General features: G+C 27.7%; 3 protein-coding genes across 3 annotated transcripts in view; 1 reads left to right on the top strand and 2 right to left on the bottom strand.

The window, feature by feature from the left end:
• Window positions 1-992, bottom strand: part of LOC100214946 (REST corepressor 2) — a 33,992-nt gene extending 33,000 nt beyond the window's left edge. Inside the window, exons 1-3 of the mRNA XM_065799724.1 lie at window positions 779-992; window positions 633-689; window positions 410-490 (exon numbers count right to left, since the gene is read on the bottom strand). Coding sequence (XP_065655796.1) covers window positions 410-490; window positions 633-689; window positions 779-848 — 208 coding nt within the window. The 5' untranslated portion in view covers window positions 849-992. The remainder of the gene's footprint in view (window positions 1-409; window positions 491-632; window positions 690-778) is intronic.
• A 14,146-nt stretch (window positions 993-15,138) lies between these two features.
• On the bottom strand, window positions 15,139-48,632 carry LOC100199475 (Golgi reassembly-stacking protein 2). The gene is made up of 10 exons (XM_065799723.1): window positions 48,440-48,632; window positions 36,297-36,377; window positions 18,262-18,358; window positions 17,641-17,688; window positions 17,391-17,449; window positions 17,179-17,265; window positions 17,017-17,106; window positions 16,899-16,939; window positions 15,907-16,024; window positions 15,139-15,702 (listed from the first exon to the last, which is right to left on the bottom strand). Exons 1-10 carry the CDS (start codon window positions 48,500-48,502, stop codon window positions 15,193-15,195), a joined length of 1,194 nt encoding a protein of 397 aa, XP_065655795.1. The 5' UTR covers window positions 48,503-48,632; the 3' UTR covers window positions 15,139-15,192.
• Window positions 48,633-48,770: 138 nt separating this feature from the next.
• LOC100213722 (large ribosomal subunit protein uL5) lies at window positions 48,771-52,083 on the top strand. Its single transcript, XM_065799722.1, has 4 exons — window positions 48,771-48,895; window positions 49,669-49,831; window positions 51,566-51,915; window positions 52,024-52,083. Exons 1-4 carry the CDS (start codon window positions 48,890-48,892, stop codon window positions 52,042-52,044), a joined length of 540 nt encoding a protein of 179 aa, XP_065655794.1. The 5' UTR covers window positions 48,771-48,889; the 3' UTR covers window positions 52,045-52,083.
• The last annotated feature ends 20,006 nt before the right edge of the window (window positions 52,084-72,089 follow it).

The following is a 72,089-nucleotide window of genomic DNA, read 5'->3' as shown; positions in this document are numbered from 1 at the left end:
AAAAAAGATAAAAATTGCTTATCTAACTTTAAATATAATAAATTTAAATACATCAAATATCAAAGTTTAATAACAACATTAATTTTCAAATAATATGTAAATATTAAAATATTATATAATAAATATTATATATTAGATATTATTCAAAAATAAAAGCTGAAATCAATTTTAGAGTTTAGTATCGATATTTGAAATATTAATACTAAATTTTAAAATTGTTGATAAAAATGATAGTTGATTTTGAATATTGAAAAATAATAAAAATATATAAACAAATATAAACAAAAAGAAACAGAAAACAAAATATTATAGGACAAAAAATTGACTTTATAATGGCTGTTTTAATTTCAATCTAATACAATTTTTTTTAAATATGCGTAATAAAATATCTATTGCAAAAAATACATACATTTGTTATCATTTATTTTGTCATAAGGAGACCAAACCAACAGTGGCTCCAAATAAGTATTTTCATCATCAACAACTTTATCTATAGTAAATTATTATATAATATAAAATGAAGTAAATATATAACATAATGTAATAAATTGTGTTTTCTGTTTTTAAATATACTCTATTTAAAATTTTTTTAATTAGTTCGATATACTGAATGATATACCAACTATATTTACCTAGATATAATTCTGGTATTTCAGCTTGATAACGTGAGCCAACTCGCATTCCTTTTTCTTCGAAAATAAATTTAAAAAATTATTACATAAATTTAAAATTTATATTGTTTTATGTATAGATAAATTTATCTGAAATGTAAGCAAACCATTCTTTGTCCCTTCCTTGGTAATCTTATCTGACTTTTTTTCTTCGTCAATTTCAGAAGATCTTACCATTTTCACGGTGAATTTGATTATTATTAAGACGAAGACATATATTTACGCAAAATATCTACGCAAAAAAAAAAAAAAACGGTTTTGTACTTATAATTTATTAAACTTAATATTTATAATATCAAGTTAAGACGTTAATTTCTGTTTGAAGAGATTTAATGTAATCGTATAGCTTAGGTGTTTCAAAATACTTCTATTTTGATGACCAATATTCAACCGATTGCTCATTATTTTGATAATTTTATCAAAATTTCTAGACAAAGACTTTTTAGTTACAAATAAACAATCGGTAGATGTACTATGGGGGCCAGACTTCAGTGGGGGTTTGAATTCACCTAGACCCCCCAAAAAGCACCCCTTTTGACGACCCCTTTAGGTCTCCCTTAAGTAGTGAAAAAAACTTTTTTATACCAGTAATTGAAAACCACCCACGGAAAACTTTTTATACCTACAGAAAAATTTTGGCAACCCTACATGCCTTTATTGTCATGTACTATCAAGCGGCCATTCCATGGAGGAATGGTTATTGATAGGTCAGTCAAAGAAAATTTAATTTGAGGAAAAAATATATATGATATAGTAAAATAATTTTTTAATGTGAAAGACGTTGTTGACCATCTATGTCAACTAAAAATACTGATACAGCTCGAATAGGAAATAATGATACTTTTTGGGAGAGCGTTACATATACAAACCCTAAATATATTTCTGGAAACCTTATTTCAATATACGATGAGTCGAATTAAGAAAAACGATTTAGAAAAAACGAGACCAATGATTCAAATTCGTAAAAATGATCATGATAAAACGATCAACTATTATGCAGCTATCTCTCTTTTGAATGATGCCTTTATCAGTGAGACCAATCAACGTTTTATGTGTGGCGAGAAGTGCCTAGAAAGGATAGGAAAAAAAAACATGTAAAATATATTGCTTACCCTAAGAAAGCGGGTGATGTACTTATTACCTTTCAGATCGCAGAGAGCATGAAGAAATTTTTTCGATTAGAAACTTATTACAACCTTTTAATATAAGGAGTAATAATCGTTTCCAATCCAAAAACTTTTAGCATGGTTAAAGAAAATACGAGTCAGAGCGTATCTAACGCAATAACAAAGGTTATACTAAACTTAGACACAACAAAGTTTTATTATAAAAAAGTTTACACTGTTCGAGGTATAAACCTGCAAAAGTTAATGGGGAGAAAATTTCAAATTGAAACACTTTTATAGAGAGTAGGGTGTAAGATTGATACAATTGTAAATTTCGAATCATGCACTATAATGAAAAATAATATATGATTCTTGTAATAAAAGAAAAAACATACATATGATGAAAAAACATACATATGATGAAAAAACATACATATGATGAAAAAACATACATATGATGAAAAAACATACATATGATATACTACCTAGCATAAGCTTATTAATAAAATGGATCTTATACTAAGAAAAACTAAAAAAAAAAGAGTTAATAGAAATTACAAAAGACAAAACAGCTTTTGATTGTTATCTTAAAACTATGAATAGTGGTAATCGATATCATCTTAAAATTGTTGGTGATACCGTTGCCTTCGATTATGTTGCACGCAACTCTCTTTGAAGAGTAAAAAAAAAGCTTTATACTAATAGTTTGCTTGAACCAATAAACTTAAAGATAGCGGAAGATATAAAAGAAAAAATACAAACTGATATCAACAAAGTAAAACCTGAAGAGATCCATTTGATTAAAAACGATAATATGTAAACTACTTGAACATTATCATGATAATCCTTTTCCCAACATTTTGTACTAATAAAATTTATAATTTTTTTTATTTTTTAACTATTTCGTCATTTTCATAATAAGCTATTTACAAAATATTTTGAGTTAAGATATAACCAGAGCAGGCAGAAGACAAAAATTATATCATCTAGCCCTGTTGTATCGTTTACACTATCATAACTCTATCGTAAAATTTCACAATATCAGTAAAATAATATAAATACTTTTAAATAAACATTTTACATTTTTTTACACATAAAAAAAATATTTTTACACACATAAAAATGTATATATCAAAAAAGGAAATAAATACAAATTTAAATAAATAAGCAAAAAAAAATATGTTCTGCTTTTTTAGCAAACGAAAGAAAAGTTAAGAATTAAAAAAAAAAAGTTATTAAAAATAAAATAGAATTTGAGATATGTCACAATCAAGTAACTGTTTTTTAAAATAATTTTGAAAGTTTGGAGTGAAACTATAGTTTTACTTTCAATTGGAAGGAATGAGTTCCACAAATGTGGCCCTCGGTATGTTATTGAGAAATTAGATTGTTTTAATAAGGTTTTTGGTACCTAATAGTTATGCAATGGATGCTTTGTTTGATTTTTATGATTTATAATAACAAAAAGGTCGTCAAAAATATTTGGCAGCATACGATATTTTAATCTAAACATTAATAAAAGAATACTGTAAATATTTAATTGGTAGACATTAAGCACTCCAACCTTTCTAAGCAGTGGATTAGCGCTGGTGTATTTATTAGCATTTAATATAAGGCGGCTTGCTTGTTTTTGTTTATTTAAGATATGCGTTAATTTTGATGGATAAGTGCTGGCCCACGCAATATTACAATAACTGATATAACTATGAATAAATGAAAAGTAGATAAGTTTTTATCCAACATATGTCTTGTCTTGTACATAATTCCAATACTCTTTGAAATTTTATTTTCTATTAAACTAATGTGGCCTTTTAAACTTATTTATTTGTCAAGTAAAACGCCTAAGAATTTAATGCAGAATTTAAGTTGTAAGCTAGTTTTTTCTATTGAAATATTTGGGAGTTTAAGGGGCAAAGTTTCAGATTTGTAGGATTTAGAAAAAAATATATTTGCTTTTAGTTTTGTTAATAGAAAGTTTGTTAGCTTTCAACCATTCATTGAGGTTGTCAAGCTCACGATTTGTAGTGATAAAGACGATTCGTAGTGTTTAAGTGGGTATAAAAAACCTGAGTGCCGTTAGCAAAAAGATTGAAGTTTAATACACTAGAAGATAAGTAAATATCGTTTATATAGATAATAAATAATAAAGGCCATAGAATAGATCTCTGTGGAACACCGCAAGAAATGTTTTCTAGTTTGGTACAGGTTTTGTCATAAGATACACATTGCTTGTGATTATTAAGATAATCACAAACAAACCGCTTTTGTAAATAATTTTTTAAGTTTGTAAATAAGGATTTTATGGTCCACATTATCGAAGGCCTTTGAGAGGTCAATAAAGATTTTGAGAGGTCAATAATATCAGAAGATATTATAAATATTGCAAAAAGTCAAAAAATTAAAAAAGCTTTAACGGTTTATAATAAATTAATACAAAAAAACAACTTATATATCAAACCGAAATACTGACTTCAAATACATGAAAAAAAAATTTTTTGTCTTAATTTTTATAACGAATGGAAAAAACTTGCAATTAGAATAGAATAAAGAATAGCGTTAGAGAATAAACCATAAAAAAAAAAATACGCCATGGACCCTTTGAAAGCGCAAGCTCTTGCAGATCTTGAAGATGTACGTAGTGTGAAAAATTATTTCAATGCAAAAATACCTTTCAGCTGTTAAAAGGCTGAGTAAACAAAAAGAGCGCATTAAATCTATTCCAAAGCAATGGTCTTCACTGAGACTAGGCCTATTCTACCTCCTAGACCTATTCCACTTCTAAGACTCCTGAAATCAAAAAACCCCAAAACCGAGACAACTTTCGAACAAAGTGGTTTGGGTCTTTATAGAGAGAGCAATAGGTCTTAGAGATGATGAGGATGAAGAAGATTTACCAAACTTTGAGATAAACAAATTAATCAACTTATCAAATATAAAGCCGAACTACCACTAGGTTGCAGGCTTAAGTTTGATGCATCAGTATTTATAAATGAAATGTTACCAAAGACTAATGAAGTAATAGAAAGTATTATTAAAAAACACAAACAGAATGTATCATTACCCAGCTAGCACACTTACGTTGGGGCAACGTATGTAAATACATCGCGAACGTCAGCTATTTTCTCCGATGCAAATACAACGTCGATCCAATTTTTAGTTTTATCGTATTTAAATTAATGAAAACTATGATTAAAAATAGTTTGTAAAATTACATTGATCCAACTATTGAAGTAGTATATATGAAAGTGCAACGCTATTGAAATTTATAAAAGCTACGAGTGAAATCTTTTGTTCATAATACAATAGAAAGTTGTAAGTAATTCGACTTTTGTCGGATGACTTTTACGTAATCGTAAACATGAAACTCCCTAATACAACCTAAAAGTTTTCAATACAACCGTCAGGTCGTCGCAAAATGTTGCATAGTATATATATATATATATATATATATATATATATATATATATATATATATATATATATATATATATATATATATATATATATATATATATATATATATATATATATATATATATATAAATATATATATATATATATATATATATATATATATATATATATATATATATATATATATATATATATATATGTATATATGTATATGCATACATATTATATAATATTACTTTATGCCTGATCTTAACTTCGCCGCATTATTCACGTAAAGTACAAGCCCAGGAAAAAAAGTTCTATAGAATTTCTATAAACTTTTGAAACATATGGTCTATAGAAATTCTATGGAGTTCTATAAAACTTCTATAGAATGTCTATTAATTTCTATAGAAATTGCTATAAAACTTTATTTTCTATAAAATAAAAAGTAGAAAAAAAAGTTCTATTAGAATTTCTACAGAAATTAACAGAGATTCTATAGAAATTTTATAGAATTCTGTAGAATTTCTAGACCATATGTTCCAAAAGTTTATAGAAATTCTATAGAACTTTTTTTCCTGGAAAATTCACTTCATTTCCTATCGAAAATTCAAAAATATTGAATTTGTACCAAAAAAGCAAAACCATGCTAATGTTCCACAATTACGTCCGATTGAAAACATTTGGTCTGAATTTAAAAGATTGGTGTATAATCAAAATTGGTAAGCTGAAAATCTAGATAAACTTAAAAAACGGATCGATTTGATCCGATGTACTGTTTTATCTCATTTTTCTTGATTTTCAATCAAGAAAAATGAGACAAAGCGATTACATCGGCTAGCTGCGGACACATTTACAAGAGTGGACACTTGGTTGTTTGTTTTCATGGCATGAGAAGCTATTAAGTATATTTAATTTTTTTTTTTCATCTTTTTTTTTTTATTATATTTTTTAATGTAATAAAATTGATCATTCCATTAAAAAGTTACCAAATTTTTAATTGCACAAAGGAATTTTAGCATAATTAACGTGAATAGAAAGAGAAATATAAGAGTTTTATGAATATTATTAAAAATTTTAAAATAGAAATGATGACTTTCTTCGCAAGATCACATATGACATTTTTAATATAATAAGTTTGTCATACATGACAATAACATTTTATCCTTTTGATGGTCTTTCTTTTACTTCTGAGCAAAGATAAGAAATTGGAGGTTCTAGAACCTTGGGTTCTGAAAAAGGATTTTGGAACCCTTCGTGTAAATCATTGTTTGAAACCCCATTGGGTTCTAAAACATCTTTTAATTGGAGATCCAAATCCTAATAATAACCTGGGTACCAGAACCCCTTTTTCATCTAAAGTGGTTTAAATAAGTAATGCTTATATTAAAGTACCTTACTTTCTTAAAATTTTTCAAGGAACTAAGAAGAATTTAAAACATAGAGAAATAGAAAATGGTTACAAATGACAACACTCAGCTACAAATTAATTTAATGTAATACTTATAAATACGTTTATGACATATAAATAAAAGTTAATAAAAATATAGATTGCATTTATATTTTTGAAATGTTATATTTATTTCTTTTTATGAATTTTTTTTTTTAATCTACCATTTTGAAATGATCCAATACATTAACAAACATTGTAACGGAGAAAAAACAACTCCAAAATATACTTTTTTATTATTAATGTTAGTTCACTGCCCAAAGCCAAGAAGGTCAATACAGTCGAGGAGGCTAATTTAAATGTGGTTTCAACCCTCTTTCAATTCTATAACTCCAAAACACAAACCTTAATAAACAAGGCCGCTGCGCGGAGAAACAAGTTGAGCGCGATACTATCAGGGACAAGGCGAGATCTAAATTCGAAACTTCTTCGAGGTTTGGAACCCCCTTCGGAAACTAATCCCAGAGAAGTTCTGGGTTTGAAATCTTTTTGGGGTTCTCTTTTGGGGTTCTTCATTTTCCTGTGAATAGTTTTTTTAAGCAGACTAGCTGTCTTTTACGTAAATTCTCCATTTCTGTATAAATTAAGACCCTTTAGTTAGGTTCATTAAAATTCTGCTGTATAATGTTTTCTGGGTGTACGCTATTTTTTTCAAAATCTTCTAAATCAGCAAACCAAATAGCGTCTATCTGCAAACAAAATAGCGTCTAGTAAAATACAAGGTTTGCCTAAATCATTAATATAAATTAAAAATAAAAGTTATTCTAAAATTGGCCCTTTGGGGGCCCCGCAGTTTATATTTTTACATTCAGTTTCTCCGCAGCTAAAAGAAATGTATTGTTTACTATCTGACAAATAGGTCTAAAACCATTTAATAATCAAATGTTTAATTCCGTAATTTGTAGTGTTTTGAAGAGGTTATAATGATCAACAGTATCAAATGCTTTGCTAAGATCAATAAATATACCTAAAGTATATTTATTTTCATGGAATGACTAAAAAATATTTTTAACAAGACAAAGAATTTCTTGGAATATTTCTTCTGATCTGTGGAATAATTCTTTTTAAATCAAAATTCTTTATTATAAAAAATATTAATTTCTAGTAAATAGTTAACAATACATAATGTATTTTAATAGTTTTGAAAAGTATGGTAGTATTGAGATGTGTCTTGTAACATCATAAATTGCTAGTCATAATATCTGGAGACGCTTGTAATATCTCCAGATTTTATGACTGGCACCACCCTTGCAAGTTTAAGTTTATCAGGAAAGACTTCTTTTTCCAGAGACATATTAAAGATATGCACGAGCGGAATAAGAAGAATACGAAATTGATTCTATTATTACATTACTGCAAACATCATCAATGTCTAAATTAACACATACATGGCTATGCGACTTTGCAATTAAAGATTCATTAATAGTTTTACTACCATTTATGGTAGTAAAATTATTAATGAATCTTTATTTGCATATAGTGAGTTTTATTGGAAGGCTATTACAATTTGTATTTTGACGTTTTCGCTTCTATTTTTTTTTTTTTTTTTGGTTATTAAGGGGTGCTCCTAGAAGTCCTTACAATCTTTTCACAGAGCACCGTGGAAGAGAGTTTAACAAGGAAATTCTAAACACTTCTCGCTACACCTCCTTTCTTACCGATGTCGCAATAAGCAGGACTCAAACATCAGATCTCTTGGTTATAAGCCAGAACTCGAATTACTGCGCCACATTTTTCACAAATTTCGTTGTTCATAATTAAATTTTTAAACTGTTTAAGAAACGTTTTTATATTGCCGGAATTATTTTATAGATACGACAACAACAGGACTAGACAATAGGACTTCCCAGCCGGCACTCAGAAAAAAGTAACGCTTGGTTTCTGTTGCTTGTTTGAAACCTTCTAAAACAAAAAAAAAGACACGTGGCAAAAAAAGTTTTTGTTCCGTGAAATTAACTATTACTATTTACCAAAACACCAGTTTTTAATGGTTTCACCGTTACGGAAACGTTGTATTTTATTATACTAAATATCCGTAAAGAATGTGAAATAATTGCACGCGACATTTAAATTTGATTTTAAAACATCAAAAAACACGTGTCAAATAAACTCGAGTAAAACTGCCCTGGAAATAAAGGTGTTTTTGGTTTACGCCTGGATCGTGACAAACGCGTGTCAATACTGGTTTTAATTCCGAACTCTACTTGCTCCTTTCATGTTATAACATAAATATAGTAAATGATTTGTAAATAATTCCACGCCCAAGCAGAGTTGTTAACAAGGCAAAAAATAGCAAGGCCAAGGCCACACGTTACAAGGCCAAGGTCAAGACCAAGCCCAAAGGTTACAAGGCCAAGAGTTTTAAGGTCAAAGCCTATGCAAATATTTTCAAGACCTTTCTCTTTACGTAAAGGTCAATTGTTAACAAAACTGTAATTATAAATTCACGTTCTTTAAAAGACATTTTTAGCATTTTGCAAAATTTATATGTATTTTAAAGCGAATTGTGTATATATTTACTTTTATATAAACACAAACAATATGTACACTGAACTCGGTGATGAGATAGTTTATGTCTTCTTCTTACTCGAGCCTAAATTTACATATGTAGTATGTATTTATTGTAAATTTATCTAACGGTAAACTTTTAAACAGGAAAATTATCAAACGGCAAAAAAAAAAAAAAGAAGCATAAAATATTTAAGCAAAAAGTTTAAGACAAAGTAGAAGATTTTTTTTTTCTGTAAGATTTTTAGAGTTTTATAACATGAAATGAAATTGAAATTTAGGTTAGGTTAAATAGAAATTTCACAATTTCTAATTTTTCTGCATGGATGGATTGATTGCAATGGCTTCAATTTAAATATAGTTAAAATTCGAATTACATAACACTTACCCAAACAAAAGGCTTATCAATGTTATGTTACATAAATCAGTTAAGTTACTCTTATTCCAAAACTTTTCAAATATTCTTTCTCGATACATTCATTCCAATTAATTAGATATTGTAAAATTGCAATTAATTCTTTTTCTCTTTAGTTCCTTTGAGAATTAAATTCTTTATAAAAAATTCATTTCGATTTCAAAACAAATGAAAAACTTCTTTATTTATTTAAAAAATAAATAACAGAGTAAAAATGCCATGCCTAGTTTCCAAAAGCATGATTCAGGGTCCCAAGGCAAAAAAATGTTCATATTTGTGTAAATTCATCAAACATGCTGAAAGAGTGTGATAATGGTTGTTTTTTTTAGCAACCCTCGAGCTGTTTAAGAAACACAATAAGACACTTCAGTTCCATCTAGAAGAACTTTCTCAACACCAAAAACAAGGAACAAGAATGCTAGCACACTATTTGAGCTGGAAAACTCAAAATGAGTTCATTATGGCATACGGTGAATCTGTTGTCGCTGCTTTTTTTTTTGCTGATTTATTTTTCCATTATTATTGATGGAACTTCAGAAGTGCTGCTTTTTTTTTCGCTGATTTATTTTTCCATTATTATTGATGGAACTTCAGAACGAAAGTGATTTATTATACTGAATAAATCACTTTCGTTCTTCGATTAGTCCGCCTGGGATCTGACATCCAATGGATAGTAAAACAATCTTTTCTGAAGGTAGAAAGTCTGGAGAAAAAAAAGGGTTCTGACATAGCAAAGCTGATTATAGACGTTTTGGATCAAAGCCAAATTAATCCAAAAAACTACAGAGGCCAGGGGTATGATAACAGGGCTAATATATCCCGAGTATACAAAGTAGTGCAGACCACCATTCTCGAGAAAAATCTTCAAGCTTTGTTCATGTCTTGCAGTGCGCATAGTCTTAATCTAGCAGGCGTTCGTTCTGCAGAATCTTCTACTGAAGTCAAGAACTATTTTGGCAACATATAATTGTTGTATAACCTGTTTAGTAGTCATTCCATGCAATGAAAAATTTTGACAGAGACAACTGGGCAGTCCCTTCACCAAACGTCCCAAACAAGATAGAGTGCGCGCATAGAGGCTATCCGGTCATTATCGAAACGACCAAAAGAAGTACTGAGGTCCTTGAAACTTCTTGAAGAACTTGATTTAGAAGATCATCAACTGACTTTAGTTTAGGAACTCAAAAAGTGGATTCAATCCCTTGAATTGTCATTGTCTTGACTTCTTTCTGGTTCAAGGCTTGTCTATGTGTGAACGATGTCTATCTCCTTCTTCAATCAAAAAGCATTTCTTTAGATGACGAGACCAAGTTTAAATCAATTAGAGTCTCTAGAAGACTCTAACCGATTATCATGACCGACTACGTTCCTCTTGACCCCAAATCCTCCAAAAAGCGAAACTGTTTACATTTGAGTTAGCTTCGTTTGGGTTTCAAAACGATTTTTTTTTGAAACCCAAACGAAGGTGAAAAATACAGAATGGAATCTTATCTGCTCTAGCAGATAAGATACCATTCTGTATCTTATCTGCTAGAGCAGCGTGTCAATGTGAACAATAATTACGTTCACCTCAAAACCTTTACACAAATCAAAAGGTTTTGAGGTAAACGTAATTAATGTTGCTCTTGACACGCTGCTCTAGCAGATAAGATGCAGAATGGAGACAGCTCAAAAGACGACGGATGTGTTTTTGTTTATATGGTGTTTTCTATCTCCCTCTCGTGATAAAGAAAAACTTAGTCAGAAAGAAAAATGCAAAATCCTGGCAAATTTTAACGTAAATGATGTAAAAGAAGAGGAGTTGATTGAAGAAATCCATCATCTAGATGTTCTGAAGTGATCAAATATTTTTGGATAAATAGAATCTCATACTTCTATCAAGTTGCTCAACAGAAAATACCAGAAAGGTCTTAAATCAATATTTCCTTCGATCTGCATTTTGCTTCGCATTTTTAATACAATCCCAGTTTCAGTGGGTGACGATTAAACATCAATTTGTTCCAAAGTTATCACACTCGGGGCATTTAAAAGCCTTGTTTTGAGAAAAACGCAAAAACAGAAAAAAAAAAATTGAAATTTCACAAAAAATATATAATATAACTAAATTATGTTTAAAATAAAGTTTTAGAATGATCCAGGGGAATACTGACTTCCTTCAAAGTTTTCATATTTGTCCTTTGATGATTTTGACAAGCCTCGTAGAATCTTTCGCTGCTTCTTGGATGACTCTACATTTTTATATCCAGCTAAATAAATATGTTTTCAATTTTGATTATCGCACAAACTTGATGTAAATTTTCCAGGTGTTATGTTTAACTGTTCATAAACTAAAAGAGAACTTTTTCTCCCAATATTAAAGTTTGCTAAAGCATCGTATGTTCCAAATTTTAACTGTGTTAGATTGACATACTTTTTTGGGATTCAATCCCAAATCATTGCAAATCATTAGACTTTTGTTTTGATTTTGTGTCTGCCCATGCAAACATTCACGTAATAAAAATTCCTCACTTAAATCTGCATACATTGGTTTTAAATGTTTTATAATTGATAGTGGAAGTCCTGCACCTGGTTTGTACATTGATTTGCCTGTTTGTACATTGATTTGATTTATCTTTCTGATATCTGCTTCAACTGTTTTCACCAATTGGACAGTGAGTGTGCCGGTTATTTTCCTTTGATGAGGCAACATGAAAAAGTGTAGCATGAATGGATTTCTTCATGCCTTGTAGATTGTTTTTATTACTTCTTACCGCAATCTCATAATAATTCTGAAGCTTGTCAATAAGACTGTTTGTTAATTTTCTACGACCACAGAGGTTTTTCAGGGTTTTTTTTAATGTTCTTAGATGTGTCCCAACTCGTTTCTGAACGTGCCTAAAACATTCTAACTTTTCAACTTCAACACCAGAATAAGTAAATTTCACAGCTGGATAACTTTACTGTCACTATTTCCATAAAATTTAATATATTGCAATCTGTATTCTTTGATAGATCTACTGAAAATGCGTTTAGCACCAGTTACTTCCATACTTCCTGCTGAGCCAATACAATTTATATTACAACTATGAGATTTGTACCAGTTTTTGTAGCTCTCTGAATTCTAGTTGACATTGTTTACAAAGTCTACTCATTGGCTTAACATCTAACACTTTTCCATTATCCATCGCCAATCTTGTCACAAGCTTTAGATGTATAGAAATATTTTCTATATCCACAAACACTGCAGCAACATATTAAATTCGAAGCATATCCTTTTTTTTCCCACAAAGTTCTATTTCAAAACCAATCTTTTATCGTTAATACACTGTGGACAACATAAAGATTCAAATATAGTATTTAAAATTTCAACATCAATTATTCTATAACCATTTATTTTTTCATCATTTTTATTTGAAATATCCGTTTTAATATATTCAATCTTGCTGGCTGATTTTGAAGTACTAGTATCAATGTCTGACTATTTTTTTGAGTTTGCCATTGATGTTGGTGATGATAAAGTGTGTTGGTTACCACAAAAAACTCTTTTCTTTCCAGTAACTCTAGTTCTTTGCTTTACTCAATCTTTTCTTACCATAATTAAGACTAATTTTTAATAAAATTTGATAAAATATATTCGTATTACACTTAACAACTCATATAAACAAAGTATATATTTGCATTTTAGGAATGTTTAAGAAACTGAAATAATTAGAGGCAATCGAGTCAAATGTAATTTAAGCAGAGTAGATAATTAAAGTAAAAACAAAGTATGTATAAAATATATAAAAAGCTTTTATATAAGAAGATTTATAACTTTATGTACATAAAGCACATAAGTGAGCCTCTGAAATAAGCAGAAGCTTTATCGTTGCTATTATTAAACTTGATGAGTATGGTTGAAAAAATTGAAATTACTCCACTTTCCTGACATTGTTTACAAAATCTCTTTATTTCATAGTGATCTTGATTAGTTTTCGCTTCCGAAACAAACAAAATATTTTTTTTTTTCAATTTTTACTAAATTTATGGGGTACTTCCCCATATATATATATATATATATATATATATATATATATATATATATATATATATATATATATATATATATATATATATATATATATATATATATATATATATATATAACTGAATTATACAATATATATAATATAATTGGGCTTTATAATGGAGTCCTGACGCTTTAATTTCCATTTCACTGAAGCTTTAATTTCCAGACCGTGAAGTCTCAAGTTCTCAAGTAAAGACTCGACTCAGTGCTGGAATTATTTTAACTATTGCAAAGAAATTTAGAAAATAGAAGGTTAAGCATATAATTTTTTTTTCTTCCTATAAGCGTATGTACTTTATGGACCCTTAAACGAATTTGCAATAACAGTAAAACAATTAAATGATTTTAGTTGATTCATACTTATACGAATGAATCTTTAAAAATAAAAAATATATAAAAATGCAACATTCAAAAAATCAAATCTCCCAAATATTCCATAAAATTAAATAACCCATTTATTTAAAAACAAAATAAATCATAATAAATGTTTATTCAGATATTCAGATTTCGCAAACGTTTCATTTGTAAAAAACTCGTAGACGATTTAGTGGCACAAGACGCTTGACCTTTTTAACTGTTACGTATACTTTTTTTAAACATGCAAATAAAAGAATCCGATGCCAATAAAAGACGATGAAACAGGTTTAATTTATTTAAGACCGTATTTGTAAAACTTTCACGAAACTTTTCAATAATCTAAATGGTAGCCATTTCTGGCTCTACAGAAAGCGTGCCAAATGAAAGAGTAAATAATTCAGTAAATACAAACCAAAAATAAAAATTCTATGAAGTGTTTTGGTCATAGCATACGACGGGTGCAAGTCTGCAGAGAACGAAGCCATTTCCTGCCAAATGTACTAAATTGATGAGTCATTATGACAACATGACATCATAACAATACTAACACAACATGACATCATCACAAGATTGCATTGTGACTAAAATTGTATAAAGCTTTTTCATAAAATCACTGTTATAAACTCAATGATGCGAATGCTTTCAAAATTTAATTTATTTTTAGTCACTCTTACAAGATGACAGGTTGGTTATAGAGAATTGTTAAATTCTCTGTAAGCAAGCAAAGCGCGTCCACTAGAAGCTATTGTTTAACTTAGTTATAATAATAATAATGGTAACAATAACGGTAATAATTTGACAAATACGTGCGAAACTGTTTTCAGTAAATCGGACCACCTCCAGCTCAATAATATCTGTATTTAGAAACTATAGATTCCTTCAAACGTACGTAACGAATCAAAACAAAATGACCAACTATTTCATCAAATAAACTTGTTATGACAGGAGCAAAGTTTGTTATATGAAGTTTTAATACTTATTGTCTGTTGCATTAATACTTACACTATACCTTAAATTATGTAAAATTATATTAAGATATATAACCTATAACTAAATTATATAAATATAAATTATTAAGGAAATATTTGTAGTATAATTAGATAAAAAGTGTTTTATTTAAATCTTTGATCCTTTAAAAAATACGTTTTAAATTCAAACAATATGAGGAAATGAATTTAAAAAGAAACAAAAAAAAATATACATTATTAAATAAATTTTAATACATAATAATAAGAAAATTATTAAATTGCAGGTATATTACTTGGAGTAGCACCAAGTGTTATATCTGTTGTTAATGGAACTGGTTTAGCAATAATTGTTGCGCTACTGATTTGTGAGATTTCCATTGGGGGAATAATTGGGTGAGCTGCAGGACTTCGTGATACATCATTAGGGTTATGCACTGCATAAGTGTTAGTTGTAATGGTATTTAGATTTGTAATTGGTGGATTTAATCCTACATTACTAGCTATTAGTGTTGCTGATTGATAATTTGATGCAGTCGTTGAAAGAATGTTAGAGAGAGGCACTTGTTGTGAAGTTGAAAAAACATTTGGCGTTGCATAATGCGGATGAGAAATTGGAGATTGAGTCTCAGTAAGTGCTGCAGAATATCCATTTAATACTCCTGATGATAAATTTGGCGTCATAATAGATGTGGTTTTCGGAATAGTACTACTAAAGTTTATGCCGCCTAATGACTCTTGCACCCCTGACGTGTTAATGGGAAGCGGAGAAATGTGTAACGGCACCTTAAAGAAAAAAATAATAATAAAGAATAAATTTATTTTCAGATGATTAACTATAATTCTATTAGTGACACCTTAAAACCTTTTTCATTTTTAAAACAGAAATCAAAAGATTTAGTTAATAACATAAATTATTAGCTGTCACAGCATTTTAAATCAAGTATTGCAACTGAAAATATATGTATAAAAACTATATATTCTTCTAACCTCTGAAAAACCAGTTGCACTAACAGTTGTCGGAGCAATGAACGGTGGGTGCAATGATTTAGTAACATCAGGAATAGGAATACGATGTAAATATCCATATCCAATTCCACATCCAATACTATAAAGACAGTTAAGAGTGTAAAGTAACCAAATTTCTTCTCTTTAGATTTATTCACATACAAATTACTTAAACTTTAACTAGATCTATCTTTTTAATATTTCTTTAAAGTATTCAAATGGCTAATAGATGCATCAGAAACCGTTTTATTATTTAAAAGATTGCATTTTAATGGTCAAATGTTATAAGTACTTTTGTAGAAACTTTTTGTAGCAAAGTTTAAATAATTTTATTTTATTTTTAAAGAGACCTGAGTTTATTTATATAAAGTGGTATTTAAAGGTTTTTTAAATTACCAAATAACAAAGCATGAAGAAAAACTGTTTAGTTTCTGGATTAAACTGTGGATTTTACGTATACTGTTAGTTTATATAACTTTCCTTAGGAATAGATTTTATTACCAATCAACCATAAATTAGAGTGTGAAATTTGTGACATGTTAATATGAGGTCGTCCATGAATTATGCCACGAAATTTTCGACTATTTTTGACCTATCTGACCCAACCCCCTCCCCCTCGTCACAATATCGTAACATTTTAGTAACAAGTCTTGTATGAGTCATCACAAAACCACTAACCCCTCCCCCCCTAGAGCGCGACGTAATTTATCGACGACCCCTATGATACAGACTATGAAATAATAAAACAATATAACAGCTGGCATAGATTAATTTAAAACACAAACAGCAGCCTAAAGAAGCATAGGATTTTACCGATATTATTAAATTAAAAAAGATAACAAGTCTGTAATAAAATTAGGAGACAATTTGAAAAGCTTCGTCAAATAATTAATTGTTGCATAATTTGAATTTTATTTATTATAAATACAGAGTACAAAGATTTAGTCTAATGGGTAGTAAAAAAAAAAAAATACCTTCCTTCGCCTCCCCACTTTGAATTAGGCGTTATTGTAACCTTTATGATAAAAATAATATTTTAATAGTTTCTAGTTATCTTCTTATATTGATAAATTCAAATATTTTAATTGTTACCTCACGACAGCCATCTGTTTCTGAATTGTAAATATAAAGTTTAAGGGCCTTATTTTCATGTTGCTCCACAAGACTGAAAAAATCGTCTACCTAAAGTAGATGATATATAAAGACAAACATAAACTCATTAGAATTTCAAAGAAAAATACGGAAAACTCTTACATCATGTAATACAGTATCAGAACCAATTATATAATCTGTGTGTGGTCTTAGACCAGCAAGGTCAGCAGGAGAGTTTGGGTGGACATCCTATAACAAAATCAAACTAAATTCTTTCATATCTTATTATTAACAAGCTGTTATTTTGCTATTTATTACAACAAAATTTAAAAATACGCAGAAAAAAACATGTCATCATCAAAAGCATAAGTTACCAGTATGTGCCAAACATTTTCAGCAGCACCCTCAAATGAACAAAATCTAATACTAACACCTATAACAAAAAATAAGAATTGTTATAGTAAATATTTCTTTCTTTAGACTTGAGTCTATGTATGTATGTATGTATACATGTATGTATGTATGTAATATTTGTAATGAACTGATGTAAATATTAGTTTCAGTCTATCAGTATCAATTGGTAAAAGTATTACTAATAAAACATTATTAAAACATTATGATTACCTAATAATCCTTGACCACCCCAAAGATTACTTGGAGTAATACTTGCATCTATAAAAAAAATATCATACCGTTACTATGTATATATGATGTAATAAAAAAATGATAAAAAATTGCGCACTATGATATTTTAAGTATAAACTTTAAAAAAAATTTATAAACTTTTTTTCTTTATAATGTAATAAATTTTATATTAATGGCGAATTATAATTAAAAAAAATAACTTTAAAAAAAAATAAAAATAATCATAAATCAAAATGAAATAATATCAAAATGAAAAATAATCATAAATCAAAAAAAATCAAAAAAATCTGAAAATAGTTTTTTCTTAAAACTATTTATGTTAAATTAGCTTCATGACACTCATGTATGAAGATAATACTCAATGTATTTATGTTAAATTAGTTTCATGACACTCATGATGAAGATAATACTCAATGTATTTATGTTAAATTAGCTTCATGACACTCATGTATGAAGATAATATTCAATGTATTGAAAAATATATCGAGTATTACCTTATGATACACAATTAATACATGCATTTAATACAAGTATTTGAGTCACTAAAAATGAAGTAAACTGCAAATGTTAGACTCTCTAATTTAAAAAGCAAATATAAACCTCGAACTTTTCTTGTTTTGCTGCTGTATACAAGAATCTTTACTGGCTTCTCAACGTTTCGTTTAAGGGCTTCCTTCAACGTTTCATTATCTTGATCCTGCAAATAACAATAATAAAATATAAAACATTTTATTTCAACCAAATTTGGAGAAAAAAATGTTTATTCAATATACTAATATATATATAGGTCATTCCATATCAAATCACCTAAAGGCTCCTAGAGTAACACCTCAGAATCGTTTCAAATTTGACTATCTACAGATTTTATAAAAAAATTCTGAAACATTCAGCTTCATTATAATTGAATTAATATCAATCGAAAGTAGGAAAAAAATTAAGCATCTGGAGCTTGCAGTAGATTTTTTCGTTTTTTGACAGACCATAACTTTGTAAAAAAAAAAAGGTGATCACCTGAAATTATGAGTAGTAATAGGTTATTAATTTTTTTAAGTGATTTTTAAAAGTTTTTAACTGATTTTAAACAAATTTTGAGTTATTATACCTTAAATTTGCCAAATTACACAATATTAGGAAAAAATTCAAAAACTTTTATGTGCTACAGTTCAATACTTATAAACAGACAGTGATAATTTTCTGTGGCTTTGTGTACTTACACTTGTGACAAAACTTAAAACTATGGATTAAAAGTTAATTTAACACTTGCAGCAGCCTGATAAAAAAAAATTACATTCACATGGCATAGACAAAAGTGTAAACAGTTGAATAAAATTATGAAACGTTTTACTGCGGAGGTTCTATATATAGAGAATCATCAAGAAAAAAAATTGAAAACCTTTTTTTCTACCTTTTGACATATTTGCAAATTTTCAGTGATGTTTTTTTTAGTTTAAAAAAACAACTAAAAAATAGCACTTAAGTAAAACAATCAGCTGAAATAAGCGTATACACACACTAAACACCAAATTTGTTTATCTCCGATTTACATAAATCATAAGCATATTTAAATACTTAAGCATATACAATACTATAATTAGAAAGATTGTAGTTATAAGCACTTCTACCATTAATGGATCACTTCTACCATTAATGGATTAAGCGATTACCAACCTGACTTAATCTTGCATTATCACTATATATTATTGCTGAACTTAATAGTAGTATTAATGCTCATTTGTGGATGTTTGCACGTAACCCGCGGCAGCTATTGAATCCGAGATAATCCGAGATAAAAAAAAGAGCAAGCTGATGATTCGAACTTGCCATGTGGCAACCTTAACTTCTTTAAAACCAGTATAGAGGGGGAAGGGGGGGGGGGATTTAAAAAGTGTGTTTTTATTTGGAAAATAATTAAAAATTCTAATTTTATATTTAAAACAAATCATTTTATTAAATTTATTTATTTAAAAAAAAAAATGTCAAAAAATACCCAATATAAAAGTAATAAGGAAATTTAGAATTTTACAACTACAAACCCCCCCCCCCCTCGTTAAACATTCTTAACCGAGTGCGCAACAATTACAGAATTTAGAAAACCAAAATAGTATTACACTCTGTATAGTATTGGAAGACTGTACTTAGATGCAATTAACTTATAATGCATGCGGCATTGTAGATGTGCATGCAGTAAGTATTTAAATTTCTTATTTAACTTTTAAAAAATCTCTGAAACATCTTTGAATCTCTCTATTATCATAGACAATATACTTATTGAATGTACTTTTATAAATAGTACTTATATTTTGCAATTTTTAAATCTATTTTTAAAGTTACTAAAGTTTAATCTTTTAATGTTTTAGTTAATGAAACATGCTCTATCTTGCAGGTGATGTATTGAAATCTCGACAAGATATTAATTTTATAGAAGTTGAAGATGACTTTATTTTAGATATAAGTAAATTGTTTTTTATTTTTTATTGTTTTTGTTTTAGTTGGATATTCAATCATGTTTTATATGAATCTAATTATTTAGGACAGTGTTATTGTGGCGATATTCAAAATAGATTTTTTAGAGTTAAATTTACTTTTAAATAATCCTTAAAATTTACTTCTTAAAAATTTACGCTTGGTTTTTTTGTTTAGTTTCTAATTCAACAAATTTTTTTTGCACATATTTTTAAAAATGAATAACAATATTTTGATTGTTATTTTAATTTTAGTGTCACAGCTTATCACATTTTGTAGGTTTTAAATTCTTATTTATCTTCAGTTTTAAAGTTTGTATTTATCTATGTAATGAAGTTTTACATTTACCTATGGGCTGTAATAATTTGTGTTTAATTTTCTAAGTTGTTGTGAAAATGCAGTTTGTACTTTTCTGTCATGGCCAATGATAGTCATGGCTAATGACATGTCCTGCCAGACCTCAGAATTTTATAATATTAAGTAGCAAATAGTTATTTTTGTATGTACCTAAAAGAATTTTGATCTTAATTATAACAAAGCCATCATTTTGTGCTGCTATAAAATGTGGAAAATGTGGAAATAAGAGTGGAAAAAACTGTAAAGATATTTTATTTTTTCATTTTCCTAAAGAAGAAAAAAGGCAAGCTAATTCATATATTATTTATAATAACTTTTTTTTTTATAAAAAGTTTCTAAAATTATTATTGTAGTATTTTAAAACATATTCTTTTATTGTTTAATTTTTAGATGTAAACAGTGGGTAATCAACTGTCGTAGGAAAGATTTAGACAAAAAAGATTTTGTATTTTTAAACAAAAACTTTTATTTGCGCAGTAATCATTTTGAAAATACAATGTATTATTCTACAAATAGTTATGGAAAACGTTTGTTACAATCAGCAATTCCTACTATTTTTAACTTCCCAAATCCTCCTCCAATTGTTGGTTGCAAAAGGAAACCACCAGTTGAACGTCATTCATTTCCAGCGAAAAAGCAAGTTGTTTGTTTACCTGTTAATTTAGATAGTAATTTTGAGAACAAAATGTCTACTAATAAAATAAATTTCAACAAACTTCAAAGGTTACTATTAACATTGCGAGTCAAAAATTCTTGACTAGGTAAACAAGTTCGACATTTAAAATCCAAACAAAAAACCCAATAATCTGTGATGGGTCTATAAAACATATTTTAAATTTATTCAGGTAATACTTATCTCTTATACAAGTTAGTTTTTTTAGAAGACAATTAGAAATAAGTAAATGAGTCAATAAAGGAAAACGCTAGGCAGTTTGCGACAAAGTTTTGGCTTTGCGAATTCTGTTTCAAACTTGCCACTTAAATTTTTAGTTATCAGGTTGCTTCTGCATTATATTGCTGCTCTAATAGAAATTTACTTCCTTTAAGTGTATTCCCAACAGTAAGATTTGTTGAAGGCATGGATACTTTATTTGATATATTGAATTCATATAAATTATATGCAGATAAACCAGCTCGTTGTGCTCTAACTTTAAAAGGAGCCAGTATTTCTCAGTTGGAAGAGTTAAAGCATTGGATTGAGAAATGGAAATTAAGTGATGTTAGAAATCAAGCAAGTATATTATGTCATTAGGGTTTAAGTGTCACAATTAATAGAGTTCTAACCTTAAGTAGAGAGCTATTTTCTGAAGGTTTTCAGTTTGTTTGTAATTCTCGTTTTAATCTGGACTGCATTGAGAATTTTTTTTCCATTATTCGAAGCAAAGGTGGTAGGAATGACCTCCAAATGTCAGACAATTTCTAGCTGCCTATAGAAACGCTTTATTACTTTTATCTGTAGAAAAAAGCAAATCCAATAGCAACTGTATAAAGGATTGTGATGAACCCAATAAAAACATAAACCTCTTGATAAAGGCTATATTCAACAATAATGTACTAATCTAAAGATATAAGAGTTTAAATATATACATAACACAAATAGTTCAAAAACAATAATATAAACACTACAAATCACAACAATCTTCCCATCTATATAGAAAAGACGACTAGTTTCATCAGTTTAGTATAAAGTCATCAAATTTTACAGGAACTTTGCAAGTTCTTGTAGAACGTCGCAAAATGTCTTTAGATGACTCATTTATTGGTTTATTTACTTCAACACTTATTTCAGATGTAATTTTTGGTGATGGGTTTTTATTTACATTAAATACTTGGGCAGTTACATTATAATGAGATTTCGGTGATGGGCTTCTATTTACATTAAATACTTCCGCAGTTACATTATCATTAGATTCAATAATTCTATTCTCGTTGATATTATAAAACTTTTCTTGTGGGGCAGAAAATGGTGCAAGATCTTGAAGTGAAACAGTTGATTCTCGTCCATCCGGGTAATGAATATTAGCATATATTGGGTTTACATCCACTAATTCGACTTTATCAACAAGATTATCGTTTTTGTTTGTTCGCACGAAATGTCTAAGAAAAATGGGTCCAGGAGTTAACCATGAGGGTAATGAAGTTCCACATGATGAACGTCGAGGGAAACTGAATAATCTCTCATGGGGTGTACAATTAGTTGCAGTTGATAATAACGAACGGAGTGAGTGAAGGGCATCGGATAAAACAACTTCCCAATTTCTAACATCAAGGTTGTGGGTTTTTAGTGCCAGACAAATATTTCTCTATATCAAACCATTACATCTCAACTTGTCCATTACTGATAAGATGATATGGAGTAGAATTACTTGTTGCAATTCCTTTCTGAGTCAGGTAAGATTTTAGTTCATTAGATATGAATGATGAGCCTCTGCCAGAATGAATGTAAGTTGGAAAACCACAAAAAGAGAATATTTGGTCTAAACATTTCACAACGGTTGTTGAACTTATATCTGGACATCGGATAGCAAATGGATACCGAGAATATTTATCAATAACTGTAAATAAATACTTATTTCTAGAATTAGATGACAATGGTCTTTTAAAATCTATACTTAGACGATCCATTGGACGTATGGATTTGATTAACTCACTGACAATCACAGATCGATAAAACTTTGGTTTTAATTCTGAAAAAATATGGCAGCTAGAACAAACTTTCTTGACCTCTTCTGTGGAAAAAGGTAAGTTCTTAGATTTAACAAAGTGAAGCATACGAGTGACTCCTGGATGACATAAACAGTTATGTATATCGCTTAGGTTTGTTTGAGGTTGAGTTGTGGCACAAAAGGCACGCGTAAGTGCATCAGGGACTACATTATCACTTCCAGGACGATACAATATAGTATAGCTAAACTCTGCTAACTCCATCCTCCAGCACTGAATCTTACTATTTTTTATCGTTGTTTTCTTTCGGTTATCAAACATAAAAGCTACAGAGCGCTGATCAGTGATTAACTGGAATTGATTTTGTAAGAATAAATGTCGCCATTTTCGAACAGCTTCAATAACAGCTACTGCTTATTTTTTTACTGCTGGATAATTAATTTCTTTTTTGTTTATGTCCAAAACATGAAAGCAACTGAACAACCATTTTGATTCAAGGTATCTGATACAGCTACATCGGATGCATCACATTCAACAACAAAAGGTAAGCTCTTATCAATAGAAATTAAAGTGGCAGAGTGAAGTTCCCTTTTAAGTAATTGAAATGCTTCAAATGCTTAACTATCGATTGGGAAGGATTTAACATTAATTAAAGGGCGAACTTTATTAGCAAAAGAAGGGATCCATTTTGAGTAATAAGAAAACATACCCAAAGTTCAACGAAGTGATAAAACATCATAAGTAGGAGGTAGTAAATCTATAGGATGTAATCGTTCAGTATATGGTTTTATACTGTTATGACTAATGCAATAACCAAGAATATTTATCGAAGGAACTGAAATGACAGATTTTGATTCATTTAATGTTAAGCACCAACGTTGTGAGGCGCTCTGAAACTGTAGACAACTTTCATCATGATGTACCTGATCATAGCCATCAATGGTTATATTGTCAAGGTATGGAAAAGTGTCATGTAACTTTTCTTTTTCAACAAATTTGTCCATAGATCTTTGGAACATAGACACACCATTAGTAACTCCAAATGGAATCCTGCAAAATTGGAACAATTTTCCATTTGCCTCAAATGCTGTATACTTTTTATCTGAATTTTTTATAGGAATTTGATGGTAAGCACTTTTTAAGTCGAAGGTAGAGAATACCTTGTATTTTGCAAGTTCATTTATCATATCATCTATTCTAGGAAGATGATATGCATCTAATTCAGTGTAAAGATTAACTGTTTGAGAGTAATCAATGCAGAGTCTCTTTTGTTTGATTTAGTAAGATCCCTTACAACCACTACTTGGGCTCTCCATGGTGAGAAACATGGCTCAATTATACCATCTGATAATAGCTGTGATATTTAACTTTCAATAAAATTTTTGTCATCTTTATTAAATCTTCTTGATTTAGTAGCTATTGGCTGCATTTTATCTGAAATACTTGTAAACAAGGAAGGTATTTTTATTTAAGCCTTTTGCAGTGCACATGGGTTATTTTTCCTTGTGACTATTAAGTCTTCTTTTTCTCCACCAAATGGAAAAATAAGATTTTTGTGTTGCTTTTGGAAGTCATAGCCAAGTATGATATCGCTACAAAGATTTTCCAAGATACCAAATCGAACATTATTATACAGTAAACCATTTAGTTCGAGGTTAACTGAACAACAACCCACTAATCCAGACTTCATTGTTGTGAGGGCCATAGAAATTTTTCTTTTACTGGGTAACGCTTTTATTTTCAAAGTATCAATAATTTTTTTGCTTATAAAATTATCTGAACTACAAGAATCAATTAGCGCTGTTAATGATTCACCATTAATTTTGACAACAACAGATGCACGAAAAAGGCTCTCAGAACAACCACTTGAAACAGTACACAAACTTGGTTTATGCACTGCAGCTGTAACACTGTGGATCTTTTTGATTGGCCAGCCAAGACAAACTTTGGAGAAATGTCCTTTTTTTTCCACATTTAAAACATGTAACATTTTGAGCTGGACAATTTTTCTGAGCAGAGGTTCAATTAAGTTGGTTGTGAGGTTGATTACCACAATAAATACAATTTGTTTGTGGATGAACAGGCATTGCATTGAGTGCTGCTGAAGATTCTTCTGATAACTTTATAGTAGCAACAATATTTGGACTGGTTGATGATGAGAGGGGTTTCTGTATATTAGACTCAGAGTTCCTCTGAGCAATGTCAAGAGAGTGAGCTTGGTTAAATGCTGATTGTAAATTCAATATTGAATTTTCAAGAAGGCGTTGGCGAATGTAATTTGAAGTTATTCCAGAAATAAAAGCATCTCTTATTTGTTCCTCTCTATATTGTTCAGCTGAAACATCTTTATAGTTACAGTTTTTGCTAAATTTGCATAGTTCCTGAAGAAAGTCTTCAAGAGATTAACCTGATGTTTGATGTCTTATAAGTAATTGATGCCTTGCCAAACTTTCATTAGGGGTTTTTATATATAAGTTTTCCAGTGTTTCAATGATGCTCTTATAGGAATCTCACTCTTCAATGTAATCATAAACATTTGATGATAAAAAATTAACGATGGAGCGAAATTTATCTGGAGCATCTTCTCCACAATCCTCTATGAAATTCTCAAATGTTCGTTTCCAATGCTTCCATTCATTCGAAACAGTTGGTGCATTATGGTCAAGATCAAGCCTCGTTGGTTTTAAGATCTTTGACATTTTATATATATATATATATATATATATATATATATATATATATATATATATATATATATTATTTATGTTGAATAAATTGTGATGAATCCAATAAAAATATAAACCTCTTGATAAAGGCTTTATTCAACAATAATGTAATAATTTAAAGATATAAGATTTAAATATATACATAACACAAATAGTTCAAAAACAATAATATAAACACTAGGAACCACAACAAGGATTCAAATTTTGAGACAGCTTTCAATCTAAATGATTTTATGAAGTGTTGTAATCAAACAATCACTAATTGTGGAATTTATGAAACAGAAAATAACATACCTAAAGGAATATCTTATTTTCATCCAGGATCATTTTATATGTTTACAGGAAAAGTTTTAATGCAACCAAAGGATAAAGCCTTTTTACACATGGCTGGATGGCTTATTCAAAAGGTTAAGTTATGTCATAGGTGTGCAGATGTACTCTTTCTTAGTTCAACTGACAATCCATCAGCTTTTATGTCACTAGTTTTTGAAATGGAAACAACTTTTATGAAATTTATTGATAAATATCTTGAAAGAGATGGACTGGCCATGATTCTCATCAATAAAATTAGAAAATGTCATTTTCAGTTTTTGCACAATCAACATAAAGAACATACGCTTTATTTGAAAAAATAACATTGTTTAGTTTTTTGTTATTACAAGAATTTTAAATTTCATAAAATTTTTAAACAGGAATATAAACCCACCCAATAAGTCAAATTGCAATTTCAAAAATATTGTATGTATTGCCTTTTGATATATTATGATATTATTTTTTCAATTTAATTCTTTGTAATGAGACTTAGTTATGTTATAATGTATAATATTAATAACTTTTGTTAATGTACAATGTTAATAACTTTTATGTATAATAAAATACTTTTATGTTCTAAAAAAATTACACTAACTTAATGTTCTACAAAACTTTTTTTGTTCTACAAAACATTTTTTCACCATTATTTCATTCTTATTGAAACATTCTAATGGTAATCTTAACAAAATTGATGTATCTGAATGTTACAAAATTGAAATATCTTGAATACAAAATTGAGATATTTACCAACAAAGTTTATTAATTAAAAAAAACAAGCTATTTGTGTTAGTTGCGGAAGAGGTTCGTAGGACATCCCAGAATGCAATTTTGATCAATTAACAGGAGTTTCGCGAAGTGGATAGACTTTGGTCACAATCATCAATTTCTAAAAAAGTCCTCTATATCTAGAATATATCTATATAGGCAATAAGATTTCCTTTTGATTCATTAAAGGGAAGGGATTACCCTTACAGAAATTGAAGTGGGTGGAGTTAGAGTTGGCAGTGGAAAATAATTAACTACATCTACAAATAGAAGAGGTATTTGAACATTTTTAGTTTAATATTTATACTTATATTGATCTGTTTTTTAAATTTTGTTTGTAAATAAATAAATTTGCTTAAAATACCAATTTTTTTTCTTATAATAATAATATAAATTAATATTAAGTTATGTTTATAAAAAATCTTTGTTGGATTGTTATACATTTTGTTTTTACACTAAACACTATCAAAATTTAAGTCAGCAGAACATGCAAAATATTAAGGATTTAAGATGCTGTGACGGTGTTTTTGATTCGCCGTTTCAAATAATATTATATTGTCATTTAAGATTTTGTGAATACTTTAAATTGCAGTATAATAAAAATCAACAGTTATCACTGAGTTAGGTATTCATAGGTATCTAATAAATACTTACAATATGAAAAAAAAATCAATTTTTCAATGTGTATGTTCTTTATCGATGTGTCCTTATCTGTTAAGATAACATTGATGTTTTTAATTAAAAGGATCATACTTATAGAAAAATAAACATTTTACTATATTATTTTTTTTATTTTTTATTTAATTTTTTGTTTGTTTTTATAACTTTACCTTTATTATCTTGTGATGGTAGAGTTATTTTTCATGTTTAACTGCAACTACTATGTATTACAAACATTTTAAATTTAGTTATTTTACTTCTTTAGTTCTACTTTGGTGGTCTACCAACCATCATAAGTTTACTTAGTCTACTGTTAAAATATGGTTTTAAATACTTAGTAAACTTTAATTATTTGAAATTTACTTGTTGATTATTAGCTAATAGTTTCAAAAGAAATTAGTTTGTTGCAATCAAGGTAAGAATAATTTTATTTTCTGATTGAATTAAAAATTTTGTTTGAACCGATAGCTATTATTATATTTTCATTATTTTGTGTATTAGCTAACAGATTTTGACTATTTTTAACAATGCTCTAGAAATTTTTTTCTAAAATAATTTTTTTTAATTTTAGACATATCATACAATGCTTTTTCAGCATATTGAAGAACAAATAGAGGGCTCACATCTTATAAGGCACATAAGGTGTGGGCTTAAATTTTCGGGCAAAAGCCCCCTCCTTTTTTTTCTCTCTTTAATATAGAGTGTTGATCCTGTAAAAAGTAAGTATAAAGAGAGTGATGGGGAAAAAAAGTTACATCTATAATTAGTATTGTTTTATACACTTTTTATGCACTTAATTTCTAATTTTGATCTTTTCCAATTTCTAGAATATTAAGTAAAACATTTTTAAAGGCCTTTAGATATTATATACATAACATATATAAAGATATTATATACTATAACAAACGAAAGGGATAGAATTTTTTAAAAAGCTTTTTAAAATTTCTAAAAATATTAAAAAGTTTTTTAAAACTTCTAAAAACACTGATAGAAATTTGTTGCGCATATGCAGAAAAGGTCGGTGTGAAATAGATTTACGAAGACCCACATTTTATGGGTCATGGCAGCTAGTCCATCATTATTAAATCAATTTTAAATTTAATATGTTTAAAAGTGAGTTTCTATGCATGAATTTTACATTAATATCTTGGTTTTCATTACAAATCTCAAACCCAAATCCTTTGTACCATTTATTATCAACAGTATTAATCGGGTTGAAAATTTGAAGGATCTTTTTTACTAAATTAAAATTATTCAGCAAAAAGTATGATAGACAATATCACTAGAGATTTTCCTTAAAAACAATTTTTCTCTGTCTGTTTTAAAATGGTGATAGTTTCTTGTGGCGGGGACTGTGTGCAACTCTTACTACCATTTCTGGAGGTTAAAATAAGTTTCATGGTTATTGACATCATTACTTGGAAGGTGTAACTGAAGTACATTACTTTAAAGCTGCACTTTTAATTAAAACTGTCTTATCAAGGTTTGAACAACTATAATCCTTTTCTTCAGCAACTTCGACTTGACGAACTTCTGTAATTTATTTAAGAGTAAGTTCATTCATACATTTAGTGGCTTGATCTTAAGTAGACTTGGTGTTGATACATTAACTTTACATAATATCTTAATAACTTTTTTTGTGGAATTTAAACAGATCATAATAGTGTTTTTGAAGTGGATTTCACATTTTTTTTTGCTTTTGTGTACTTTGCTTTTTTATGGTGAAAACATCTCCCCTTTGGTTCAAAAGTGTCGTATCCTTTCAATTAAAACTTAAAAATCAGTATTTACAATACTTTTTTATTTTTTCTACCATTTCACAATAAAACCTTTTATCACAATCTTCATTTAAAAGTTTACTCACGCAACATTTTTCTGTCATTTTTTACCAATCTAAAAGATTTTAAAGGAGTGTTAAACAAGTTACATAAAAAATAAATGTTTTTTTTACAATTTCCAGTATTACCATGAACAAAATTTCATAAAAACATAACTATTTCAGATTTTACTGAGTATAAAATGACATTCAAATGAAAATGAAAAAAGAGCACTTTTACAAAATTTTTTTAATTTTAATAATTTTTTTCTGATATTTTTTATAAAATGATGATAAGTTTTGAGACCTAACATGACATACTTTAAAAAAGTTTTTTTTTTCGTATTAAGGTCAGGTTGCAAATTTATCATAACTTTTTTAAAAAAAGTGATTTTTCAACAGGCTGCTGCAAATGTTTATTGCGAAAGTATTATTACTTAAATGCAAACTTTTTACGTATAATTTTGATTTAAACCACTGACAGTTACCTAAAGTACACAAAAGTAACAAAAAATTGGCACTGTCTGTAAGTATTGAACTGTAGCACATTAAAATTTTGAAAACTTTTCCTAATATATTAACTTTAAGGTACAACAATTCCAAAAATTGTTAAAACTCAATCAAAAACACCTGCAAAACTATTTGGATAAAATACTATTACTATAAATTTCTTTTAATTTTGGTCAATAATAATTTAACTACAACTTGTGAATGTCTATATACAATTGAATAACAACTTTTAAATGTCCATATGTCCACTAACTTTTAAATAAAAAATTAGCTGAAATTTTTACAAATTTTTTAAATAAAATTTGCGTGCCGTCAAAATTTGTAGTACTTTGGGACACTTTCGACCAATTAAAATTAATGAGTCAAAAATCACTAAAAAGAATTTTTTAACGAATTCATTCCAATTAAGGCTACAACCAACCACAATTTAAGTTGTTAGGTAACAGAAAGCAAAGATGAGATTAAAGAGTAAGAATAATTAGATAATAAAAGATAACTATAATATATCAAAATTTTGATTTATGATTTTTAGATAATTATAGAACAAGAAACCAATTTGTCTGTAAATTGTCTGTAAATTGCATGAGTAAAGGAAATATAAAGACTGAAAAATATTTTAAGGCATTGATGTTGAAAAAAACTAGATATGTAAAAATGTTTAAAAAAAGTTACATTATAATCATAAATATTTTTTTTTTTATTATTTCCAGTATTAAAATGAGCAAAATTTCATAAAAACATAACTATTTCAGATTTATTTTCAGAGTATAAAATGACATTCAACTGAAAATGAAACAAGAGCATTTTTACAAGATTTTTTTAATTTTAATAATTTTTTTCTGATTTTTTATAAAATGATGATAATTTTGAGACCCAACATGACATACTTTAAAAAAGTTTTTTTTTTTCGTATTAAGGTTAGGTTGCAAATTTATCATAATTTTTTTTTTAAAAAGATGATTTTTCAACAGGCTGCTACAAATATTTATTGTGTAAATTTTATTACTTAAATGCAAACTTTTAACTAATTTTGATTTAAGGTAAAAAAAAATTCCAAAAATTTTTAAAAATCAATCAAAAACACCTGCAAAGATGTTTGGATTAAATACTATTACTATAAATTTCTTCCAATTTTGGTCAATAATAATTTAACTATAACTTGTGAATGTCTATATACAATTGAATAACAACTTTTAAATGTCCGTATGTCCACTAATTTTTGAATAAGAAATTGGCTGAAATTTTCAGAGTTTTTTTATGAATAATTAGATAATAAAAGATAACTATAATATATCAAAATTTTGATTTATGATTTTTAGATAATTACATAAGGAGTAAGGGAAATATAAAAACTGGAAAAATATTTTAAGGCATTGATGTTGAAAAAACTAGATAAGTAAAAATGTTGCAGGCATAAAAAAACAGTTACTAAAAAAAGATGCAAAATTTGCTACAATATAAAGATTTAGGATCTTGTCTAAAAGAGAGCGAGAGGATGGAACTGTTATCTCAAAAGTTATTGGAAATAAAGAAGAGTGTTTTCTATCAAGGACAACTTTAATACTGCAGTTAAAAAGAAATGATTGAACAATTGACAATTTTAAGAACTTAAGTTCGAGATAGGGTTGGTGACAAGACACTATGAAATAATGCCAAGAAATAAAGGTAAGTAATTAAGGTTGTTTGGAAAGATAGGTCACAAAATTTAAGCAAAGGATATTGAGGTAAAGGAGCAAAAAAGACAAAAATATTGAGTTTAGAGCAGGGTCAGTGCTGCTAAAGCCATTCAGTATCATTCAGTGTATTGAGCATTAAAATCAAGAAAAGCAAGTAGGCTTGGAGAAGTTTGCAACAGGTAAGATTTAGCAATTCATGAGTTTTATTTTTTTATTCTGATTCACTCCCAACAAGGCTATATGCAACTACTATTGAGTTGGGAGATACTAATAAACAAAGAATAGAGTTAAAGAGCAAGAAAACGGTTGACAGAAGACTTGAAAAATAGCAAAAAAAAAACAACAATTTTAAATGATGAATAAAAGTTTTTAGAACATGCAGGGACAGATACAGTAAAAGAATGAAACTTTGCTGAGTGACGAGTAAGCGAGAATGAGTTTTGGTTGATGGAACTGAGGTTGATGGAGAGAATATCTTCTTTGAGCATAGTATTTGTAGAAAAGAGAAAGAGACACAACCTGACAACAAATGGAGAGAGGCTTAAGCTTGGCAGATAGAGCAGGTCCAACTACATATAATATGCATATTTGGACCTTTTTAAGAAAAGAAAGAACATTATTAGAAGAACCACCCCAAATATGATATGAGTATTCCAACAGTGCTAATCTTCTCCATAAGCTTGCTTATGGAGAAGATCATCATGCTTAACTTTATTGAAAACTTTAGATATATTAAAAGCAATAACCCTTGCCTTGCCTACCTTCGTTAGTGACACTGTTGAAGATTTGTTTAAAGTCTCTAGGAGGCTTGGTTTGGAACCAATGAAAAGAGATAAAAACTTCCATTCCTGCCTGGATTTATGAGGTTATGTAAGAGGCGCCTTTATCAACCGAGAGATAGACATCAGCCCAAGGACTACCAGAAAAAAAATCTTGAAGAGAATCCACCTAAAGAAGAACAAGGAGAAACTTAACTTAATCTAGGCAGAAAACATGCAGAAGTTATGGGCTTTAGTGCTAGCAGGGTCAGTGGTGTTAGAGCCAAGCCATTCCAGGCCTTGTTAAGAAGCGTTACGCAGCTTGCATATTGCCTGTGAAAAGGCGATATGCCTACACATTCAGCAGTTTTGTGTAACACAAAAACTTTTATCTTTTAGAATATTTAAATTATCTTTTGATAACATTTATGTGACGTTTATTCAAAAGAAATAAAGTCGTAAGTAAAAGTATTTAACTGCAATTGTAAACTAATAGATTTTTTGTTAAAGAAACAGTTTGTTTAATAATTTTGTTGTTGTTGTTAAAAATTAGTTAAAGAAAATAAAGTGTTTTAAGTTTTATCTTAAGGAATTAAATATATAAATTCCTTTTAAATACATAAACTATTTTTTGTCATAATAGTTTAAAAAATGCACGATTTATTTTGATGTAAATATTTTATTAATAAGATATTTTGTTTTATGTCAATTCAATAACGTAAAGTTTTAATGTTGTTCGTTTAATTTATGAAAATAAATTATGATAACGAATATGTTATCGGTAACTGATAAAACTCTTTATTGTTTAAAAACACTATTAAAAAGAGTTCACAAAATAAATAAGAAAAAATTTATTAACAGTTAATAAAATAACCAACTGTAAAATTTAAGAAAATAAACAAATATTATGTTATGTTTTATGAAAAAAATATTTTTTTCAAAATAAAATTTAGTTCATATTTGAAAAAAATGATAAAAATGAATTTTCAAATAGGAATTTAGATTTTATTTGTAACTTTTGTTAAAGTGAAAAAAAAAAAACTGTCTGTACGATCTTTAATGCGTTAATAAAATAACTTTAATTACAATGTACTTGAAAAAACACTAGTGACGCAATAAAACTTCTAACAATACAAAATATATTTGTTGAGTTGGGTTGCTTAGAATACATTACACGTTTTCGTTACGCAGCGAAATTTTGTAACAAGGCCTGCCATTCAGTGTGATGAGCATTAATGTCACCAATAACAACTATTTTGGCAGAGAAATAAGAGAAAGGGCATGGTCAAATTGATTAAAAACTACATCTAAAAGAGTGCAGTCTTGACAAGAAGAACAATAAAGAACAAAGAGAAAAATGATGGAGTGAAGAGGTGCTAAGCGGAAGCACATAAATGAATGGTCAGAGGATTCAAATCTGATTTCTCTACAAATAGATGAATTGATGTACAATTGTACCCTCAAGCCAAGCATGTGAATGTTGAAGCATTGAATCAAAGCATTGTACTTATCAATACTAAACTACCAAAATATTTGCATGTATGCAGGCGAGCACAAAAAGGCTTAGGCTTGAAAGTGTTGGCCAAATGGAGGACTGATTTACATCTATGCCAGCCTATAAAATGATGATGAGAAATCTTTTTTGCTTTACACATGTTTTCTGTATTTATATTTATTTAACTACATGTGCAATGTAGAACAATAAGCCATCAATTCTAAATAAAGAATTTAGAATTGACACACACAGATATAGATATATATATATATATATATGTATATATATATATATATATATATATATATATATATATATATATATATATATATATATATATATATATATATAAATAAATATATATATATATATATATATATATATATATATAGAACCCTTAGATGTTGTCCGAAAGTTTTTTCCATATTTTGTTGACAAATAGTAAAAATTAAAATGCAAGACCGGAAAATTTTTTTTTTTAATAATGATAGACTGCCTGCCCCAACCAAACCCTCAGTCGATGTAGCAGCACTCCCTTGCGGGTCAGGCTATTTGTCAGTCGATGTAGCAGCACTCCCTTGCGAGTCAGGATATTTGTCAGTCGATGTAGCAGCACTCCCTTGCGAGTCAGGCTATAAGATAGTCGACGTAGCAACACTCCGCGCATGATTTACAGTAAAAAAAATAAAAACATTTTATTAAAAAAAATAAAAATAAAAACATTTTATTAAAAAAAATAAAAATAAAAACATTTTATTAAAAAAAATTAAAATAAAAACATTGTTTATATTGTTAAAAACATTCAAAATGTTTTAAAAACATTCAGAATGTTTTTAAAAACATTCTGGTCAATTAAATTTGCGTTTTTGTGGTTTTTTTAAAAAACGATTAATTTGTAATTAAATTAATGGTTTTTACTTTCGTCCAACACGCAACTGTTGGACGAAAGTTAAAAGTAATTAAAAGTGACGTATATGTTGGCGTAAGAATCACTTTTTTCCTTCCGCTCTTCCCAAAGCCAACAAACTATAGATCTATATATATATATATATATATATATATATATATATATATATATATATATATATATATATATATATATATAGTTGATGTATACTTTAATGGTAAAAAAAAGGAGTATATTTTAACACTTTTTTTTAAACATTTAAGCGACATCAACAGTTAAATGATATTTAAATGTCATTTAAAAGTTAGAACAATTAAAATAAAATATTTTATTGAGAATTATGCAGAACAAAATTAACTTGATCTCCCTGGTGGCATTGCATCATTCAGGAACTCTCACTCAATTTTGCCTAGAGATACCATAAAGGCAGGCCTACATAGACAATATAAAAACACTTTTACTGCTGTTAATGAAGTAGCAATTAGTAAGACATCTTATAGACATATTTGAAGTGCGCTTACATTAAACATTTTTGTTCAAAACCCTTGTAGCAATAACAAGCAATAACAATTTTTTTCGAAAAATATATTAAAAATCCAGAAAACTTTTTGCAAAAAAAGGATCTAGAATTTATTTCCCTTAATTTTCCCTAATTTAGCTTTAAGTTAATGGTTTTCTTAATTTTTTTGAAACTGATCTTCTATTTGTGTTGTTAATGAATAAAAAAAGTTAAAAAAACAAGTTTCAAAAATATATATTTAAATTTGTTTTTGCAAAAAATGTTTCGAAAATCTAGAAAAACTAAAAAAAATAGAAAAAGTTGAAAGAAATGTCCTAAATTCCAGATATATCCAAAATATAATCCTGTGGATTTCAAAAAATCATAAGTGTCATTTTGCTCAGTTTTTATTGCTAGTTTATGTGCTGTCAATAACTCGACCATATGTGATCCATGTATGTAGAGTGTAGCATAATATAAAAACATTTTTAAAAGTTATTTAAAACAAAAATTAAACAATGAAAATCATTTTATGATGGAGGTTTTTTTTTTGCATTTTTCAGGAGTAACTCACAGGAGGTTTCAGGAATTTTGAGCAGTATTAGTCAGTGCTGTGGCTAGTGGGTCGGAAGCCCGCCCCCAAAACCAATCATTAGAGCCCCGATTTGTTAAAAATTTTTCCACTAGGTATTACTAAAAAAAAAAAAAAAAGCTCAAATTTGTAGAAGGACCCCTAAATTTGCAAATAGGACCCCTAAACTTGCTAGGCACCCGTTCAATTAGGGTGTGTGGGGAAGCCTAGCTACAGCTCTGTATGATACAGAGCTATGGCTAGACTACCCAAAAACTTGTTTTTACTTTGTTTTGAAACATTAGTTACCAATCATAATAATTAGGTATAACAGTAGTTACAGAGTCTGTACCTACTATTAAACCTTAAAAAAAGTGATGTCCTAGCTAAATAGTCTTGTTTCAGAAATATAAGAGACAATAACAATAATAGAAATAGAGAAAATAAGAGACTTACTAATCTTTGGTTTTCTACTGAGACAATAAAATCGAAGAATGGTTCAAGTCCAGCCTTGTATCCAGGTGATCCTTCTTGAACCTGAAAAAGAATTCAAAAAGCTAAATTTAAGAAAGTTGCTAAAAGTGAACTTTTATGTCTTTTTTTTTTAATTTTAAAATTTTTATAAAAAATATTTTGACAATGCCTTTATCGTCAGATAATGGGACCTATAAGTCCTGAAATATAAGTCCTGAAATATAACAAAACCATAAGTCCTGAAATATAACAAAAAAAAGAATAATATCAAATTAAACTTAATTTAATTTATTTTGAAAACTGCCAGATTCTTGTCAAAACTATATATATCTTAGCAGATAAGTAAGAACATAAAAGCTATTATTTCAGTATTTTGTTTTGAAATGGAGTTGGACTTGCTCTAGCTAGCAAGTTTGAGCCTCTGTCATAAAATTGCATCTCTTTCTCTTTTTTACAAACACTCAAGGTTGCTGCTCAAACAAACTATCAACTCTTGTTCCATCACTAAAACTTAATCTCGCATGACTCATCATTCAGCAAAGTCACATCCTTGAACTGTATCTGTTCGTTTGCATTCTAAAAACTTTTATTTATCTAGACTTTTTCCTCACACTTAAATGGTTTGGAATTTTCTCTTGTCTTCATGTTTTCCTAAATCATACAATCTACAGTTTTTTAACTCTTTAACTGCTTTTTTCTGCTTTAACTTGACTTTTATTTTCCCTGTAAAATCTAATTTAATTAGCGATTGCTTGCAGACTTGTTAGTAGTGACTTATTATTATAACTATTTTTACTGCTAAGTTTTTTTTAATGAATAATTGTAACTAATATTGTTTTTACATTTTGAAATCTTATTTGTAAATAAAAATGCTTTGCATTGTATTTTTGTCTTTGCTTTATTTAATAATTATATTTCAAAGCATTTAATGGTTGGTATTACAATGATTTTGTTTAAAATATTCTTAGTTTATTTTTTCTGTTACATAGACAGTTTGAGTAAAGTTCACAACATAGAGAAAAATTCTCCATGTTGTGAACTTTACTCAAACTTACTCTTATTGTAAGCTTTATTTAGATAAGTGAAAAAAAATTCTATGTTTTGAAAGTGATCATTTTTAAGTAATAAAATATTTTACTAAATAAATTTTTTTTTTTTAATAAGACCGTGATTAAGTACATTGCACTTACCTAGGTTTTAAACACGTTACACTGTTTTTAAAATCATTTTGCAGTACTATGATTTCTATAAACTTATATAATAATTTCAATTAAATAAATAAAAAAAGTTATGGATACATTTATTTACATTTAAATAGGTTTGATAACTTAATTTTCTAGGTAAATGCTATATTAAATAGGTTTGATAACTTAATTTTCTAGGTAAATGCTATAGTTACAGTTTTAACATTTCATATTTAAATATTTAACTTATATAACCTTTGTTATAATTATAAGAATAGATTATGCGAAAACCTATAAATGCTATAGCCTGAAAAAAAATGTATTCTTAACTTTTTTTTTTTAAATATTGTAAAAGTTTTTTAGCAATGTGGCCATGGCTCTTTGCAAGTTTTGATAATTTGTGCATTTTGAAAATCAACTGAAAAAGAGAATTTAACTGAAGATAAAATTAAAAAATATTAACAAATGAGAAAATAAATAAAAGATAAACCAAAATAAATAAATTGAAAAAACCATAAAAATATGTTTTTTTTTAAATTGTAGTATTTATTTTAATATTATTTAAATACAGTTTATTAATTAATTAATTTTACTTCCACTTAATGTAGCCCACAGTAGAAAATATTATTTGTACACAAAAAAGTTTAAATTAATTTTTCATGGAAACATTTTGTAGGTGTTGCATTCTATATATAGTAAAGTTTAACAACAACTTTTATTATAAATTTTCATTAAAACATGCAAATACCCGCAGTCAAGTTGTCAATACAAAATGTTATATGTGTGGTCAGGCACAAGGTTATTGTTCAAAATGTTTTGACATATTACACTGCTTTTAGAATTATATTATCATTTTTATTATTCTATTACATTTTATATTCAGAATCAAAATAAAAAAATTGATAACTTATAAATAGATTTAATGGATTAGGCAACACAATTGCAGCTAATTGGTAGTTGTTAATCATAAGATTTCGAACAACTCCAAAAAAATCAATTTCTTTAAAAAAATTAATGGCAATCAGAAATTAATTTATTTCATATTAAATATAAAACAGTATATAAAATTGTTGAACTACCTTTCGCAAGCAATTCCAAACTTTAGACTTTCCCAAGTCAAAAAAAGTGGGTAAATGTATATCTTTATATCGATAGTTTTAAGCACAAGACACAAGTTTACCTTTTTAGTTTTTGACATTTTGACCATTAAAACATTATTAAAAATAAATAACAAATGACATTAAAATCAAACAAAGATTATCATAAGATAATCATTCAATTAATTGAGGATCTCAAACTTTGAAAACCTGTTTTTGTGAACCTGTTAAATATGTGAGCAAGTATTTCTTGTGGTTTAAACCATATATTTGTCATACTAATATAGCCTGAGACACATGTTGAAAGTGAGAAAAAAGTTATACAGCTCTAAAGTAGTCTGTTTTGATCATTTGTAAATCGAGGGCGGCCATTGAGTCATGTTTCTAAGGCTATAATTTCTGAACCGTTGTACTTGGAAGTTTGAAATTTCAAATTTAACCTATTCACATAATGCACATAACTATATGGAAAAATTAGGAAAATAAAAGATGGTAACCCACAAAGTTTTCTTTGAATTGGTTGAGATATAATGATTTGACCTTTCTAACTTTTTTAAGTGTGTAAATCTTATGCAACTTATTCTGTTTTCTTTGTTCTGAGGTTCTGAGGATGACTCTTAGTAAGGTTTCCAAAACTCTGTGCTAGCTTATAGAAAAGCTGATTTTATCAACAGCTAATATCAACAGGAAATATCAGTTAATAAAAAATAATATCAACAGGAAACATCAGTTATTAAAAAATAATATCAACAGAAAATAATAAATAATATCAAATATCAAATAATATCAGAAAAATGATATCATATATCATAAAAAAATAATATCAAATATCAAATAATATCAGAAAAATAATATCAAATAATATCAGAAAAAAATAATATCAACAGAAAATATCAGTTAATAAAAAATAACATCAACAGAAAATATCAGTTAATAAAAAATAATATCAACAGAAAATATCAGTTAATAAAAAATAATATCAACAGAAAATATCAGTTAATAAAAAATAATATCAGCAGAAAATATCAGTTAATAAAAAATAACATCAACAGAAAATATCAGTTAATAAAAAATAATATCAACAGAAAATATCAGTTAATAAAAAATAACATCAACAGAAAATATCAGTTAATAAAAAATAACATCAACAGAAAATATCAGTTAATAAAAAATAATATCAGCAGAAAATATCAGTTAATAAAAAATAATATCAACAGAAAATATCAGTTAATAAAAAATAACATCAACAGAAAATATCAGTTAATAAAAAATAATATCAACAGAAAATATCAGTTAATAAAAAATAATATCAGCAGAAAATATCAGTTAATAAAAAATAACATCAACAGAAAATATCAGTTAATAAAAAATAACATCAACAGAAAATATCAGTTAATAAAAAATAATATCAACAGAAAATATCAGTTAATAAAAAATAACATCAACAGAAAATATCAGTTAATAAAAAATAATATCAACAGAAAATATCAGTTAATAAAAAATAATATCAACAGAAAATATCAGTTAATAAAAAATAACATCAACAGAAAATATCAGTTAATAAAAAATAACATCAACAGAAAATATCAGTTAATAAAAAATAACATCAACAGAAAATATCAGTTAATAAAAAATAACATCAACAGAAAATATCAGTTAATAAAAAATAACATCAACAGAAAATATCAGTTAATAAAAAATAATATCAACAGAAAATATCAGTTAATAAAAAATAATATCAACAGAAAATATTAGTTAATAAAAAAAATCAAAATTATCAGTACATGAGGTGCATATTGCTCATGCCATATAAAGAGCATGCACTTGTTACAACTTTAGGTTGATTAGAAGGAATGAGGCATCTGCATAGCTTATTGTTTACAATCCCATGCACTACTTATAAATAAGTCCAATTCTCCGACTATTTAAAACATGTCTACTAGGGTGATCTGACACATTTTTTATCTAACAAGATTAGTAACTTTCTAAATTTTTTTTTTTTTTACTTTTTAATATAAGCGCCTATTAACTCTACCACTTCTTACATTGGTACTCCTATCTCTGTAACCCATCTAAATACTACGGTGCAGTCCACTGTTTGGACTGTATTATTGTTTTGGGCATGTAATGGTGTATCTAAGTTTCATCTACAGTATTTAATTGGCCCAAAACTCAGATTTATTGAGCCTAAACTACACTAAACGAGCGTTAAAAATGTTCATTTGAATATGTCTTCTCTCTTCCCATCTTTGATTTACATAGGCATATTACCTTTAAAAAATATATATATAATGACAGTTCAAAACTTGATTTTGCCCATTTCACAAAAACACTTAGCACAACCCACTCAAACGACTGTTACATAACAACTGTGCTTCCAAAATGGCTGAAACTTTGGTGAGTAACTGTCAACAGATAAACAACAAAATGCACTAGCTTTTAATAACAAATGCTGCTATCTTCAAGTTGAGGTCAGAAACTTTTTACACTACCCTTGTATTGCATCAAAAAATATAAAGCATAAAAAAGCTAACTAAATTGTTTAATATATCTTTAACAAATATTTGTAATCCTCACTTATAATCCGTAGAATCTTACCTCCTGCAAACTTCATAAGACCAACTTCCTCTTTATATAGTGCATACATATGCACAATTTTATACAAATACAACCCCTCCTCCTTCCCCAATGCATAAACTTTTTTCCTCCTTCCCTAATACATAAATTTTTCAAAAAACATTAAAAACAAAAAGACAATTTAATCTTTCATTCTCTATTATATAACATAATAGTTATTACTTAAACTTGTCAAATTCAATTGTTTTGTCTAAAAAAAAAGATATCAAATTTTAGCAGATATGGAAAATGAAAGATAGTCGAACTGTGTACATCCTCACTGTCTTTAACCCCTCAATTCTTTGTTTGCATTCATACATTTTTGAGTAAACCCCAAAACGTTTCCCATTAACTGCTTATGCACTTTATGGAGGATCCCTTATTTGCTTTCACTTTAAACCTTTTCCCTTAACCAACCTTCTTTTTTATCATTAATGTTCTCATACATCAAAAGACTCCATTATTTTTGGTGTTGATTCTGATCAAATTGATATAACCCTTTCATCGCCCATGTTAAGAATTTGCATTTTCTTTTTAATTTTCTGGATTCAGGCAGGAAAGTTTTTAGTTCTTTTTTTTAAACTTCTCAACAGCTTATGGTCCAAAACCTGTCAGTCTTACAAGTGTTTTTCAGAACTGTATTAATCTCTAAAATGTTTAACAACAACTTAACTGATGCTTTGAACCCTCTAATTAATGGCTAATTAAGTAATCAGTCTTATTTACTATGATTTGCGAAGACTTTGAATATTAAATTAACAAACTTCTGATACCTTATTTTGAGTGTAACAATTTACTCTCTGATAAGCAATAGACTTTAATCCTCTTGTTCTAATGTTTATTTGTTGACTGTTATAAAAGAAAGGTTCTATCATAAAAGAATATATAAAAGAAGTAAGGAAGGGACTACTGCTCATGTCATATCAAAGACATTCAATAAAGTTGGGCATAGAGACCTTTCTATGATCTTGTTTTATATTATGTATTTATATATGATGTAGGATGCCTCCCTTTGCGTTACTCACATTTTTCTTATTCCTGATTTTATTCTTTACTTCGATAAATCTCTTATTCATCTTTGTATAGAATGCTGTAGCCATATTTGAAATATGTTTTAAAATTAAGCTGTTGTTCTTTTAGACAAGGTTTAAAACCAAATTTTAACTTTTGTTGATAGTTATAACTGCTAAGCTTTAGCCTCTGCATCATCATTGTGAGGTTGCATCTCTTTTTTTCCCCACAAATACTACCATGGTTACTGCTCAAAGCAGTTATTATCACTTGTTCCTTGAAATTCAAATTTAATGTGACTCATCATATAAAAAAGCTGCCTTTTTTTAAATGTAACTGCTTCTTCATACTCATAAAGTTTTTATAGTCTTTAAAATATTAAATAGTTATTAATTTTTGATTTTTTGTTTCCATATACCTTTTGAAATAAGTATTATTATTATTATTATTATTATTATTATTATTATTATTATTATTATCATAAACATTAATGCTTATATCTTTTAAAGATATATTCATAATTATATATTATGATACATAAAATATATGATATATCTACAAATGTTGTCAAGCATTAATTTTTAAATTTTTTTGTTTGGACATCAACTTTCTCTACAAACTGCATGGTCTTTTGCAAATGAAGAGGCAATGCAAAAGTTAGTCAATCAGTCAATCATTTATTTCACTTTATAAAATAAAATTAATACAAAGCTAGGATCAATAACAAACAGTTATGTAACTGACAAAAATGTGATGACCTACAAATATTAACCATTAATTTGAAAAAGTATATAAACTAAATAGTAAACTAATAATAATAATAAAATTAATAATAATGATACAGTAATAATCACAGTAGTATTAACAATACTGTAATAATAACAGTAGTATTAACAATAATAATTATAATCATAATATTAACAGTAGTAATTTACAACAGTAACAATAATAAAAATAATAATGTCAACTATAGAGATAATAATACTTAAACAATAACAATAAGGGCATAGAAGTGGTCATTTAGGGAAGTGCTATAAATAATACCATAAAGCTATACCTACATTTATAGATTCAGTCACTCTCAAACACACATATAAAAACATACATATACATTATATATATATATATTATAAACATACATATACATTATATATAAAAAACTATTGTTTTAAGAGTTTATTTGTATACATGTGAATTCATTGCTTTTCAAACATATTGAATTTTACACAGTTGATCTAATGATGCTTAAAATTGACTGCAAAAAAAAAAAATTGTACAGTTCAAAAATAATGTCAAATTGATCAAATTTAATGAAAATTAGTATCGAGTGGGGCCTCCTTTAGCCTTGGTGGCCTCATCTAGACGATTTGGCATTGAGTTGATCAAATTTTGAGTCTCTTCTGTTGTTATATTATCCCATGCCCTCATTATAGCTTCTTTCAAGTTGTCTTTGTGTCTAAATGCTCGTTTGTCAATTTTTCTGTCCAAAATATACCACCAATTTTCTATTGGAATCAAGTCCAGATTTTGAGATGGCCATTCCAAAACACTGATGTTATTTGTGTCAAAGCATAACTTAATTTTCTCAATTGTTAAAGAGCATAATTTGATTGGAACCGTTGCTAGTGTGGCTGGTTGAGGACGAAATAGCAAGACCACTAGTGCAATAGATCAAAATATCATTGATGTCATCATTAATGTGAAGAAAAATAGATTTGTTTTAGCAGCAAAATTAGCTGTAAAAATTCAAGAAGATTATAACATCACAGTGACTCCTCAAACAATCAGAAATTGTATAAGAGAACAAGGATGTAGAGTTAGAGTGATTCAAAACAATCCTTTTTTATTTCCTAAACAAATAAAATGTCGATTGGAATTTGCATCAAAGTAATTAAAAATGCTGACATCATATTGGAAATAAATTTTGTGGTCAGATGAGTCAAAATACAATCTTGTCTCATCGGATGGAGTCCAAAAAGTGTGTCGAAAAAAGGAGAAGCTTATAAATTGAAATGTTTGCAAGGTAGTGTAATGCATGGAGGGGGAAATGTGATGATTTGAAGTAGTATGAGTCGAAAAGAAGTGGGGAAATTTACATTTATTGATAACAAAATGGATGCTTCGATGTATTGTGAAATCCTCAAAGCTAACTTGCAACCATATACTTAAAAATTGAGAATGGGAAGCGATTTCATACTCCAGCAGGATAACAATCCAAAACATACCGCAAAGAAAACGATGGTATATTTGGACGAAAATAATTTTAATGTTTTTGAATGGCCATCTCAAAGTCTGTACTTGAATCCAAGAGAAAATTTGTAATACATTTTGGATAGAAAAATTGGTGACCGAGCATTAAGACGCAAAGACAACTTGAAAGAAGCCATAATGAGGGCATGGGATAATTTAACAACAGAAGAGACCCAAAATTTGATCAACCCAATGCTAAATTCTAGATAAGGCCGTCCAGGCTAAAAGAGGCCCCACTCGATACTAATTTCCATAAAACTTGATCGATTTGACATTATTTTTGAACTGTACGTTTATATTTTTTGCAATCAATTTTATACATCATTAGAAAAGCAATGAATTCACCAATACACAAATAAGTTCTTAACACAATACTTAATAAGATATTTGAAAAAACTTTTAAATATTTTAACGGAAAACTCTTTTTTTTTTGATGTAATCTTTGAAACTATGATATTTTTTAAGTTTACGATTATTTTTTTTGCATACTGTATATATATATATATATATATATATATATATATATATATATATATATATATATATATATATATATATATATATATATATATATATATATATACACACACATATATATATACCAGGCCTTGTTACGAGATTTAAATGCGTAGCGAAAACGCGTAACGCAATTTTAAGTAACTCAACTCAGCAAATATATTTTGCATCGTTAGAAGTTATATTGCGTCACTAGCGTCTTTACAAGTGCCGCATTGTAATTAAAGTTATTTTATTAACGCGTTAAAAATCATACAAAAAGTTATTTTTTTCTCACTATAACAAAAGTTACAAATAAAATCAAAGTTCTTATTAAAAAAATCATTTTTATTATTTTTTTCAAATATAAACTAAATTTTATTTTGAAAAAAAATTTTTTTTTCATGAAACGTAAAATATTTGTTTATTTTCTTATGATTTTACATTTGGTTTTTGGTTATTTTATCAATTGTTAATGAATTTTTTCTTATTTAATTTGTGAACTCTTTTTAATAATGTTTTTAAACAATAGAGTTTTTTTTTGTTATTTATCAGTTACCGATAACATATTCGTGATCATAATTTATTTTCATAAATTAAATGAACGTCATTAAAACTTTACGTTATTGAATTAACAATAAACAAAATATGTTATTAATAAAATTTTTACATCAAAATATATCGTATATTTTTTAAAGTATTATGACTAAAAATAATTTTTATATTTAAAAGGAATTTATATATTTAATTCCTTAAGATAAAACTTAAACACTTTACTTTTTTTAACTAATTTTTATTTAAAAAAAAAAAAAAATGAAACAAACTGTTTCTTTAACAAAAAAATCTATTAGTTTACAATTGCGGTTAAATGCTTTTACTTACGACTTTATTTCTTCTGAATAAACGTCACGTTAACGATAATCAAAAGATAATTTAAATATTCTAAAAGATATAAGTTTTTGCGTAGCGCAAAACTGCTGAGCGCGTAGGCAAATCGCCTTTTCGCAAGCAAAATGCGAGCTGCGTAATGCTTCTTAACAAGGCCTGATATACATATATATATATATATATATATATATATATATATATATATATATATATATATATATACATACATAAATACATACACATACATGAATATACATATATATATACATACACATACATATATACATATACATACATACATACACACACATATACATACATACCCATACATACACACACATACGCCTACATACATACACATATGTACATACTGTATGTACGCATGCATATATGTATGTATGATACATACATATATACATACATACATACACATACATATACACATATATACATATACAAACATACACATACACACAATACATACATATATATGATCACACATATGCATATATGTAAATAAACACATATAAATAAGTAAACACATTATATATACACACATACATACACACAATGCACTCTCAGGTTCATACAAAAATGTACATATATGGAACAGATGGGTAAGGAGTAGAAGAGGAGATAACTGAGTAGGTTTAAAATAAGGGAAAACTAAAAGCAGTAATATTTTAGAAAAATAGACAGTCTTAATTGAAGATATAAGATAGTGATAATGCTATGTTAGAATTATATTGAGAGTTTTTATGAAGAATAAATTTTTTGATATTAGCAATAAAAGCGTTTCTAGTAAAATTTGGGAGATTTATTTTCTATTGAAAGTGGCAGAGATTTCCAAGAGTGAATTGATTGGTATTTTTAGTAGATTGAGTACCATATTTGCTAGTTTTTTTTTTAAGGTAGAGCTAGATTATAACAAGATATTGATCTAAGTTTGTAATTATGAATATCACTTGTAAATTTAAAATAGTTATTGAAAGCAATAGGCATACTATTATGAATGGTATCCCACAAAAACACAGTTTAACAAGTAGATGAGTTCATCCAACTTTAAAATATTTGATAAACTATACAATAAATCTGGATTAAAATTGCTTGGCTGGAAATGAACTATTCGAATAGATTTATTTTAAAGTTTTATAAGATTTTTTAACTTAAGTAGATGAACTTTGCCCCCATATTTGGCAGCCATACCTTAGGTGGGAATTAAATATAGCATGCTAAATATTTATCAATGCTTCATAGTTGACAATGCCTTATTTTGGAAAGCATTCCATTAACTTGACTTAGTTTGCAAGATATTGTTTTTACTGTTTGGCTTAATAGCAATAATGCTTTTAATTCCTCTCCAGGTGTTTCTAAGATTGTTTAAATTTTCATTGAAATATTTTAAGTAGTATGATTTTTTTTAATTCCTCATCAAGTTGCTTATTTAATTCCAATAATAAAAGTTTAAGAATATATTATCTGTTAGTGTTTTGAAATGGGGTGTAATTCGAGTTGGCTGGGTAATAAATGGGAATAGAGAAAAAGAGCACATGGAATCAAGAAAGCTGGATACAACGTTACAATAGTCGTAGTTCAAAAGATTAATATTAAAGTCTCCTAAGATCATTATATTTTTATTTTCGAAGGATAACTTGTCATGTAGAGTTTGTATGAATTGATTATTAAACTCATCTGTGCACATACAAGGTTGACGGTAAATACATCCCACTATGATATTTTTTTCATTTGGATATAAAATTTCAATAAAGGTTGATTCGAGCTCTTTTTTTTAGTTTTAAAATTTGAAGGTCAGATCTCAACTTGTACTTCAGGTCTGATTTTATATACAGAGGTGTCCCTCCTCTGTTGGTATAACATTCGGTATGTTCAACGGTGTTCTAAGAATTTGATTTTGCTTTAAACGAGTCTCAGATGTTGCAATAATAGTTGGTTTGTTTTTCATAGGGGGTAGCAGACATCTAAGGTCATCAATGTAGAATGTTAAAGATGATATATTAACACAAACAAAAGTTTTAGAATCTTTATTAATGGCATGATTGTACTCAGTTGTATCATAGTATTTATAATTTATTTTAAGTTTGTTGAGACTTTTAAAAAGATTTTTATGATTAGGAGGTGTTTCATATTGTGAGATGTGTAGGAAATTATTTGCACCATTTATAGTAAGCATGAGTTCATTATCAGAAATATTTAAGAAGGGTAGAGTGTTTTGCAAACATATGTAGCAGTACCAATAGCCTATTTCTGACACAAGATAATTGTAGCATTTATTAGTCATTCCGTTACATTTAATATGGATCCATTTGTTGCAAGAATCACATTGTATGGCTTTATGATTACTTGAAACTGAAACAGATACCAAAGGGAAATTTTATGCCCATTTTATAGCATTTAAATTAAAAAAGTCCTTCAGTGCATAAATAAAAAAAAAAAAAACCTTTGTAATAAGTTCAGATGAATTTATCATTATTGTTGTTTGTTTATTGTTATTTCATTAATTATTATATAGTAATAATTTATATAGTATGTAAAATACTGGGCTTAACAACATATTAAATATTACCCGAAGGACATGGTAACCTTCAGTTCCTCCACCAGGTATATCGACTGATGATCCAGCTCCCATTACAAATTTAACTACTTTTTAAATTTTTTTTATAAAAACTTGGAAAATATAATTAATTACCAAAACAAAACTAAAATCCAATAATACGTGTCCCTTACGAAACACGCTCGATTTTATGTTTATATTTACTAAAAAAAAAATCGTTTTGACCTATATTTTTAAGTTTATTATTAATTTATAGTTGTTTATGATACATATTTAACTACAAAATTCATTTGTAATTATTTTTACAAATAAAACTATTTTTTTTTAATTACTAAACTAATTTTAAGTCATACTTGGTTTAAACTTTATCTTTGATTAAACATATTCTGCAAATTTATTACTCCGCAATTCTTCACCTTTCTCGCAAGCGGTCACGATCTTTTATCATTCCTGTCTAACAGCATGGCGGTAAGGAAATTAAGTCAATCGTTAGTCAAAGTTAAAATGTGTCTTATAACAACTTATAGAATATTCTCCCTTTCTTAATTTTCCACTTAATTAAAAATTTACCTCTAAATATATATTGAAAACAAACTGTCTAATGTTAAATTAATGTGTTCATTGCACACTATAAAACAAGTATAAATCCATATCTATTGCTCATCGATGCTTGAAATCCCAGAGTTTTTATGTCAATATCTGATCAAGTCAGTTAACATTGCATACGTATAGAAGTAGAGGCATATAAGTTGCAAATTTGTTTTATGTAGATTTTATTAAAAAAAAATCTACAAATCGATTATTTAAATTATCGACAGGCTGTTTTGCTTTTACGGGCTCTTCAGATTGATCATCTCAAATTTGAATTAACCTGAAGCTTTAAAGGATCAAAGAAGCCTGAGAGTGAAACAGCATGTTGCTCTCAGATAAGTTACTCCTCTTTCTATAGATTTTAGTATAAAAGTTTTCTTTAATTTCACATTTTAATGTCATACATATGTGTTTATACATACATACATACGTACATACATACATATATGTATACATATATATATATATACATATATGTATATATATATATATATATATATATATATATATATATATTATATATATATATATATATATATATATATATATATATATATATATAAATAAATAAATATATATAAAGATGCATACATACACAGACGAACATAAAGTAGTGTACAAGTATACATAAAAAAATATTTTTGTTCTAGCCGGCCAAAGAGGAAAAGAAAGGGGACAAAATTAATCCGATGAAAGATATCAGAATCCAGAAGCTTTGTATCAACATTTGTGTTGGTGAGAGTGGTGATAGGTTGGTTCGTGCTGGAAAAGTGTTAGAAGCACTTACTGGACAAACACCAGTTTTTTCAAAAGGTAAGTTTTGCTAATCTGTTTTATACTTCAAATCTGTTTCAAAGCTATCAAATTCTGTTTATAAATTTTAACAATCTTAACTAGTTGTTTTGATAAGTTTCTTATTTACATAATTTATGTTTTATGTAATAGTATTAGCAACATTTTAATTATAATTTTTTTCATTTCTAAATGCATATAAATGCTTGTTTAGCATTTCTAACATCACATTAAATGTTTCTAAACACTAGAAAGAAAACAGTATATTTCACATCAAAAAATAAATTACTTATTAATAACAATAATTTGTGTATTTATAATAACAATACTATTGATCATAAAGAAATATTTAAAAGACTAATGTTTTTAAAATTTCTTTGAACAACAGTCCCGAAACAGAATTATTACAGGCAGCTTATCAAATCAAATCAATATATTTTCACTTCAATAATAACTATATATATATGCAATCGTGCAGGCATTAACAGTTATAAACTGATGATGCATAAAGGTATGATGGTATAAATATAGTATAATAATAATGATAATTATAATAAGTAATAAAAAATAAATAAAAATAAATAGTAATAACAATAGTAATAAATAGTAATAATAATATTAAATACAGTAATATAATAAGTACTATCTATATATTTTACTATATAAAGGTATATATTTTACTATATATTTATCTATATATATATATATTATAGTGATTATCATAAGGATAATGCAAAAAAAAAAAAGAATCATAACAATATCAATAACAAAAAATACAACAGTAAAAAGAAGGTAAGAAAGGAAGAAGAGTCAAAGGAGTAGAAGTCATAGGAGTTTAGTTATGATCCAGTATTTTTCAAGTATAGGAAAATTGAATATGAATCAAAGTAAAAGAAAAAAAAAAGTTATAGAGAATTAAGCGGGACGATTGCATAGAAAATAGTTTGTTTATTTATTACATGCTTAATTATAGGATTACCTCATGCAAGGTTATTTTTAGAATTTCAGATTTTTTTAAACTTTTATTTTTTCTGGATAACCAAAACATTTTCTCTATACATACAATTTATGTATAAAATTTGTAATATATTTGTTTTTTAAGCTTTTTAAAAAAACTAAAAACAACTTAGCTAAAAGCACAATTAAGAGAAAATAAATGAAAATATAATCCAGATTTTTTAAATATGACCTGGATGATCTATGCTTGTGAATATATATTTATAAAGAGAGATGTATCACAACCATAAAAACAAAGTCTATGTTTTTTTGCTGACCTAAAACTTTTTAAAACTTAAAAGTTATGCATTCTCAAATGCAGGCCTTAATTCAAGGGCTGATATATAAATCTAATTGTAATAAGTTTTTCTGAAGATTTTTGTTTAAGGAGAAATTCCAACAGATTTAGCTTGATATTTCTGAGTCATGCCACTTGCTTTGAAATAAGATTTAATACAAAATTGATGTTTCTAAGACTTATAGTTCGGTTTAGGGAAAATTTCTGCATAAGAATAAATTTGTAATAAATGTTATGCCAATATTGAAAAAATAATACTAAAACATGCTTTTATAAAAACCGTCAATAAATTTGAAATATGAATGTTAGAATTTGTTAGTATTCATTATTGCATTGACACAATAAATTTTTTTACTGTAGAGTTCTTTAAATTTGACCTAATCTTTTTAATTCAAGTTTTTCCTGAGTAAACAGTGTGTTAAAATATTAAATTTTTTAAACAAGGTATATTTTTATTATAGCTCGTTACACTGTCAGATCATTCTCTATTAGGCGTAATGAAAAGATAGCAGTTCATTGTACTGTTCGAGGAGCCAAGGCTGAAGAGATATTAGAAAAGGGTCTTAAAGTTAAAGAGTATGAGTTAAAGAAGAGTAACTTTTCTGCAACTGGCAACTTTGGATTTGGTATTGCTGAGCACATAGATCTTGGAATCAAATATGATCCAAGTATTGGTATTTATGGAATGGACTTCTATGTAGTTCTTGCCCGACCAGGATATAATATTGCTTACAGAAAAAAGAAGACATCTACCGTAGGATTTCCTCATCGTCTAACAAAAGCTGACTCAATGAAATGGTTTCAACAAAAGGTATGGTTTGAAGGAAAAAAACTTAAAACTTTTTTTTGTTGCTTTTTTATGCTTATTTTTGTTTTTATGCTTATTTTTTAATTATTAATGCCTTTTTTTTACTTTTAGTATGATGGAATTGTGAAATAATGCCTCGTGTACTGTTTGTTTAAATAATAAAATCATGAATGGGCGTTGTATTTTCTGATTTAAAGGAATTATTGCATACAAATAATATACTTATTATTAGGGTGTATTTTGATGGAGTGTTTTTTATACTGATGGTCTTTGAATACGGTATAAATTTACAATTATTAACGTGCAATTCAAAATCGGTGCTGGAACATAAATTTTTTAAAAATTACCTGAAGAGTTTTACCTATTTTTTAGACAAGTAAGGCAGTGTTAATAAGCGGCATAAATCTTTACGCCTTCCTTGGCGGCTTCTTAGTAAATATTGTGGCTTCCGGCTTGGCCGTCACAGTCCGACTTATTTTAAGAAATAAATTTATTTACAGACTGACGTTGATATCGAGGCAAAAGAATTTAGTGGCTTCTATTTCCCCAAAAATTTCCATGCTGGCTGCATGCTGCTGGCTTTCATTTTAGTGAGCTGACGGCGAAAGAATTAATCATCTTTCGTGTTAGTTTTAAACGTTTAAAGTTAACGCGCAATTTAAAAACAAGGCGTTTTTTATGAAGCATAAATAAACTTCTAACTATAAAGTTGATATTTAATTAGAGTAGTTTTTGAAAAATACTATCAAATGAATTTCGTATTTAATGCGAATGCTAAAAATGCTATTATGTTTATTTACTAAAGAAATCATACTCGAAATATATTTTTCAGTCTATCTTTAAATTTTTATTTCCAATTTAAAGTAGTTTCTGTAAACGTTTGTAACGTATCAACAACGTTACAAACAGTTATTCGCAACTCCATACTACAATAGCTAAAGGGTTTGATGAACAAAAAGATGTATATTTGGCTAGAATATTTAGCCATTGCGGTATGCATCGTCAATACAGTTAACTACTAAAGAACTATTACCAATGACAATAGATGTTATTCTTAAGTAATAAGCATGGCGTTTTAGGGACATGTAACTTCCCCGACTACCTGTCAACGAAGGTCTATGCACCTGTGGCGCTAGATTTTTTTTCGAATATTTCATTGAATAATATTCCTTGTTTTTTTAACTTTTTTAACGAAGAATTTTAGCGATTAAACTTATTAAAGATAATGGGTAATAGCATGGCCAGATCCTTGGGGGGAGGGGGGACGGTTGCCACGCACCGAGCCCCACGTATCCTCAACTTATAGGGGCCTTGTTTAATTTGCAGGAGAATAAAAAAAGGAAATCATTCTTTAATTGATAATTCAAAAGTCACAATTACAAACCTATTTTATGGTTTTCAACCATAAACCAAGGTTTAGTGCAGTTTGTGTGGTCTCACTTAATTCAAAGCTTTACACCCACGCTGGATTCCTAACAATGATTTAATGATATTTTAGGAATCGGTTTGTTGGTGTTTTATTGAAGTTTTGTGGTGTAATCAGAAAAAACGGGATTAATTTGGTAAAAGTAATGTTAACTTTTAAATAAACTTAAAATCATGAGAGAAAGTTCATATAGTGAGTGCAATAGTCAGTCACGGGATTCGTAAGTATGAATCTGGTACTCTGAAAAAAAACAAACCTTTCCCTATATCAAAACTTACGAGCTTTGCCATTTCCTATCATGGCCCAATGCTATAAAACCATTTAACATGCATGAGTTGTAAACTAAGAGAAGTTTCAAAAATTCAAAAAGAACATAATTGAACTAATTGTCAATCAAGATTCCTTATTTGATTTTTTCTAACAATAAACTTTGACTGTCTTTTTTATTATCAAAGGTTACTGATAATAAGATTTTATCTTCTTCAGGTTCTCCAGTCTTGAAACTACTATATATGACAAAGTGTGTTTTGTATTTAATATTTTTAAATATTTTATATGTCGGAAATCATCTTTAATTGTAAATAGTTGCTTGACAAAAAAAAAAAAATTGCTCTGTTCTTTTAAGACCATTGAGCACTCTATTTTGTAGAATACATTTTAAAGCTGTTTAAATATGTATAATATATATATATATATATATATATATATATATATATATATATATATATATATATATATATATATATATATATATATATATATATATATATATATATATATATATATATATCATCGCGTATATATATATATATATATATATATATATGATATATATATATATATATATATATATATATATATATATATATATATATATATATATATATATATATATATATCATAACATCGCGTGAAAAAATGGACCGTATCAAAACTATGTTCCAAATATCGTTCTACGGGGAAGTTGGCAGCAGATAACAAAGGTGGAAGACCGCGTTCCACCACTTCTAGAGAGGATTCTATGATCGTCAGATCCGTCAAGAAGGATCCCTAGATATCATCAGTCGAGATACTAAAGCAATTAGAGCTGCCTGTATCGGACCGAACAATCAGACGACGTGCTGTTGAAGCCGGATTGTTTTCTCGACGCCCTGCAAAGAAACCGCTGATTTCGGAAACACACTGAAAAAGTAGTCAAGCAGTGGTTTCAAGACAACCACCTATCGGTGATGGATTGGCCGCCTCAATCTCCGGATCTCAACCCTATCGAGAACCTGTGGGAGATTGTCAAACGCAGAATTAATCGTGAAGGTGTTCGTAATAAGGATTAATTGTTTGAACAAATCCAAAAGGCCTGGGCAGCGATTCCACAAAGTTTCATTGATCAACTGATCGAATCTATGCCTCGAAGATGCAAGGCTATGATCGACAACAAAGGATTCGCCACGAAATATTGATAGCGAAATACAGCTTGGTCAGCATTTTGTCGAGTTGCACTTGTTTTGTCCAGAAGGACAACTTTTTTTAATACTTTTGATTAATTTATTAACTTTCGTGTACAAATAATGAATTTTGTGATGAATAAAACTTGAAAAACTTTGTCTCTAAACAGTTACATAGTTGTTTCTCTAAATTGAAAAAATGCAGCACTTTTATATAAAGAAACTAAATTAGTATTATTTGGTTGCACTCGTTTTGTCCGATACTGTATATATATATATATATATATATATAATATATATATATATATATATATATATATATATATATATATATATATATATATATATATATATATATATATATATATTTATATTTATATATATATATATATAAGATGACCAACTATATTTTGTTCAAAAAGAGAACCCTTTGCAAGTATTTCATACGTGAAAAAAAAAAGAAGAAAAAACGATAAAATTTTGTTTTCTTTTAAAAACATATTTTTCTTCAAAGTAGATTTTTTTTGTTAAATAAGGATGTTCATCTAATAATATAGCCACATCCGAACAACTTTCATTTTGCATATTAAACTTGACTGTTATGACGGTAGATAATGTTTTTAGAGAAAGTTGCGACTTCTCACTGCTCCAATAATCATTCACTAATGAAAATACTCTTTTAACCACAGCATTAGTGCCTGCACTACATAAAGAAATTTATATTAAAACTTTTAAATTTTCATGTGGGATATGTTCTACTTTAAAATGCCGAAAGATTTTTACCTTTCTTTTTTCAAGTCGCGGCCGTGGCGCAGTGGTTAGAACGCTTGCTTTATGAGCAGGAGATCCAGGTTCAAAACGAGCTCTGGACATATTTTCGCGTCACGGTAAGGAAGGAGGCGTGAACTTCCTGGTTAAATGCATTTCCGCGGTGCTCTGTGACAAGACCGTTAGGACTTCTTGGGGCACCTAAAATAAATAAATAAAAAAAAAGTTCTATTTTCTCATCATTCCATTTCTTCAATTTTTCTTTATTTAAATATAAATTTACACTTCCAATTTCTTCAAAGAGAAAATTATCATTAATAACAATATCTTTTACTTCCTTCATTACAAATTCGACTGCTGAAGAAACTTCTTTCCATTCAATTTTACTAATTAGAAGGATCCATTTGAAACAATTTAATTTAGAAGGATCCATTTGAAACAATTCAATGCTCTTAAGTTCACTATCCATTCTTTAATATATTCATAGCAAAGTTTATAAAAATTTTTAACTTTTTTTAAAAATTCATTTTTTATTCCAGGATTGGAATCTTCCAAAACGGTCAGTTTATGCCTTAGAACTAATGGTAAAAATCCATCATAAAATCTTTATTTACATTGCAGTATGAAATCGTTTAATGTAATACAAACTTTTGCTGCTGAAATTTTATCTCCTTCAATTTGTAGAGTAATTTTATGAAACAACAATGCCTGACGGTGAATAAAATAAAGCATCGGTTCTGACATATCGTTTTAAAAGTATTTCTTCACAATTGTAGGACATTTATCAAGGCTTAAAAAGTATGAACGTAGTGGATCATATAACTGCAAAACGCGTTATAATGCTGGAGTTAAAGCAAGCCATCTGACTTTGGAATAACCAAGTAGTTTTTGTATTGAACACCAGCTTCTTCACAAAATTCATTCAAACTTGCAACTCGTACTGTAAACCGATTGAAATATAAATATATATTTGTAATAATTACTTCCACATCATTGATATTGAACTTGATGCTGTATTGATGGCATTTGATATAATGTGAGCATTACAACCAACTCCCAAAATATTTCGTTTTAGAAGATCTTGTAATTTTGTATTCACATTATTGATACCGTTACGGGTGCGTCCTTCCAAATTAGTATTTTTGTTATCAGCCAAGAGCGCCAAAATTTTCTTATTCAAGTTGTTGTCTGTTATAACTCGAAATAAGTGATTAGACAAAATGTCTGATGTTTCCCCTTCGATTGATTCAAAATTTAAAATATTTATTTGAATAATATCTTAATATCGTTCTTAATATCAAAATACCTAACTAAAATTGAATAAAGTTTTATTTCATTGTAATTCGATGCGTCTGATATAATATATATATATATATATATATATATATATATATATATATATATATATATATATATATATATATATATATATATATATATATATATATATATATATATATATATATATATATATATATATACGATACAGAACCCAGATTTTCTGATACCATTTTCTTGCAGTATTCATTTAATACGCTGGTTACGATAGACTTACATTTTGTTCACGTACAAGAAAATTTTTTGTCACAAAATTTTTTTTAATAATTTAGTAGTGCAATCCATGCTGCGAAAACTTTGATGATGGATTATTGTGTGAAAAGCGAAAGTACTCTCCATAACTGTCAATTTTTTTTCATTAGTTCCAAAAGTATTCTCTTTATAAAATGTTGTCAATTTGGATGTTGACGCTGCTGTGTCATGAGATGTTTTATGTACTTTAGTTTCAATGTGTGCCATTATTGCACTACGTCCATGAATTGCAATTGAAAACTCCCGATTGCAATTTGTGCATATATCCAAGGAGTCATCATTTCGATTTTTAACAACAATGAACGGAAACTCTTTTTTTAAATTTTCGTTTAAACGATTTTTCCTTCTTTTGTTATCGCTCATATTAGAATTAATTATCTAAAAATGATATTAGTAATATATTTTTTTATTTTTATTTTAAAATATTATAATCTGATATTATTTAAGTAAAATGAAAATGAAACTACAATATTAATACTAACATGCAACTAACCTTCACTAGAAAAATAAAATTTTATTTTATTTTGTACACCTCAAACCTTAAATTAATTAAACAGAAAGGGAGTTCCCATAAAACTTATGCCTTATGCCATCCCCAGTGAAAAATAAAACTGCGTCCCACATGGGTTCCGCGTGGGTTCCTTGTGGGATTGATGGGATTTACGTGGGACGGATTTTCCCATGTGGTATCCGTGTGGAAATTTGTCACCTTAAACTCATGTGGGTAATAACACATGGGTTACATGTGGGAACCATATGGTATTTACACACATGGGAAATCCACGTGGGTTTCCTGTGAGGTTTGCATGGGAATTAAATTGAAAGCTGGAAACTAAAAAAAAAACTTTTTAAAAAAAACTAAAAGAAAATTTTTGAAATCGACATTGCATTGTGTTACGTTTATAGTGTGAAAATATTTTATATTAATATAGAGAATGGCAAACAAGTATGTAAGTACCACGAATAATGTTTATCTTTCTTTATAGAAATAAGATTAAGATTTGTGAAAATAGACGTATTATTAGGATAATATAATAGTTATTTGAATATAGATCTTGAGTAAATTATTTGCAAACAATTAACTGATGCAAGTTGAAATGTCGTCAAAAACCAATCTTGCATGCATGGGACATTGCAGTGTCCCACAAAGAAATGCAGGTTTGAAAGTCAAAGAATTCCCAATTTTCTTTATTAAAAAAAGAAAAAAATAGGATGGAGATGGGTTTCTGTAACTTTTTTTATGCTCCAAAAATTTTAACTTTAGATATAATAAGGTTCTTAAGACTTAAGGGACTTAAGGGACTTAAGACTTAAGGAACTTAAGGGACTTAAGACTTAAGGAAGGTCCTTAAGACTTAAGGAACTACATTGAGGAACAAAAACAGGATATTTACAGAAACTTTTCATTTTTTAATCTGGAGTACCACAGTGTTATTGGGAATAAAGCATCTGGGTCCAGTTTTCAAAGTAATATGATTTAAAGTAATGTTTAAATAAAGTAGTATACTTTAAAATGCATATAGTCATACATATAACTCCTGATATAGTTATACATATAACTCCTGATATAGTTATACATATAATTCCTGATATAGTTATACATATAACTCCTGATAGTTAACTATATGTATAACTAGTTATACATATAATTTGTTACAAAAGCTTATTTTTTAAGGTTATGCTTGAACAAATTAATACCAATTAATTCAATTTCAAGATTTAGTTAAAGTTAAAGTTAAAGTTCTTATTTATTCATTGTTTTTTTTAACTTTATACTTATTTGTTCAAATTTATGAGTTAGTACTATTTTTTACTACAGTAAGAATGTTTATCATTGTTGAACGTGATTTTATTAGTAACTTAATTTTATTTTCAACATATTTTGACAACACCCTTTATATTTTAAATGATGACAGCTTTACTTTTCTATTGATGTTAAATTTATTACGTTTCAATAACTCATATTGAATCTTAACTGAATTATTGTAAGCTTTGTAAGGATTTGTTGTATATCAAATGGTGTTGTAAATAAAGTAAAAATAATATATATATATATATATATATATATATATATATATATATATATATATATATATATATATATATATATATATATAATATAATATAAATGTAACATTAAAACAATAAAATTGATACAAAATTTCACTTTAAAACAAATACCATTAACATTATGATGATAATAGCATTAGGAAACTAGTATTTATGTATTATTATTATACTATAAATAAAAAGTTTTTTAATTCATTTTATAAAATAGAGACTGACAACTGATAATTAATGGAAATAAATACAACTTATAAAAATCATATAAGCTTTATTTATTATTTCTAAATACTATATTAATGTTAGTCTACAAAGTTAAAATCAATTTAGAGCATTGTTATTAGTTCTTTTGCGATTCGCACTTCCACTTCTGTCTCTCAAACTTATAAAATAGATGGTCAAAGCTTGCTCAATAGGTAGGTTCTCAGCATAACAATGCTTTTTTATTACACTTTCTAAAGAGAAATATGGCAAATTGATTACTTATTTTACCTAAATCATAGGGTCATCTATGCAAAATGATATCAGATGATGACTCGGTTTATTGAACACCTTCACCCTTTATCAAACTCAGTCAATTTTTTGCCATCTCCCATTGAAAATGATGTCAGTTTTTGTTATCATATTATGATGGTATATCTGAATTGTTAATATAATATAAAAAATGCATATACCATCAATTTTTTTCTGGTTCAATTTATTCTCATTAACATTTATTCTCAACAGTACTAAAAGTAAAACAAGCAAACATAAATTGTTCTTTCAGATAAGCAAGCTAATTTCTGAATTTAAATTGTTTTTCCTATGATCCTCTACAGTTTTAAGCAACAAAAGCTAGAAGGTTTTAGACCACATTGTTGGTGTAAATACCTCTAAAACCTGCTCATAGCTAGCATAAATTGTTTTACTTTTTTTTAAAATAAAATATTTTAAATTTTTTTTTAATTTAATTTTTTAATTGACATTATTTTGGTCTCAACATCCCCTCCCCATTGTCAATTATTGTTAAACTCACACTGCCCTCTATCTACTGGCATCATTTATGAATGATTCCAAAGCTTACAATAATTTTACAATAATTTAACATCAATAGAAAAGTAAAGCTGTCATCATTAAAAATGTAAAGGGTGTTGTCAAAATATGTTAAAAGCAAAATTAAGTTACTCATAAAATCACGTTCAACAATGATAAATATTCTTACTGTAGTAAGAATTAGTACTAGTTAACAAATTTGAACAAATAAATGCAAAATAGTGAAAAATTAATGAACAAATAAGAACTTGAACTTGAACTAAACCTTGAATTTGAATTAATTGGTACTAATTTGTTCAAGCATAACCTTAAAAAATAAGTTTATATAATAAATTTTATGTATACTAGTTATACATATAGTTAACTATCAGGAGTTATATGTATAACTGCATGCATTTTAAAGCATTTTATTTAATTTATATATTACTTTAGATCATATTACTTTGAATACTGGACCCAGAGACTTTATTTCTAATTACACTGTGGTACTCCAGATTAAAAATTGAAAAGTTTCTGTAAATATCCTGTTTTTATTCCTCAATGTACTTCGTAAGTCCCTTAAGTTTTATGAACCTTATTATATACAAAGTTAAAAGTTTTGGAGCCTAAAAAAAGTTACAAAAACCTCTCTATCTCCCTCCTATTTTAATATTTTTTTTTAATAAAGAAAATTTGACTTTCAAACCAGCATTTCTTTGTGGGACACTGCAGTGTCCCATGCATGCATGTTTGGTTTTTGACAACATTTGAACTTGCATCAGTCAATTGTTTGCAGATAATATACTTAAAAACTATATTCAAATATCATATAAACATGTTAGAGAATGTTCATATGATATTTGAACATCACAAATTTAATAATATTGTTGTAATATGTTATATAAGTAATACCATAATAGATTATGATATGAAAATAAGATAGGATATGAAGGCAATGATCAAAGATTAAATTTACTTATAGAAATTTTGTGATGCTTGTTTATTAGTTTCAGAATATTATATTATGTGCGACCACGGCCTTCTATAATAACAGGTCTTGACATCGCGCAACAAAGTTGTTAAACTGAAGGCCAATTCCTAATACTGTGATTACATTTTCATCTTTTAACATTAGACGAAAGTTTGTATTCACGCTTTTTTAATAAATCTTTAAAATTTGATTGGTTTATAAATTAGATAGCGCAACTTCAAGACGATAACGTTGCAAGGTTCAAGGCGTTACATTGTAAGGTAATAATATTGTCAAACTAACGATAAGTTTTTTTAATAATTAAAATGCCTATAAAATGCTGTGTATCTCTTTTCAAGTCGAACTATCTCAACTACAACAAAAATATCAATTTATACAACTACAATTACAACTACAACAAAAATATCAATACTCAACTACAACAAAAATATAAATTTATAAATTCCCAAGGAATCTAGAGGAGAGAAAAAGATGTAGTGAAGCTATCCCAAGAACTGGTTTTATTGTTACAGACTATACAGCAGTATGTCAACTTCATTGGCCAAATGAAGTACCTTTTGAAAGCAAATATGGGACCTTTAAACTCACTATCTGTTTTAAAAAATATTCCGCCTAGTTGTTTAGCCACACCATCAAGTTAAGTTAGAAAAACTGTAACTTCAATCGGTTTTCGAAGCATTTTACCAGATGAGTTAAATGATTTTTTAAAAGAGGATGAATATTTGACGATATTCTATCTTTGTTAAGTGATAATAACGATGTTATTGTTTTCCTGCTTAATAAAAAAAGTTTACACATACAATCAAAAATGTACAAAATTGGTGTTCCATTATTTATTTTAGTAATTTTTAATGATTATTCATTTGTAGCTAACCATAATGGCACAACTTGCAATATTTCATCTTTAGCTGTAAACAAATTAAAGTTAATAAAAACAAAATCAGTTTTATTTGAAGCAGTTAGATTTTTAAAAAGTAAAGAAAGTTCGCTTCAGTCAAATATTCTATTTGTACACCTTAATGCTATGAGAAAAGTTAATGTTGGTGAAGTTTTATATACTTCAGATATTATAAGTAGAGCATATGAGTATTTTGCTATGCAACGAAGTTTATATGATTGTTTGTGTATTGACTACAAGTTGCCAAGTAATGGGTGATGCGGAAGTTATCGGACAAATCCTAATTTCATTATTTGAGCATAATAATTCGTTTTTGTGGTTTTATGCATAGGCATAAACGTTCTACAAAATATAAACTTTATTATTTGAAACACAATTATTTAAAATGAGGTTAATTGCAGCTGAACGAGAATCTTTTCGAAAGCGACTAAAAATGTTTTTTGTAAATAAACCTAATATAAAAAAAATAAATCGTAAATCATTTTGAAAAGGAAGGATTTGCTCGAAGTACAATATATGATAACCTAAAAAGACTTGAAACTGTTCAATCGTTTTCTGATAGAAAGCACTCTGGTCGTCTGACATCCTGGACTAGAGAAAAGAAAGCCAAATTAACGAGACTTGTCAAAAATCGAATAGGGGTTAGTCAGAGAAAAATAGGTATTAAATTCGGTGTAAATCAATCGACAACTGGTCGTCAGTAAAAAAAAATGAATATTAAATATAGAAAACGTGAAAAGACTAAAAAATACACTATAGAACAACAAATAAAGGTAAAGAAAAGAAGCAGGAAACTAGTTAATCAACTCTATAACACAAAATTGCTTCTACTCATCGATGACGAAAAATACTTTTGTTTTGCAGGGGACAACATGCCTGGAAATTCTGGATACTACACAAACAACAAAAAGACATGCCCAGAAAGTGTTCGTTTTATAGGAAAAGAGAAATTTTCAAAAAAATTATTAATGTGGATAGCCATATCTGACCGTGGTATGTCCGAGCCATTGTTTCGCACTTCCAAGGCTGTAGCGATCAATTCATCAATCTATATTAATGAATGTTTAGAAAAACGACTTCTTCCATTTATTCACAAGTATCATGGAGACTTTAACTATTTATTTTGGCCAGATTTAGCAAGTTCTCATTATTCTAAAGATTCTCTAAATTGGATGGACCAATATATCTATTACGTTGATAAAGACCCCAACCCCCTAATGTGCCTCAAGCACCATAAGTTGAAAATTTTTGGGGACATTTGGCACAGAAGGTTTACGAGAAAGATTGGCAAGCTTCAACAGAGCAAGTTTTGATTGATCGCATTAAACTAAAACTACAAGAAATTGATTTAAACTTTTTACAGTCGCATATGAAAGGCGTCAGAGCAAAATTGAGATCAATTGCAGGTGGTGGTGTTTTTTCATATCAAATATAATATATTTTTATTAAAAGATAAATGCTTTATTTAAAAAAAATATAATAGTAGTTTGTTTGTTTATTTATAAATAAGTTTTTGACGTTTTTATTTTGTCCGATAACTTTCGCATCACCCGTTATTAAACTACATCAAGAACCACATATCAAAATATCATAAAAACGCATCACCCGTTATTAAACTACATCAAGAACCACATATCAAAATATCATAAAAACGCATCACCCGTTATTAAACTACATCAAGAACCACATATCAAAATATCATAAAAACGCATCACCAATTATAAACATGGAAAAAAGAGAGATAAAAAAGTATCATTTAGTTTTTTTCAAAAATTTGCTGCTGTTTTACATTCCAACATTAAACCGCCTGTAGCGAAACATAAAGAGTAGCTTCAGGAATTACACTCTCTGAGTATCTAAGTTTTACTTTTTTTAACCAGCATTAAGGTTTTCATATTCTGTTTATGAATATTATATAATTATTTTATATCATCTAAAAAAGAAGATTTAGCTGAATATTAGTTAAGTTGGGAATTAAATCTCAAAGGTTATTTTATCGTTTATGAGGCGGATAATTAGATTTATTTTGTTTTGGTGTATATAATTTGAAATCTCCTTAATTTTAAATAGAGAGTGAATATAGTTTTTACTATACTAAGAGACATTAAAAACGATTTTACTGCATTCCTTCCAAGTGTGTCAAGTCTTTTCATTGTTGTCTTTTTATTTTCAAAGAGCTCAAGACCGTGGGTTAGCGTGGGAACTGCTAATTATTTATATAATTTGATAAGACCTTGGATGAGCAAACCGGATATCAGAATTGAGTTTGCACCGTTGCCTGGAAATTTGATAGCCTACAGTCAATATTCATTCTATTAAGTGAAGCAAATATTAGTTTTTTTGTATCCTAAGTAAAGCCGAGATGATTAAGTTTCTCATTAGGAATAATTTGGTGGTCGTCTAGGAATAATGTGCAGTTCGTTATTTGTCCTTATCTGGAGAGTACAAGTTCCATTTTGACAGCATTAAGCTTTATGCCGTTTAAATTGCTGTACATTTTACACGTTGTAATAATTTTTTTTAGACCCGAGAGAGTAGAACTGAGAAGAATGATGTCATCAGCATAAGCTACAATACCAGTCAAGTTTCCATATATAGTAGTACCAACAATGTGATCATTTTTTATTGTTTCGAGTAGTTTTTCAGTGTATATGTTATATAGGTAGGGTGACTACCTATATAACATATACATTCCTTGCTTAAAATCAAACGAGACTGATTTGGAACCTAGGTATGAGACAGTTGCACTGCCGCTACGGTATAAAGAAGATATAGTGTTAACAATTTGTAGAGGCAGACTTATCAAAATAAAGTTTACTAAAAAGAATATCCCAGTTACAACTGTCAAAAGCCTTTTCAGCATCTAGTGAAGATAAATAAATAGACAAATTGTTGCGGTTATTATGCTTAATCGTTTCGCTTACAAAAAATTCAGCATGGAAGGTTGAGCTCTTATTATTAAAACCAAATTGAAGTTAATGAGTTTCTTTTATCTCCGGGAATATGAGTAAGATAAGGTGTTCTAAAAGTTTAGTAAAAATTGGAATTGTTCTGACACCACGGTAATTGTTTGGATCGTAAGCAATTTTTTATAGGATTTAACCAGAGGCATAATAGTTGACTTTGACATTGATATAGGGGTCTATCAGTGATTAATTGAAAAGTGAAATAAATTTCTTAACAATTGTGTTAGTGAGTCGCATCGAGCATGTTTTCAATGTTCATCAGAGATCTTGTAATAATCCTTGCATTTATTTGGTTTTGTACAAGATGCCTCTTCACTCATTATTTTGGTTTTGTACAAGATGCCTCTTTTGCAAATGCCTCTTCACTCCATTTTTGAAAGTGAAATGAAAGAATTTTTTTACTTCGAGTTAATTCGGGAGTCCACCGGGATTTTGAATGAACAGATCGTTACTTTGACTCTAGGTGTTCTCTAGGAGCCGATGTTGCACTGTTAGTTATAGTTGTATAGATTTGGGTAAATTCATTTTCAAAATTACCAATAAGGCTAATATTAATGAAACTCGAATTTAAGTGACCGTTATATAAGTTTATAATGTCATAATTATTCCAGAGATATCTTAGAATGCTACAGCCCTCTGTTATATTATTTAATTTTCTTAATGATGCTTACCTTCAAGTCCAACTGATATAAATAGTATTAAATGATCACTAACATTTTGAAAGAAAGGAGGAATAAAAATGCATTTATAAAAGAGAAGGGGTGTATACTTTGATATAGCAGTATGATCAACGTAAGAAGGGTTTGGCAATGAGAGATGTTGATATGTGATTGCAGGACGAGAACCTTTAGTTACGTCAACTAACTCCAATTCATTTAAATTAATAAATTCAGATAAAACCTTAAATAAATTGTTTCTCGTGGGGCTACATCTTTCCAGAAGATCGTATATTCTGCAAGGAAATAATTGAAAACCTCCAAGTATAATTATCTCACCAATACCCTCATGGCTATTCATAATTCCTCTTAGTATGTCTAATTAACTTGTGTATTTTTCCAATAATGACTGATTGTTTTGTGATGAGTTTAGATACATACCAATTACAATAATATTGGTATAATTTTTTTGTAATTTTATTGCAAATATATTCTCACCTTAGTAAGAGGTATGATATTTTGAAATTATTTTTTCGTATAAAAAATGCATTTCCACCAAAAGCTCAACCCTGTTCGTGTTTATTTGCCAGACTGAAAAGTAATGAGTGGGAGATTTTAAAAATATTTTTGATTATAGAATATTCAAGTTTTGATACCAAGTGTTCGCATAGAAACGTTATGTCATGAGAAGTTATTAAGGTCTCAGTATATTTTATATTTGATTTAAGTCCCTGACAATTAAAAGCACACATACTAAACGGTTTTACAATTTTTTCTTTTTTTAATATATTGTTTGAAGCTATTTTGATTAATTTAATTTTCTCTGGTATGAGTTAGTTTTGAAATGTTGGTCATTGATAGAATATATGCGCTTTTTCCGTAACGATTTAGTAATTATATTATTATCCCAAACAGACGGGTTAAATATTTTTTATTTTTCTGAATTATATACAGAGACTCTATATGGTCTTTTGCACTCGTTTTCTCTATTTAAGGTAATAGATATTGGCGTGAACCCAACTCAGTTTCCATATGCAGTTTAAGCTGTTTATCTTAAATTTGTTTGCTTGCACCACCTATAAAGACCTCAAATTTACGAATTATTCTATTACCGGCAATAGCTTTATTTAAGTGAAATTTCGTTTCAAATGTAAGTTCCGATAATTTATGTTTATTTTCTAAAGATAATTTATGTTTATTTTCTTTTGTTTCAAAATTTGGTTGTTTAGTTGTATCAGTTGTAATTGTGAACTGTTGTTTTTGAGCCACAACATTTGCAAATGTTTTGACCTTGAGTAATACTGGAAAATTCTTTTTGTTGAGAATTCTTTTGGCAACGAATTCTAGTTTTTTATTGATAGTTTTGCATATAAGGTTTTATATTGTTCTCCATTTTTTTAGTATATTATAAGTAGCAGATTTGGTATGTTTCCAATCAAAAATCATTTACAATAAAGCTTTTATTCTCATATGAACGCAAATTGAAAAATGCGTTCATTCGTTTTCTAAGTGAATCTTCGTCACGAGTCTCTTTATTCATTTTTGATTATGACTAAATGAAATAAATATGAAGGGCTTATTGTGAAACAATGAGAAGCCACACTTTTTTCAAAAATGAGTTTTTATCATTTTTATAATCATAAATAGTATACGCAATTTTTTTTTTGTTCAATATATCCATTCAATATATCCATTAGTATTTTTATGATGTATAAATTTGAGAGAATAATCAGTAAGCACTGATTTTATAGATTTAAATAAAAATTAAAAGTCATTTTTCTCAAATATTTGTTTTTGTGGTTTGTCATTGTTTCACAATAAGCCCTTCATATATATTAACATATGTTTCGAGTTAAATATGTGACTAAATAGGAGCGATTGAATAGTTAATAAAATTTTGTCCAGATTTTTATTTAACACAAATTAGAAATAAAAGAAATGTTTATTCAACATAAAAAGGAAATTTAAATAAGAAGCTGTGACGCAGTGATTTTGACTCAGAACTCTAACAGCTGTCTTCTAGTATTGATAAAAGTTTAAATATAGAAATAAAAATGATCGTTTCCTGAGCAATATCACTTTGACTTTTTCTGAACTTTTTTAAATTTACTAAGTTTTTCATATCTGACAATAATATTTTTTCCTTTTAATCACCTTTCTTAAATAATTTTTACGCAGACTTGCCGTCTCTGTATATCAGAGAAGTTACTAGCAAATTGTTGAAGCCTGTGAACCATTTCGAAAATAAAAACTTTTGTAAGTTTTTTTTGATTTTATGTATAAAAAAAAAGCGTTAGGATTTTTATTGATGTTTTAGCAATATCTTTTTAAGAACTTATCATAGTATTTCTGCATGCTGCTTTAATTCTGTTACGTGCTTGGCAATAATCTGTGTGTTTTACCATTCCGTTTTGGAATGTAGTCTTGATTTTAATTTGGTAATTTCTTATTTCTTCTACTACTGGGACGGTTATCCATTGTGAACGCTTTTTAGATTTTATTGAGCATTTTGGTACACTTTTTTATAGTGTTTTTAAAGTTTATGTAGAATATATTCCAAAGTTGTAATAAGTTATAATTTTGATTTGATACTCAAACTGACAGATCTTTGTTAATGTTATGATTGTTAATAAGGAAAAGTATATAAGGTGGTAATGACTTTTTCCAAAGAGCATGACCGAAGACACCGGGGGGAAACACGTGCACCGCCACTTTTTTTCTAAAGGACCTTTCTTTTTTTTCCAGAAAATTCTAGATATAGAAGATTTTTTTTAAGAGTTGATGATTGTGCTCCCCCCCCTCCACTTAGAAACCCGCTTCATCGGCCCTGTTTAGAGCAAAGTGGTGAAATTATATTTTCCATGGACGTTATTATTAGATCGATAGTAGTTTGACTTTGATTCTTTCTAAAGTGATTTGGTTTAGATATCTGTGGCGTAAGGAAACAATTGCGGATAAAATCAATAAATTTCAAGGATTTTGATGATCAGGATGTAAGGTTTTCTTTTTTGTTAGACCAAGTTATATCTGGGTTGTTAAAATCTCTAACAATAACGATGTTTCAGTATATAAAGTTTTAGTAAAACAAATGAGATGTGGTTCAAGATTTTAAAAAATGAAATTTAATTCACAGCGTTTGTTCAAATTCGAATCAATGTTTGTATAGAAGTAATACTAGTATAACTATTTACTTAATACTAGCAATTAATTACTATAAAAGCTTAAAACTAAAAGCGTGTGGCTACTTTAAAGGTGTAACAAAAACGTTTTTCAGGTTATTGTTAAATGAGTGCGTCATAAATGCGTCTGAAAGAATCAAAGATCTGGCAACTTACCTCTTAAATATAGAAAATAATGCAGTTTATTAAAAATTTTTTTTTGTTAAACGTGCGCATTAAACAAAAAATATTTTATGAATATTACGTATTTTTATTAATTTTACGTATTTACAGGGTTAGGGTTAGGATTATGTATTAAAAATTTCATTAATATTATGTATTACAAGTAAGATATTAATAAGAAACATTCATGAATGTTTGTTATCAATATCTCATTTGTAATACAAACGAGATAGTAATAAGAAACTTCTAACTGTCTTTTGTTTAGGTTCAGGCCAAATAGTGACCAATATTCTAAAAGATATATATTCAAGTGATGATAAAGAAAAAGATGAAGAATTGCTGTTTTCCACTGGTAATTAAATATTTTGCTTTTCTAAACATTTTTGTAAAAAATATAGCTATAGGTCAAACCTGTATGAAGTACAGAGAAATACCATTTTCAGAGACTCAATTTAAATCAAGTTTTCTCTTAAAGACATCCAGGAAAAATGGCATTAAGTTTGAAAGCAATATGAAAAATAAACTGGATGATAAAACAAAGATTCTTAAAGTTTTCTATGTTTTAGAAAAAATTTCCTTGGAGAGTAAAAAGAAAGTGATACTTACTCATTTTAAAATCTCGAAGATAAACTAATATATCAAGTTTAGTATATCTCGAAGATAAACTAATATATCAAGTTTAGTATATCTCGAAGATAAACTAATATATCAAGTTTAGCATATCTCGAAGATAAACTAATATATCAAGTTTAGTATATTTCGAAGATAAACTAATATATCAAGTTTAGTATATCTCGAAGATAAACTAATATATCAAGTTTAGTATATCTCGAAGATAAACTAATATATCAAGTTAAGTATATCTCGAAGATAAACTAATATATCAAGTTTAGTATATCTCGAAGATAAACTAAGTCTTTTTAAAAATCTTCTTGTGTGATATTTTTGCACAGTGATATATTTTTTTTTTTTTTGTTATGTATTTTTTGTTCCATAGTATACATTTTCGTGATTACATAATAAAGATTCGTTAAGATTGAATATACATATAAATATAAAAAAAAAAAAAATCACAAACATAAATAATAAACAAATTTCTGTAATACGAACTGTAAGAAGAACGCGGGAAACTTGCAGAAGACCAAATGGTCTTATCATCAAGAACCGTTTTACATTGAAATACATATATATATATATATATATATATATATATATATATATATATATATATATATATATATATATATATATATATATATATATATATATATATTTATATATATATATATATATATATATATATATATATATATATATATATATATATACGTATAGAAAAATTAAAATATTTACAAAACTTTTACGTTAAATTGTTACATTATAAGTGTATTAAAGTGTAAGATAACAATTATACAAACATGTATCGTTACTTTTTCTTAATATTACCACGTTTATTGCTAAATATATATTAAAGTATATTAAAAAATAAGAGTTTATATAAGATGCTAGCAGTGAACAAATTTAGAAAAAATCAGTAAGTATATTTTTATACTTTAAAATACTCTTTTTAATAGTTTTTTTAAAGCCATTTAAGTTTTCAAGGTTAATAATATTTTGATTAAGTAATAAAAACTTATTCCAGATATGAGGTGCACGATAAGTAATTTTAAATTTCACAAGCTTAGTTTTGCATGAAGGCTCAAAAAGGGTACTATTTGTGCGCAACAGGTGTTTATACTCGGGCTTTTGTTTATAAAGACTATAGAAAATTGAAGGAGTTTTTTGGATTTTAGTATTATACATAAGAATTAGAACATTATATATATTTAGTTCAAACAATGTTAGTAAAGACATCTGTTCAAAAAGAGGCTTTGTGTGTTCGTTTTATTTTTTAAAATTAATTACTCGTATAGCATGCTTCTGTTTACGATAGAGAGGTTCTAGTTTGCTTTTATAGGTACTACCCCATGCTGTATTACCGTAATTTAAATAACTTTGAACAAAGCTATTTAAAATAGATTTGTTTGAGTAGCGGCTTTTTCAATAAATGGCGTGATTGGTATATTATTCCGATACTTTTAGATATTTTACTATATAAATAGGCGATATTTTTATTCCAATTTGGATTTTCGTCAATAAAAACACCTAAAAATTTAGTAACATTATCCCTACTTATAACGCCATATAACGCCAGCTGTAACACTTCCTGTTCACTAAGCTATCTTTAAAGTAGGCGGGGAGCATTCCTGCTAGTTGTTGAATGCATCCTGTGACAAAGTGAGAGAGATTGTCTGTGAGTCCACCGTAACCTGAAACAATAGGGCAGAGTGGCATGCCTTCTTTATGTACTTTAAAAAGTCTGTAAAAAAGTGAACTTCGGCAAATTGGTTAGACCAACTTTCCAAAGTTATGGTTTGGGTTTTGGCAGGTCTGTATTTATTTTTATATAAAGATTGTGTTTTGCTTAACTAGCCTTAGATAAACATTTCTCTTCTTAAATAAATTATTAATATAAATAAATTATTGGATAAGTTTATCAATTCAAGTTATTGAAACTTGCCTTGAATAAAATAATTTCTGTGGTTATCATGGTTTTGATTAAGAATTTGTGTCATGTGATCTTAATGATGTCAATCAGTGATAGCTGTTACCAGACCAAATGTAACGACTGAGGATTTGGGTTGTGGCAAGTCTCCATTTATTTTTATATAAAGATTTTGTTTGGCTGGAGAAGTTTTAAAAAAGATTACAACACACTCCCCTTCCTTTGTTATTGTATTAAGGAAGCGAGTATTAGACTTTTTATAAATTCTGATGTGGGGGGCAAGGAAGGGGGAGGAGAGCAAACAACTTTTTCTTCCACCTTTGCGCCACCCTGGGCTCAATAAATGTTTTGGAGTGCCTATTTTTTATTTTAGCTACTTGTATGCTTAATTTTAGATTAAGTTTTAATATAGTGTCTCAAGTTTTAAGCAAATTTTTTGGTATTTGAACCAAAACTCTTCCCCCGGGAAAAAAACTTTT

The sequence above is a fragment of the Hydra vulgaris genome, chromosome 06 (assembly GCF_038396675.1).
Source record: "Hydra vulgaris chromosome 06, alternate assembly HydraT2T_AEP".
Lineage (NCBI taxonomy): Eukaryota > Metazoa > Cnidaria > Hydrozoa > Anthoathecata > Hydridae > Hydra > Hydra vulgaris.
Note: the sequence above shows the minus strand (reverse complement) of the source record. Positions and strands in the feature narration are given on the sequence as shown.

Excerpts from the sequence above, each read along its gene's own strand:
- LOC100213722 (XM_065799722.1), top strand. Across the intron at positions 49,832-51,565 it reads AACACCAGTTTTTTCAAAAG|CTCGTTACACTGTCAGATCA; the intron begins GTAAGTTTTGCT and ends TTTTTATTATAG. Across the intron at positions 51,916-52,023 it reads TGAAATGGTTTCAACAAAAG|TATGATGGAATTGTGAAATA; the intron begins GTATGGTTTGAA and ends TTTTACTTTTAG.
- LOC100199475 (XM_065799723.1), bottom strand. The coding sequence starts at position 48,502 with ATGGGAGCTGGATCATCAGTCGATATACCTGGTGGAGGAACTGAAGGT. Across the intron at positions 36,378-48,439 it reads AAGGTTACCATGTCCTTCGG|GTTCAAGAAGGATCACCTGG; the intron begins GTAATATTTAAT and ends ATTCTTTTTCAG. Across the intron at positions 15,703-15,906 it reads GTGCAACTGGTTTTTCAGAG|GTGCCGTTACACATTTCTCC; the intron begins GTTAGAAGAATA and ends TTTTTCTTTAAG.